At 33.4% G+C, this 72,089-nt stretch overlaps 1 protein-coding gene across 7 annotated transcripts; it reads left to right on the top strand.

Moving 5' to 3' along the window:
* Nucleotides 1-41,850: 41,850 nt before the first annotated feature.
* Nucleotides 41,851-47,860, top strand: LOC107929810 (uncharacterized). Of its 7 annotated transcripts, none has more exons than XR_005928510.1 (6): nt 41,941-42,037; nt 43,788-44,048; nt 44,813-44,964; nt 46,157-46,293; nt 46,659-46,813; nt 47,640-47,860. XR_005928510.1 is itself a non-coding variant. In XM_016861322.2 (5 exons), the coding sequence occupies exons 2-4, from the start codon at nt 43,795-43,797 to the stop codon at nt 46,159-46,161; spliced, it is 411 nt and encodes a 136-aa protein (XP_016716811.1). In that variant the 5' UTR covers nt 41,851-42,037; nt 43,788-43,794; the 3' UTR covers nt 46,162-46,293; nt 46,659-47,025. The 7 variants fall into 7 exon arrangements, 1 of the variants encoding a protein (XP_016716811.1); XR_005928511.1 differs by having other exon boundaries at nt 41,944-42,037; nt 43,887-44,048; XR_001692903.2 differs by lacking the exon at nt 47,640-47,860 and having other exon boundaries at nt 41,851-42,037; nt 43,887-44,048; nt 46,659-47,025.
* Nucleotides 47,861-72,089: the final 24,229 nt, after the last annotated feature.

The raw sequence follows: 72,089 nt of genomic DNA, 5'->3' as shown, positions 1-72,089 counted from the left end.
ATCAATCTTCGAAAATATTGTTACACCTTTTAACTAATCAAATAGATCATCAATACATGATAATAGTTATTTATTCTTAATCATAACTTTGTTGAGCTGGCGGTAATCAATGCATAATCTCATAATTTTATCCTTTTTCTTAATGAATAGAACAGGTGCACCTTAGGGTGAAAAACTAGGTCGAGCAAAACCCTTATATGCCAACTCTTGAAACTTTGGTTTCAATTCTTTCAAATCAGTAGGAGTCATTCTGTAAGGAGTTATCGATATCGGTGATGTTCTCGGTACTAACTCAATGGCAAAGTTGAAACAACCCGTTTTCAGTAAAATCAGAATAGTGGTTTTGGGACCACAAATCCGATTTCAGAAAGGAAATTTATTTTAATATTAATTTATGATCTACAGTATGATAATAATTTCATATGAAAATTTCATAAATAAATTTTACTGGTTATATGTTTAATTTGATAAAGGACCAAATTGCACAAAGTGTAAAAGTTGAGTTCTAATAGCTAAAGGGATTAAATAGTTATGGAATTCAAAATTTGAGGTCCTTAAATGGTAATAGACCATTAAAAATGCTTAGTTGTTAAGGATGATGATTCATTCGTGGAAAATAAAATAAAGTAAAGGATGAAATTAGAAAGTGAAATAATAAAATATGGTAAATGATAAAAAATGAAAATATCATCAATTTTATCATCTTATTCCACAAAAATACATGGAAACCCTTGGAAAGAGAAAGCAAGCTTTCTTGACTTAATTGGATCTAGATAGACCAAATTCGAAGTTAGAGCGAGGAAAAGGGAAAGTGTCGAATTAGTAGATTTTATGTACACGAACATTTATTGAAGTAAGTTTGTGTAACTATATTGTGTTTATTTTTATGCGTCAATTGAGTGTGGTATGTGTTTATATGAATTATATAAATGTTATAAATGTATGAAATAATCACATGCCCGTTAATGTTCAAAAAATGATAAGTTCCGTTTGAATAATGAAATTCAATGGATACATGATTTCCCGTATTGAATGTGGTCCTGCATATGTTGCGAACAGAATATAGCTCGGATGAGAAATCCTTTTATAAGCCCTCTCGAGCATCCCGTTATATGGTTCCTACGAGCATCTTGATCGGTAGTGATTCTACATTGTTGTGCACTACTACAGCTCTTTGTGAGCGTCCTGTTACATGATTCGATCGGTTGTGATCCAACATTTATTGCGGACACAAACGCGGCTCTTCATGAGCGTCTTGATATAGGCTCTTATGAGCTTCCTGAAATGGCTTGCTTGAACTTCCTGTTATGCTATCCGAAGCTCCTATTACATAGCTCTTTGTGAGCTTCCTGATAGGCTCTTCGTGAGTTTCCTAATTAAAAGTTCTTTGTGAACTTTTTGTTATAGACTCTTATGAGTTTCCTAGTATATCTCGGATAAGCTTCCTATTACATGGCTCATGAGCATCCTGATATATGACTTGAGAGTGTGCTTCCTGATTATGTCCCCTTATGGGTACCCCTGAATATGAATTGATGGTTTCTGATTTGTACACTTCGAGTGTACTACATATGTATCCATCGATATTTCAAATAAATTCAACAGGAAAAATCTTGACATAAGAAAATATGAACACGAAATAAATTATTACATGTATCTGCGTGAAATACATGAAAATGATAATATATGATATATAAAAGTATGAGATGGTGATATATGAACATGGAACTTGTTTGATGAATATGTTCATCTAAGATTATAGATTTGTACACTTGGAGTGTATTTTCTCGGGTTTCTATTGATATTTTATTTGATTTAATGAGCAAAATCCTGACATGAAATAATCTGAACTTGAGACAAAATATTATGAAAATGTAGTTGAAAATACATGGTATGAATTATATATATTATTTGAATTCATGATGTGGAAAGTATATGTATATTGGAATTTGGTTGTTATTAAGCCCATTTCTTGATGTTTATATGAGATAGTATGACTTAGAAATGAACTATTACCGTATGTACATGAAGTACATGGAAATGACATTACCTGATATAATGATGCATGAATTGGTTGTTACATGAATGTGGATCATGCTTGATGACTTTGTTCATCGATAATTAAAGACTATTATATGTGATTACTTGGCTAACATGATGAGGCTATGTGTTTTGGGCTTGTGATAAAATTGGTTGATAGTGCCTTGCATGTTTATTTTGAAGATAAATATATGGTAAGTTATTTACCATGTTATACGAACTTACTAAGCATTTCATGCTTACTCTATTTTATTTTCCCTTATTCTATAGTAATTTGGAAGCTCATTGGATTGAAAGCATCAGTGAAGATCTCTCACACTATCCATCGGCCCATCTTGGTATATATGGTAAATTAATTATAGTTACAATGGCATGTATAAGTTAATTAGCCAATGTTGGCATGTAAATGTTTGAGTTATAACTAGCCATTGGAATGGCTTGTGATGAACACGTTTTGATATGTATAAATGAGGCTATAACATGTTTGGTGTGTGCATAAATGATTGATTGATAGAAATCATGTTGGCATATTGAAATTTTATTTTAACGTATTTGATAAAATATGCATATAAGTGAATTCGATAAGTTAAGTAAGTTTGTATATTTAATTACATGATAGTAAAGTGTCATTTGAGATGTTTAAGAGCACATTAGTTGTATGTGATGATATGTCATACATGAGACTTGATTTTGACTTGAATGAATTGTTTTAAAATGGCTTGTAAATATTTTAAATATTGGTGTAAGAGGAATAGCAATTGGGTGAGAAATGTGGCTTGGAAAATAGCCTATTTTTGTCCACACGGGCAGAGACACGGGCGTGTGTCTCAGCCGTGTGTGACACATGGCCCAGAACATGGGTGTGTGATATGGCCGTGTGTCTCTTACATCTTTAAAATGTCAAAACAGAATTCTCAGAATTGATCAGACAGCCTAGCACACGGGCCTGTGGATTGGTTGTGTGAATCCTGCACTCACACATGACCTAGCATACGGGCGTATGGATTGGTCATGCGACCCAAGTCATTAGAGTTACGCAGTCTGAGACAAGGGTGTGTCCTTGGCTGTGTGAGCCACATGGCCTGACCACACAGGCGTTGACCCCTGCATCTAGGAAAAATTTTGAGATTTTGTGAAAATTTTTTTGAGTACCCGGTTTAGTCCTGACTCGTTTCTAATGCCTGTTTTGGACCTCAAGGGTTCATATAAAAGACTTTATGATTTATTTCAGACATGAATATTGTATGGTGTAGAATATCTATTTATTTTTAATCTGTAAGTTCTGGTAATGCTCTGTAACCCTGTTCTGGTGACGGTTTTGGGTTAGGGGCGTTACAAAACTCAACCTCTCTAATAGGCGGTAACTCGAGTAACTCTCTTGGAAACACATCTGGATACTCACAAACCACAAGAACTGATTCTAACTTCAACTCAGAAACTCTAGAATCAAATGCATATGGAAGGTACATATCATTGCCCATTCTCACATATTTCTATGCTGACACAGCCGTAATAACACTAGGCATACCATTCAATTATTCAGTTCAATCTAAATTTTTTCACTGTTCTTACATTTTAACATAATAAGCTTTCATCTATAGTTCACAATAGCATCATGCAGAGTTAGCCAATCCATGCCTAAAATCACATCAAACTCATCAAATGACAATAGTATCAAATCAGCCAAAAAGCTATAACCCCGAATCATCAAAGGACAATTTTTGCAAACCTTATCAACTAACACATATCGACCTAAGGGGTTCGATACTTTAACCACAAATTTAGTGGACTCAATAGATAAATTCTTACTTGACACTAAATTTTTGCATACATACGAATGCGTTGACCCCGGATTAATCAAAGCAGTAACATTAGCATCAAAGATAGAAAATGTACCAGTAATAACATCTGGCACTAAAGCTTCCTCTCGTGCTCGAATTGCATAAGCTCTAGCTAGTGCTCATGCCTCAGATCTCATAGTAAAGTCTTTTGTTCAGTACAACTGTTACTCGCATTTCCAGGATTAAAAGGTGGTCTACCTCTCAAGGCAGTATTGCTAGGTTGAACGTTCTGAACTTTTTCTTCCTCTAGTACCTCCCAACATTCTCGAATGAAATGATTATATGAACCACATTTGAAGCATACACCATCTTTTGCCCTGCACTCACCAAAATGTCGACGCCCACACCATTGAAAATCAGGCTTATTGTCTTTAAGACGTAGCTTGCGCTTTTGAACCCGCATGTTGTTTACCTCGGTCTCACCATAATATCCCACTAAAGCAGTTGAACGGTTATAATGTTATCTCGATTTCTTTGATGATGACTGATATGATTTTTTCGATGATCTCTTTCTTGAATCTCTAACTTCATAATCAACTTTTCTCTTCTCTTTGCTAAGCTCCTCGTCTTTATGAGCTCAATCAACTAACACAACAAATTCTTTCAGTTTAAGTATCCTGACTAGAAGCTTTATATGTTCATTTAGCCCTTCCTCGAATTGTTTACACATAGCAACCTCGGTTGGAACACATTCTCGGCCATATTTTTTCAATCTTGCAAACTCTTTTTCATATTCAGAAATTAACATACGGCCCTGTTTAAGCTTAAGAAATTCCTTATATTTCTAATCAAGAAATCTCTGACTTATATATTTCTTTCAAAATTCAGTTTGAAAGAATTCCTAGTTGATTCGCTCTCTCGGCACAACCGAAACCAAAGCATTCCACCACTGATATGCTAAGTCTTTTAGTAGAGATACAACACATTTTACACACTCTACCAAGGTACAAGATAACTCATCGAAAGCTCTGATAGTATTTTCTAACCAAAATTTAGCTTTCTCTAGATCATCATCAACTGTAGCTCTAAATTCTTCATCCCCATTTTTGTGAATTTTGTCGACTGTGGGTTTATAACTCGTATTGGTTCCAAACCTCGGGGAATGATAGGGATCGGTTGGGGAATAGGTGGGGGTAGAGGCCGTTGAGCCACTGGGTTCATCCGTACGAACTCGATAAACCACTCACTTATCATTTGGTAAAAAACTTCCTTAGTTTCTCCTCTTCGGCCCTTAGATACAAGCCTTGTACCACTCGACACTACTTCATGAATGGAGGCTTGCGTGTTACTTTTGACTTCATCAGAGTCGGCTCGGTTGGATGTCATTACTATATGAAAACATATTTCAAACGAGTCAGGAGTTACCACACTATCACAGGTTACAAAATGGTATATATTTCCTGACTCACACACGCTACATTCAGTCCAAGAATCAACTAAACCGCAGGTCTAATACCAATAAGTGTAACACCTATAACCCGTATCCGTCATTAGAATAGGGTTACAGAGCATTACTGTAAGTTTACATCACAAAAACATTCAAAATTCAAAAGATTAAAAATACTTCATAAATCATAACAATATTATTCAAACTCATACATATTGTCCCTTATACAAGCCCTCGAGACCCTAAAAACACATTCGAAATGAAATCAGGACTAAATCATAGACATATAGAATATTTGGGAAAAATTTGAAAATTTTCATACTATAGGGGTCACACCGCCGTGTGGCCAGGTCGTGTGACTCACAAAGCTGAGACACACACTCGTGTTTCAAGCCATGTGGGCATTCGATGTAAAGACACACGGTCGTGTCCCAGTTCATGTACATACCATGTAACTCTCTGACTTGGGTCACATGGCCAAGCCACACGCCCGTGCGCTAGCCTGTGTACCCTTCGAAATGGCCTCACACGCCTATGTGTGAGGCCGTGTGCTAGGCTGTGTAATAGCTTGACTTGCAACCCTTTGAAACCTATAGGGGACACACGACTATGTTGCATGGCTATGTGTTACACACGGCTGAGACACATGCCCGTGTCTTAGGCCGTGTGGACAAGAAATAGTCCATTTTCGAGTCATTTCCCTTAACCAAATTGTGCACACTCATACAATCCATTTGCACTTATTTCAAGCATCAAACAGTACATAAAATATGCATAATCAAGCTAGCACAATATGGTTCCTATTCATACAACCAATATGCCAAAAGGCACCTCAATTTCATGACATCACAAATAGTTAAACACAAACATAACTTAACCATTTAACAACTCAATAATTGCAACCAATTTCCATACCGAATTATACCAAAAAGACCATACCAAAATCACATTCCAAAATACCAAAATGGTGACTAAAATATACATAAACTTATCCATTCCAACATCGAGCACAAAAAGCACCAAAATGCCAAATTATCAACCATCATAAAACCACATATACACAAGCCAACATGACAACAAATTCACTATCCAAAATATCACATTTACAAGCCAAGCATAATGGTTATTTCAATAAGCATAAAACACCTATACATGCCATTATAACCATGACTCAAAATCATCAAAATCTACCGATAATGCCAATGGATAGTGTGATAGGTCTCCGGCAAACTTCCAACCCGAATGAGCTCTCAATTAACTACAAAACATAGAAAAATGAACACAAGGTAAGCATATAATACTTAGTAAGTTCATAATTCATAAACCATGCTTATCAATACAGTGCATAAGCTTAAAATAAATATGGATCAATCCAACACAAGCTTGGCACAGGCCTAAGCATCACCAACTTTGAGTACTTAATTTCATAAAATCAATCTCAACACATGATAAAATAACTTTCATAAGTTTAAATCATATGAATTCATACTTCCCACTATCATGAATGCACATACTTCCTACCTTTCATAGTAACAACGTAAATTGCATCGAAAACTCTTATCGAAGCTTACACGAAGTAAAATCATGATGGTTGTTACCATCCTTTTTTATAGTTGATGGTCGTCACCATCCCTTTTCATAATTTGATAACCGACGCTATCCTTTTTTATAATTTGACAGCCAAAGCCATCTCTTTTCATAGTTTTATGGTCGTCACTATCCCTTTTCATTGTTGATGGTCGCCACCATCCCTTTCCATAATTTGAGAGCTGAAGCTATCCATTTTCATAATTTGACAGCCAAAGCTATCCCTTTTCATAATTTGACAGCCGAAGCTATCCATTTTCTTTGGTCAATGACATCCGATACGCTGTGGGATTTTTCCATTGAGACACAATTTGATATTATACAATAATAGCATTTAAAACACTATTTAAATGTATGAACTTACCTCGACGATAAAATGTAGAAATGAAATCGATTAATACGAAGCTTTCTCTTTGCCTCGATCTAAAGCCGTACAAGGTCTGTCTTGATCTAAATGAATAAATTTAATCAATTTAATAACCATTCTATTCAATTCAATCCAAATTTACTTTTTGCAAAATTACCTTTTTGCCCTTAATATTTTGATTTCTTTACAATTTAGTCATTAAGCTCGTAAAATGAAATTCATGCAATTTCACCCCTACCCAAGCCTAGCCAAATTTCATACAAGCTCATAGCAGCCCACACATCTCATTATTTCACAAATTACACCATGATTATTCCACATTTACAATTAAATTCCTAATTAACAAATTCATCAAAAATCACTTAACAAAAGTTCTTTATCTAACAACAAGAGTTCATTTTCTACCATCAAACTTCATAAACAACATGGATTCATCCATGGAAAAACTTAAATCTTTTAACAGTTTTGCAAATTAGTCTCTAGGCTAACTAGATAGTTACTTCAAAAACATAGAAATCATTAAAAACGGAACTGAAGTTCACTTACATGCGATGGGATAGCTTGACCAAACCTAAACTCTCCTCCAATGTTGATTTTTTGTTGAACTTAGATGAAATGAAGAAGTTGATACCTTTGTTTTAGTTAATTTTTATCATTATTTACTAATTTATCTTTATAACAGTTTAAAACATTAAAAATTTCATTAATACCAAGTCATATACATCCACTAACTTCATTAATGGTCTAATTTCCACATAAAGACTCTCACATTAAATTTATATAGTCATTTAATACCTTTAGCTACTAGAACTCCACTTTTGTACCTTTTACGATTTAATCCTTTTTATCGAATTAAGCATGCAAACATTAAAGTTTCTTAAAGAAATTTTTATACGATACTTCTAACATGCTGTAAACATTAGAATTATAATAAAATAAATATTTTCATGTCAAAATTTTTTGTCTCAAAATTACTGTTCTGATTTTACTGAAAACGGCCTGTTACACTTTTCATCTAGTTCATTTCCTTTCTCACTTGACACCAGAATCGTAGAACAAAGCTTAACCATTTTCATTACTAAGCTAAACAGATATGCTCTTATAGCAGTAATGCTACCAAACTTACCTTAACATGAGCATTTCAGAGCTTACCCTCTTGTTCCAAGCTCATCCTAAAGTATGAGAGGATTTTCCCCCTCAATCCATCCTTATATAGATGAAGAATACTTTATAGGGAAGGAAAGGAATAGTCCTCTTCACTCACCCGATCAACTAGATATTTTCCATTGTTCTAGTGGATGTTCAACACATGTTCTCATAACCCAAAATCAGACTCGGTAGTTTTGGGTTAGTGGATTAAATTCTCAGTTTAAGAGTCGAATTTAATTTTAGGAAAAGATGAGGTTGGTACGGAATTAGGAACTTGAAATTATTAATTCAAAAAAATTAATTTAGTAAAATGATTTTTGTAAGAAAAAAAAAGGAAAGTAGATTTTGAAGATTTAATTTCGATTAAATTGATTTTTTTAAAATAAAATAATAGGGTTAAATTGGAATAATTAAGAAATGGGTGATTAATCGAGATATAGGACTAAATAGTAAAACAAGGTTAAAACCCACGCTGTTCATCTCCTTTGTTTGCATTTTTTTTTCTTTAAAGAGCTCAAATTCTCTCAAATTTTCAACCCATATCTGAAATTTTTGTCATCCTAACTCCAAATACTCACCAAATTTTCAAAAAGGTCTTATAAATTCTATAAATTTCAACATTGTTTTTCAAAGTTACAACACTTGATTTTCAAAATCAGCCATTGTTGATCCAAGCTAAGGTAAATTTCTTATTCCTAGTTATGTTTCCTAGATATGTTTTTAGTTTATTTGAGTCTTTAATTTGAGTTTAACTTAAGTTTAGATAATTCTATCATATATCTACTAATTTTGGTTTAAAATGGAAAATCTTTTATCTCTTTATTAAATCTCTTATTTAAAGTATTTTTCAACTAAATTTTACTAGATTAAGAGGGTTTTATTCTTAGATCAATAGAACATGAAGGGTTATTAAGAAATCTAATAACAAAGTTGAGTGTAAAGCTTGTCAATAAAGGATTTTTTTTTGAAAAGTGCAAATTTGAGTTTCTCTAAATTGATTTAGATCGGTTCTTTACAATATAATTAAGTGTTTAAAATAATTCCTGAGTGGTTAGAATACATCCGGATTGAGAAATCTGAGTTTCGACTAAGTTTTCGGTCTGGAAAATAAAGACTATAGTATGTGGTTTTTTTTGAAATCCTGGTGCTTTGAGATGTGTTTTAACATATATGTATGTTTTATGTGGTGTGGTTGAAGTGACGGATCCATCGGTTCCATCATCAAGCAAGTCGAGAGGTAAGGTTTTGGTGAGTGTTTTGGTGTTTGACTATTGGTAAGTGTGATTTCTGTTGTTAATTAAAGGCTTAGGAGGTCCTAAATGAGATTTAAGGCTTTGGTGTAAGTGTTTTTTTTCCTTTGCTTGTGTTGAGTAAAGTATGCCTATGTGATGCTTTATTGATGATGTGTAAGTGTGTAAACCAATAAGTAAATGTGATTTAATATATGTATATGTGATGTGAGTTGCTGATTTTATGTACATGTATGCAAGTCTAAGTGTGTGTGGCTTTATGAGCATTGTGAAAGTGTTGTAAACACCTATATGTGAGCATGTAAAGTAAATGTGTAAAGTATTTATGAAAATGTGAAATGGTTGTATAATGTGCATAAAACAGTAATAAACTATGTGTTATTGTGATGTATTGGCCTTTTGATAACTTGGAACCATTGGACATAGTTGGCATGCCATAGGATTGTGAGTACTCACCATTATGTGTTATATGTGATGAGCATTGAGGCTCATGAGATAGCGTGGAAAGATAAGGGATGTTGAGCTCAGCTCCATTCACTAGGATAGCGTGGTGTGTTTGGAGAGTGTTAGCCATAAGCTACACTTATGGGACATCATATGGCTCATTGACTCTTTGGTGTGTTTGGAGATACAGGTATCCAATGTATATGCAAGCATATATGTGTTGCATAGTTCTTAAGTGCCAATATATCTTTTGATGATGCTACTTGAGGTCCGTAGGTTGTTATGTGTCTTGGTTAAGTATGTATGTGTGGTTTTTGAAATCTAAAAGCATGTTTCTACTTGGAAAGCATGATTGTGTAGTTAAGTTTTAGCATGCCTTGCTTAACTTTGGATAATTATATTTGCTTAGTAGTAACCTTAACATTCATTGAGCTATGTTTAGGTCACGCTCTTCATTTTAAATGTACAGTAAGTTGAATATTAAGTGGTGAAGGCAAGTGAACTAAGTGAACCAAGGGAATCTACCATCTTGAGTAGGTGTTTGAAACTTCTGTTAGTTCTTAAAGGCAATATGATATCAAATTTTGGGGTAGACGTTTTATGCTGTTTATGGACTGTTTGATTACTAGATGAACATTTATATTGATGGTATATGGTTGATATATTTTGGGGCATGTTGGAGGTATGTTTTGTGTTCAGAATGTTAGTAGAGTAGGTAAAATGTGGTAAGATGAGCATGTTGGTATTTTGGCACTTGAGGTATGTTTCAATAGATGAATTGGTATGTTTTAACTATTTAGGTATCTTTGAAAAGCATGAATGTCAAATTTATCATGTTGAGTTTGGATTTTTGGAGACCAGGATGTTTTCGAAAAGGTTTGAAAGTTTGCATGCTTATGTTTTAAATGTTTTATTTCATATAAATGTAATAAATTTTATATTTTAGGTGATTCTCAATATTTTGACATTTTTATAAAATTAGTCTCTAATTAATTGATTCTAAAATTAACTGAGATTTTATAATCGGTCTAAGATGATTCTTTTGCCAATAGTCTAATTAAGTGTTCTAAGTCTAATTAAGTGTTCTAAGTGTAACACCCCTTACCCGTATCCGAGGCCGGGCTAAGGTACGAGGCGTTACCAGACAAACATACAAACATTAAATTAAAATACGAGCCATAAAATTTTATTCATATTTCAAAGCGTTCATTCTCTTACACATAGTCCCTTATTTGAGTCTACGGAGCCCAAAACATACTTTAGAAAGGGTTTGGGACTAAACCGAGAACTTATGAAAATCTTGGAAATTTCATGCTTTAAGGCTCCACACGCCCATGTCCCAAAGTTGTGTTCCATACATGGCTGAGACACATGGTCGTGTCTCTGCCTGTGTGGAATATACCTAGGCTATTTTCCAAGCTTTGGTCAACCTTGATCTCTTACACACTTATACAAAATCAAAAGCATATAACATGGTATTCATTTAATGATTAAACATCCTCAATTAAACCACAAACATAGCATTTGTATGTCATCATACATGTGTCTCTCATACTCATTTTACCTTGTTTATTATAGTACCACTTATACATTTATACCAAGATTATCATCTTACCAAATATCTTCAGCTTAATCATCAAGCATTCATATTTAAAGCTATATCATATCTTTATAATATACCACAATTCAGATGCGCAGAATATCATGTTTGCCTGAAACATTTCAATTCAATTCCATACCTAACAAGCATTACATTGAGACTAGTCATATATATATATACATGTCATGATACATAACATTCTCTTTTTGTTTTCTTATAAACACATATCATTTATTTCATTATATCATTATTTCATATACCATAGTTTCCATGTATTCCACATATATTTATTTTCCTCCTCCTCCTCTCCATTCCACATCCTTAATGTATATAGCATTCTTGTAAGTACGATTTCACAATTTACTAATAAATGTTCACATCAAACTGTCCACACTAGTCATAGTCACTTAATTATTTATAATTCGAGCTACAGAGCTCCAAATTAAGATCTGTAAATTTCCCCTGAAACTAGATACACATATCGTTCCACCATAAAATTTTCATAATTTTTGGTTTAGCCAATTAGTACAGTTTATTCATTAAAATTTCCCCTGTTTCACTTTCTGACAGTTCTGACCTCTCTTCACTAAAAAATAATTATCTCACAGTACAAAACTCAGATAATTTTCTTGTTGATTTATGTTGAAAATATACTCATTATGGATTTTAAAAATATAATTTTTAGCCTCTAATTATTTTTCTCCAAATTTTTGTGATTTTCCAAAGTCAGAATAGGGGATCACGTAATCATTCTGAATCAGTCTCACGAAAAAATAAATATCTCAAAATATAGAACTCCTTTGCTTTCTATGTTTCTTTTATATGAAAATAGACTTATTAATATTTAATTTGATATCTCATTCAGTCTCTGATTCAATTTATACTATTTTTGGTGAGTTTTCAAAATCACGTCACTGCTACTATCCAAAACAGTTTTATTGCTAATTCATTCTTTCACACTTTCTTTGTATTAACCTCATTTTAACATAATATCACAAATCATTTTCACCACATTTCATACATCACAAGTATAGGCCCATGATCACAAGGTCACCATAAAATCATCCTCATGTATAACTTACTTGTTTATAACCTTACCACATCCTGGTCACTTAATGAACACATCATTCACATAACCAAGTTCCTGCACATATTCATCACAAAACTCACAAAGCAATACATAGAGAGTCTCCCGTTGAACACTTCGGATCAATCCTCGATACTTGGTGGTTTCAGCACATAGCTCCACCCATCATATAGTTCGGCTCTCTTGTACACATGGTGAACACTTAGTACCACCCATGTGACCTAGCCAGTTTATCTCGTAGCTCTCTTGTCTACATGGTGTCCTTCACTTGGAACCACACATGCGACCTAGCTACATATATCCCGTAGCTCTCTTGTCTACATGGTGTACACATAGTATCACCCATGCGACCTAGCTACATCATAATGTCTTGTAGCTCTCTTGTACACATGATGTGCACTCAGCACTATACATGTGACCTAGCTACATACCATCTGTATCATCCAGTCTTTCCGAAGGTTCAACCGGGATTTCTCTCTCTTTTCCAACAATTTCACCAATCAAGTAATTATCCACAAACATATTTCCAATATTTTTATAAAATATCATAATACAAGTAATAGTGATGTATTACTTACATATAAACTTACATCTCATTTAATATCAACGCAATAACATTAAATTACACATTGTCTTATTAAAAATCATATGAACTTACAATTTCCCATAATATCCATAATCATAGAAATCACATTTATGTATGATAATTCAATGCACTTCATGTACCATAGACATATTTTTAAATCAATTCATAAACTTGGCACCATAATCATTTAATTTAACATAATTCAATTAATTCACTAAATTTAACTTTCAAATATAAATTACAGCATTATTGTTGTATTATTATCATACCAACTTACATACTTTCAACACCTCAGAGATCATAGTAAATATATCAATTTTACATTGAAACATGCATAAATTAATGCTTGTTATACATATGGACTTACCTTGATATTAAAACGGCCATTTTACCAACTTTCCCAATTTTCGATTTTTCTCTCATTCTAGGTTCAAATCTCGTTTTCCGGGATCTAAAACATCATATTTTACTTATTTAATTAATGTACTATTCAAAACAGTCCTTAACTCAAACTTTGGAAAAATTACAATTTTGCCCCTAAACTTTTGCATATTTACACTTTTGCCCCTAGGCTCAAGAATTAAACTTCATCCCTTATTCTTATGTTTTATGACATGATGATCACTTTTTCCTTCTATGGCAACATCAAATTCTCACTCTAACATATACTTATGACTATTAGGTATTTTTACCGATTAAGCCCTTTCGCTCGTTTTCACTTAAAACCGAGTAGCACAAGTTGTCTAACGTAATTTAAAACCTCATATTGTATAATAAAACACCATAATACACAAATTTCACCTATGGGTATTTTTCCAAATATGAACCCTAGGTTGAATTATTGCTAGCATAAGCTAAATCAAGTTACCGGGACTCTAAAAACGTAAAGAACTTGAAAAACGGGGTTAGAACGGACTTACAATTGAGCTTGGGAAGCTTGAAAACCCTAGCCATGGAGTCTCCCTTGGCATACACGTCCATGGTGAAGAAGATGAGAAAAATTGGCTTTTAATTTTGTATTTTAATTCATTTTACCCATAAATGACCAAAATACCCTTACTACTAAACTTTCTAAAAATTCCATCCATGTCCAATTTTTTTCCATAACTTAGAAATTGGTCAAATTGCTATTTAAGACCTCCTAATTAATATTTCAAATCAATTTCATACTAGAAACTTCTAGAATTCAAGTTTTGCAACTTCTTCAATTTAGTCCCTAACTTCGAATTAAGCACTTTATGCATAGAATTTCTTCACGAAATTTTCACACAATCATGAAATCATATCATAGACCTCAAAATAATCATAAAATAATTATTTATATCTCAGATTTTGTGGTCCTGAAACCTCTGTTCCAACTAGACCCAATTTTGGGCTATTACACTAAGACTGACACATGTCGTTAGTTTAATTATATATATGATACTCATATGATAAGCATGAAATCAAAATTTTACCCCTGTTTGTGCTAAAGGCATGAATGCTTGTTAAATAAGCACGCAAATAGGTTTAATTTTGCTTATGATTGATCATTTATGATGTATCAAGTATATAATTGTCTTCCGTGATATCTTAATTAATATTAATGTTAGTAAATCACATGCAAATAAGTCGGTTCTAGTCCAGGTCACTTCGGTGACTAATGTGATGTCTTAAATTTGGGTTGGACTGACTTGGCTAGGTTTAGGGCGCCACACATGTATCAATGCATGTGATCACCAGTTAGATGCATGACAGCTGTAAAGCAACATGTATGGGCATATAGGCACATACATAGCTTATGCCTAGGTCCTAACCCATCCTTCGTTAGGGCATAGCTAATAGCTCGACTGATCACGCATAGGCACATCACGCCTTATTGGCAGCGATTCTATTATTTGAGTCCACTATGTGCTTTACTGGGCATCCTTTCCTAACGACGTCTCACATCAGATTTCATTTATAGACTATGCCCACATATACGTCAAAAGTCTTAGTGGGGCGGATAACGTTTTAGTTTCCTATAAATTAAAATGTTTTCCATTCATCAAGCCTTATACTTAATCGAGAAGAACTTTCCTATCTTCCTTTGATTCTGTTCTCTTGAGAAGAGAGATAAGATTTCTTTCTTATCTTATACGCTTGACTGGTCCCCAGACTTTATTGGGACTCAACAAACGTCACATCAGTCAATTGGTGGTCTTATCCAAATCTTCCAAATTCTAAGAATACTAGTCAAGTGCTTTCCTTTGGTTCTTAACTATTTAGTTCATATTCAACTAAGCTTTAACTATTGTTTCCTTACAACTTAACTAGCTCAAGGCCATTGTTACTGAATACTCTCTATTGTTTATATAAGCTTTCCATCATAAGGTTCTATTTCTTATAACGGATTTCGCCTAAACTATGTATGCCAACCAAAGGCTCCTAGGGCGAATCCTTCCTTATTAGGCTTATTACGTGCTTACCTAGTGTTCGTCAATCCCTCAAGACATCACGTGCTTACTCAGACAATTCTAATTCTCACACTTATACACTTTTATACTCATCGAATCTTACTCGTTCTTGGAATGGTACTCACATATTAAAACTTTGTCGGGTAGGATGTTACATGGAATTTATATTGGTTAATGATTTTTATATTGCTATTAACTTAGGGCCCCTTTGGATGGACAATGTGTTTACCTGTGGTAAGTGTAAAAATAGCGGTGGCGATAAGATTTGATACTATAGCAATACTATAGCGTGAGACAAAAAGAAAGCTAAACGCACTACACTAGAGGTAAACTGTAACCCCCCGGCTTAGACATTATGGTCAAATCTCGAAGATCACATTGGCCATGACAATGGCGCAATAAAAACATTAGAAGTTTTTATCTTTTAAAAAATCACCTTCGCAAAATGTTTTTAAGTCTTGTTTTAAGTAAAACCAAAATTTAGCTGATATCCTTTAACTTTAAAAAAACTCAAGTATTGAGAGTGTTTTAGGAAAACATCGTAGTTCAATTAAAACATCGTAGCAAACAAATTTCTATATCTAAAACTCATTTGTAGATTTGAAAACATTGATTAACATATATCTCGTAAAATATCAATTTCGTAAGCATATTGCGTTATGTAATGGAAACTTAGTATTGAATTTTTTAAAAGATCATTATTGAGGTTTTTATTATTTTATATAAAATCCATCTTAAGTTGTTAATTTTGCAAATCCTTTATATGATAGTTTTCAAAACATAAACCTTGCAGAAAAATCCTAATCCAAAATCCAAAGTACAAATAAAACCAAAGTCTAAGTCCAAAGTAATAAAACAAATCCCAGAATATCAAATACCAATAAATATAAAGGGTTTTTTTTTTTAAAAATGGCCGAGGGCGCCTCTAGAGCCGAACCCATCCAAACCTCGATTATCTGAAAAATTAGAATTCAAAGGGGTGAGCTTAAAGAGCCCAATATGGGTTACCAATAATAACAATAACATAATTTAATTCATAACAACATCAATTTAAGCAAATCATAAAATGTCAAATATTCATTCACAAAATCCGATATAACAAAATGCACAATGACGATGTCAATGCAACGCTTTTCAGAAAACAATGTTGATTTTTAGAAAATAGATCCTACCCAACTCCACTATACACCATAAAGATTTTCCCAGAACTCATCCATCCAATAACACACCAATAATGTGGACTAGCCACCAGATAGTGCAGTTGAGCTGCCAAAAAAACAGAATATTTGAACCACCAGATATTGCAAATTTACTAACAAATATAAAATATTATGGACAAGCCACCAGATAATGCAGATTTACTGCGAAATACTTCCTCCGTACATATTTTTCCAACCCCATGCATGTGATATGGCATACAGAATATATTTTCAGTAGGCATGCTTTACATGTGAATCAGAATATTGAAATATGGCATGCTTAACATGTAGATCGACTCGTATATATTTTATCACAATGGCATGCTTAAAATGCAAATCAGAATTAGAAATATAGTATGCTTAACATGTGAATCAGGATATCAGAATAGTAACATATTTTTCATGCGAATCTAAACATCGATAATCATATTTTCACATCATTTGCACATATATAATCCAATAGCCATAAATCACATGTCATGAGTACCAGAAATTACATAATTACATATTTTACAGAAATTGCCAAATCACAATCATTATCATAGATCTAAAGTTTTGGAAACTTACTTGGTATTCTTCTTTATCGAATCTTAAATCAATCCTTAAGAACACTTTTGTCTTCACCCAATATTTAATTATTCAAAGAATAATATTAAAAATAATATTTTATTACTTATTAAATTATTTTTATCGATATTATCATCAACCATCATTAGTAAAAGTAAATCCCCACACCTTGTAAATCCAATCGCACAAATCCTGATTCCACTTCGAAATAGGAGAGTTGGATTCTTGAGTCACTACGGTTTCAACTAAATACTCGTGTTAGTATAGATTTAACAAATAAATAAATAACCCTTGATTAAAAACGATTGTGATTTGGTGAAACTTACACAATTGATCGTCAAATCACACACTTATACAAATGGAATATGATTCCGGGATTTTTGAATAGCACTTCATGAAGGTACGGTAAACAAAGTCTTAGTAACATCTTAATCGAAATAAAAACACGAAATAAAGTCATGAATTAGAGGATCTTCCATACTTACATAATAATGTAGGAAAAAAGCTCAACAATATTTCCCGAAAAGCTGACTAAAAAGGAAGATTCAGCACTAAAATGCACAAAATAACAAGTTAGAAAGATAGGATAAGAAGTGATCTTTTAATGAATAAAAATAAAAATTGAGGGATTATAGAAATGATTTTTGAAAAGTGGAGAAAAAAAGAAAAAATAGAGAATTTTGGTGGCAGCCGACAATGGCGGTGAGGCGACGGAGGAGAGGTGGTGGTGTGGTAGAGGTACAACGGTCTTGTGTGGTGGTGGAATGGAAGAGAAATGAGGAAAATAGAACTTATAAGGTAGTAAAAAGGAATAAAATGAAAGAAGAAAGGATGAGCAAAGTTGTGGTGTGGCTAAAGGAGAGGAGGAGAGGAAAAGGGAGAAAATAAAAATGAAATAGGGTGTCTAGGTTCAATGGCCGACCAAGGTAAGGTAAGGGAGATGTTTTGGCAAGTTGAGGGAACAATGACACCAAAAGTGGATCATGGAAGTGAAAAAGGGAGAACTTTAAGAAGGTTGAGAGGAAAGAATCTTTCCTTGTATTGCAGTATGCGTTGGACAGTAAAAGTGTTTGCGTTAGCTCAAAATTGTCAAAAAAAATTAATTAAAAGATGTACTTGTGAGGGCTTGAACTTGGGACATTAAGAAAACAAGTAACACACTTAACCACTTAACCACTAAACCATTAATTCCCTTGTGACATAAACTAACGCACATAAATAAATAAAATCTAGGGTGTGACATAAACTCTCATCCATAATGGCCCTAAGTTGTAAAATATTCAAAAGTGATTTTGTTTACTAAAATGTTGAAATCAAATATTTAAGTAAGGTGATATATAGAAGTAAAATAAATTTGAAGTAATAAGATAGTGATTGTTGAAATATATGTAAGCAATGACTAAATTGAAAAGATTATAAAGCTAAGTGTAACAAAATTAATGTAATAAGGACTAATTAGCAAAATATGTAAAAATTAGAAGTGTAAAATAAAATACTTGAATAGAGAGTTTGGATGAAATGTTAATGATAATGAATTTAATTCTGAGTGATATTAAAGTGATAATTTAGTGAATATTTTTTTCACGAAAATAATGATTAAATTGTAAAAAGCGTAAAGTTTTATATGCCATTAATTGATAAGTGATAGCAATGAAAATGAAAATATAAATGCCCAAGTAGACAATATATGAACATGTTGGATATAGATGGCATGCTAATAGGAAACTTGTACCGTGCATAGTGATAGTTGCACTTCAGTGCAAATTAGTGATAGTGGCATCTCGATACAACTTAGTGATAGTGGCACTTTGGTGCAATTCAGTGATAGTGGCTTTTCAAAGCATTTCAATGATTTTGTGCTTTGGTGCATTTTAGTGTTCTTTTTTCATATCTTGTTTGTTCAGTTAAGTCTACTATGGGCAAAATGAAAAGTGTTAAGTGAAATCGATAGTGAATCGGTAAGTGGAATATGGTAAGATTGTAAGTGAAAATAAACATTTAATGATTATTTAGATAAACTCTTTATGTTATATTTAAAGTATTTGCACATTAAATTTAATTAAGGTAATGGTAAGTTTAAATTCTTGATATACTTACTGAGCATCCATAAGCTTAACACGTTATTTTCTAATCTATAGATGAAAAAATTAATTTGAAGCATATCAACGAGGATTTAGTTTCAACTTATCTTATCACATCTCAAGGTCTAAAAATGAGTATAAAATATTTATTTTGGAATTAGTTATGGCATGTTAGGTATATTTATGGGTACTAGTGAAAATTGCTTGAAGAATATGATATTGTAGAGAATGAATTGAATTGATTATAGCATGAAAATGAGTGTTTTGGGCATAATTTAAGGTTCCCTACAAATAGGTATCGATACTTGTAAAACTTGAATCAGTACAAGCAATCCAAAGCAAAAATGAACAGTGTTAGAGGAGTTGTATCGATAGTTGGAATAGTGAATATCGATAGAAGTGTCATGTTTTACCTTGTTTTTTCTTAATTTGGCCCGAACAAGCCTCAAACGACCTTCAATTGCTTCCAAATTTTAGAGAAAGCTTAGAAATGGTCCAATAAGCCTTAAATAACATTTTAAAGACTTAAAAAATGAATAGAACTTGAATGTATAATTTAGAATTGAAGTGAAGTGATCGGCTTGTAAATATAGCATCCCTTACTTGAGTTTAGGTGTTAGCTCGGGTACGGAGCGTTACAAAAAGACTTGAAACAACATACATTAGAAAAAAAATAAAACAAACATGAGAGAAGACTCGAACTTGGGCCAAAAAGTGAAAAGTACAAAATTTAATCATTAAACCAAAGAAGCTAAATTTTTTTAAAAAAATGACATTTATTACTAATTTTGTCCTTAACTTTTTTAAATTTTTATTTAAAATGACATTTATCACTAATTTTTTCCCTTAACTTTGGATGTAATTATAATTTATTATCAAATATTTTAGTTTTTTTCTAAATTGATTCTAATATCAATTATCAAATTCTTTAAATATAACTTATAAATTATTATATTTTTAAAATATATAAAAATAATTAAATTAAGATATACAATTAATTTGTGCATCACACTACTAAAGACACTAGTTATATATAAATCTGACTTATGAACAATAAAAGTACCATGAAGGCTCCTACATTAGGAATCAAATTACATTTGTCTCATCTGCCAAAAATGAACAAATTAGTCATTGTATATTATATTAAAGAGCATATTAATAATTTTTGTTAAAAGTTTCATCCATTTATGCTATTAAAAACTAGTGTACCAGACAAAATAACTAGGCAGTTATACGTGGTGTACCACGTATACCTCATGTTAGTGTACAAGAATCAAATTTTAGTAGAAAATGATGAAAACTTTAACAGGACAGATTTATTCTTTGATATAACGTGTAATGACTAATTTATTAATTTTTTAATAAATAAGACAATATATAATCTGACTTTTAATATAAATACATTCCTCATACTTTTACCGTTACTTAATCTATCCTATTAAGAGTTAATTTATTTATTTTTTTAAATAAAAATAAAAGACAATTTGATTAGTAATATTTGAAACTCCATATTACTTTTACATGAAGGAACACATTTAATTGTCACGTATTCAATTATGAATTGTAGCTGGCACGTAATAATTAGGTGCATCATCTACTATGTCATCATCCACATCATTTGTTAACATAGATGCTAGAGACAATAATGAAAAAATAATTTTGAAGGATTAATTTGGATTTTTTTAATAATTTTAAAAAATTAATTAATTATGAAAATAATTTAAGAGAAAAATTATATACAAAAATGACATGAAATTTACTGTAGTTGTAACACCCCTTACCCGTGTTTGACGCCGGAACAGGGTACGAGGCATTACCAGACTTAATCACTAATCATCGTATAAAAACCGATTCATAATTTCACTCTAATTTAAAACTTTTTCAAACACATTCAAGCTGTCTCTTAAAAAGAGCTTACAAGGCCCATATCATGCTTTAATTCAACCACACACATAGGCAAGCATGCACATTCATAAATTGCATCATTTAATTAATAACATAATCAAGACTATCTACATTAAATGACTTTATACAATAGAGACCTTCAAATAACATAGGTCAGTATTTTAAGCCAATTCCTAGCAACTTAATAACAATTAAACGAGTCTCCATACATGCCAAAGACTTAAAATACTTTAAAACCTTTATATATCGATCAATAGTTTGATAGTGTGATTTAACCTCCGGCGACCTCCAACTCGAGCTAACATTTGCGACACTGTAGGAAAAAGGAAAGGAAGGGAGTAAGCATTATAGCTTAGCAAGTAAGTATGTATATATTAATAAACAATACATTATCATACTTTAAACAAAGTCACAATATGTTCCCGGAATATTACCATCACAAACACACATACTTTCACTATTTCAATCATAAACAGGTTCAAAATAAGCTGTCTAGCAAAGTACCAGCAACTAAATTATTTACTTTTGGAGCTACAGAACTCAAAATTACAAACCATTAATTTTACTTGAAGCTATATTCACATATATTCTTACCATAAATTTTTCAGAATTTTTGGTCTAGTAAATAAGTACAGTTTATTCATTAAAGTTACCCATGTTTCACTGCTCAACTGTTCTGACCACTCTTCACTACGAATCAATTTTCTCATTGTACAGAATTAAAAAGATGTTCCCGTTTATTTCATTTGAAGCTAGACTAATTAAGGATTTCAAGAATATAAATTATATCCCATAATTATTTTTGTATAATTTTTAATGATTTTTCCAAGTCAAAACAAGGGATCACGTAGTCATTCTGAACCAGTCTCTCAAAAACTAAAATATCTCATAATATAGAATTCATTTGCTTGCTTTGTTTCTGTTATATGAAAATAGACTCATTAAGCTCTAATTTGGTATCTCATTCAGTCTCTGATTCCATTTCTACTATTTTTGGTAAATTTTTATATTCACGTCACTGCAACTATCCAGAACAGTTTTATTGTCAATTTTGATCTTTCACACTTCAATTGTATTCATCACTTTCCCATAACAATCTTTTCAATTTACAATCACATATCGAGCATATTGCTCATAAGTTACACATGTATATACTTAAACTTATCATCACAAAGTCATACACAATTTCATTTAATCAATTTCCCAGTTGAACGCTTCAGAATAATAACAAATACGCGATGGTATCGCACACAGCCCACCTTTAAAATTGAAGCTATCTTGTACACATAGTGGCCTTCACTTAGCACCACTCATGTGACCTAGCTCGATTGTACACATAATTTTAGCTCTCTTGTACACATGGTGAACACTTAGTACCACTAGCTAGTTTATCTCGTAGCTCTCTTGTCTACATGGTGTCCTTCACCTGGAACCACGCATGCGACCTAGCTACATATATCCCGTAGCTCTCTTGTCTACATGGTGTACACATAGTATCACCCATGTGACCTAGCTACATCATAATGTCTCGTAGCTCTCTTGTACACATGATGTGCACTCAGCACCATACATGTGACCTAGCTACATACCATCTGTATCATCCGATCTTTCCAAAGGTTCAACCGGGATTTCTCTCTCTTTCTAATGCTTGATTCCATACTTCCAATAGTCAATTATGATTCAAAAATCAGCTACAATACATAAAATATGCTGAAATACAAAAACGTAATAAAGATAATGTATTATTTACGTACAAACTTACATACTTTCTCATTTCCATGTCGAATTAATATTGAACATTTAAATCATCATAATTATACTTACTTTCAACACCTTGGAAATCATAGTAAATATATCAATTTTACATTGAAACATGCATAAATTAATGCTTATTATACATATGAACTTACCTCAATACTAAAATGGTCATTTTACCAACTTTCTCGATTTTTGATTTTTCTCCCATTCTAGATTCAAATCTCGTTTTTTGGGATCTAAAACATCATATTTTACGTATTTAATTAATGTACTATTCAAAACAGTCATTAACTCAAACTTTGGCAAAATTACAATTTTGCCCCTAAACTTTTGCATATTTACACTTTTGCCCTTAGGCTGGGGAATTAAACTTCATCCCTTATTCTTATGTTTTATGACATGCTGATCATTTTTCCCTTCTATGGCAACATCAAATTCTCACTCTAACACGTAGTTATGAACAATAACAACTTTTACCGATTAAGCCGTTTTACTCATTTTTGCTTAAAACCGCTTAGCAAAAGTTGTTTAACATAATTTCAGCCTTCATATTCTACCATAAAACATCAAAATAAACACATTTCACCTATGGATATTTTTCCAAATATGAACCCTAGCTTAAATTATTGCTAGAATAAGCTTAATTAAGTTACCGGAATTCTAAAATCGTAAAGAACTTGAAAAACGGGGCTAGAACGGACTTACTATTGAGCTTGGAAAGCTTGAAAACCCTAGCCATGGCTTTCCCCATGCTAATTTCGGCCTCCATGAAAAAGATGAGTCAATTTTGGCTTTATTTTCCCTTTTTATTTCTTTTAATTACCAAATGACTAAAATGCCCTTAAGACATTTCTTTAAAATTTTGTCCTATTCATGCCCATTTTTGTCCAAATGAAATATAATGGTCTAATTTCATTTAAGGACCTCCTCTTTAAACCCCCATTTCAATCAAGTACTTATGAATTAGAACACATATTTTGCAACTTTTGCAATTTAGTCCTAAAAGTCCAATTAAGTACTTTATCAGTAAAATCACTTAACGATATTTTTACACAATATTTTAATCAATAAATAAACCTTAAAACTTAATCGGAATAAATTTTTCGACTTTGAATTCATGGTTATAAAACCATCATTCTGTTTAGGCCCTAAATTGGGCTGTTACAGCAACTTCTGCAAATAAGCCCTAATAGGCAAATTAAACATGCAATCTATAAAATTTCTTATCAATACTCTAACACATGCATCTAATCACTCGATATAAATATAAAAATTAATCGAAATAAACTTTTCTATCTCAGATTTGTGGTTTCGCAACCACTATTCCATTTAGGCCCTATTTCGAGATGTTACAGTAGTCGTCGGTGCCATCAGATACATCGATGACATCACTCCCTCATTATAATCCAACCATTAGTTTTAAAAAAAATTGGGTGTCACCAATCTATTAGGTGATATTAGTATTTATTTTTCGAAATACCCGGGAAAAATACGAGTATTCAGGGTGGAGAAAAAAATAAAATATATATATTTTTTATGGGTGTTGCCAATGTGTTAGCCGTCGCCAAGTGGAAGTTAGAAAAAAATATTTTTTTAATAGATGTCGTTGATATGTCAGGCGGCACCAGTGATATTTAAAAATATCGTTCACTACACAAAATAGGGTTTGAGCGGCCTTTTTTGGGCCTATAGCGGCGCTTAACAATTTGTGGCGCTTTGATAAGCGCCATAAAAAAGCCGTTATAGATAACGCCACTAAAATTTACGGCGTTTATATGGAAAAACGCCGCTATAGAACATGACCTTTAGCGGCGCTTTCCCCAACGCCACTAAAGAACATGACCTTTAGCGGTACTTTTCCCAAAAAAGTCCCTAAAGGTCATGTTTTTAGCGACATTTTTTGTAAAAGCGCCGCTAAAAGTCATGTAAAGGCACACTGGCATATCCACCCACTGCTTCTTTGCTTTTTATCGTTCTTTCATGTTTCACATTTGATGTTCCTCATAATTTGTAGTTCCAGTGATTTTTCTTCATCGTTTACCTTTATTTTTGTTCGTATAGTAATATTAACTGTAGCACTCCTTATGAAATTAGTTTTATTTATAAGAATTATAAATAATGTGTTGAAATTCAATTTATTACAATAGTTTAAATAAAATTCAGTGAAAAATTCTCTACCAATCAAAATTAGCAAACAGTAAATACCAACTTTCTTCCTTTCACTGAAAAATGATGTTCAAAATTGTTACATGAACTGCAAAATGAAAATCTTATATATCACCGGGATCTTAAGGATTTTTCAATAATTAATCAACAACGAAAATAAGCATTCTACTCTAAATAGGTTCATCGCTGCTACAATGGAGATTGATACCTTATTCAGTTTCCCTTCAACATCTGCTTTAGTATCTGTATCTTGACATAATCAACGAACCCGACATATTAGCATGCAAAATATAAAGAACAAGAAAGTTTTCCATTACTAATCATGTTAGATTCAGAAGTGCAAACTTGAATTACCCATGGGGTTCCCAGTAGGCATGGGCTTGGGTTCCTTTATTTCCACAACCACACAATCGACATTAAGAATGTCTTGGCCACTGATGTTGCATGCACCAGGCAACATCTAACCACCTATATCAAGAAAAATATAATCATCAATTTTAGAGGGTAAGTCAAAGCTCTTTTAACAATATCTGCTCCAACCTATAGTAAATCAAGGGGTTTACGAACTTTATCTACAGCCAAATATTTCAACAAAAAACATTCTGAAGTTTAAGATTTTTTTAAGTTATCAAAATGATTTACCTTTTCTTCATCATTATCAAGTGAATCCTTGATAGCATCCACCTTAGAAGCAAGTCTTAGCAGAGTACATCCACCGCCGACAACAATACCTTCCTCAATTGCTGCCTATTTCATGAATCATGCAGTTTGGGTATAGTTTACCTATTATAATAATTAATTTGATTTTGTATTTAGTTGAAATAAGTTCACGTCATTGCTATTGCAACAAAAAGAAAATTGATTCAAACGCCCTTAAGCATTTTTTTTCATTTAATTTAAAGATTTGAAGGATTATGGATAAAAAGTAAATATTCTGTGAATATAATCAATTGGTAAGTAGTTCTGAAATGCATAATTGATCTTGTTAACTTAACTTTTAATTTAATTTTTTTATATTTATAAAATATGATAAAAGTTAATCAAACCCAAACCAACCTCCTATACTTGTTTTATTTCTCATGCTAGGAAGGAAGCAAAAGAAAAAAAATTCTGTTTAATGAACTGAATCCACTAATGTTAAGTCAATTAATCGATTAAAGTATGAAATTAATTGCTTAGGTGGATTTTCAATCTTTTAACCGAACGAACCCGCCTTACTAGTTTAAACTTTAAAGAACATAATTTGGAAAATACCTGATAAAGGGCACAGGAAAGAATACCAGTTAAAGTCTAACCTGCATGGGAAACGATTTTAGCTCATCAAATCTAATAAATAATACTTCACTACTACGTCAATAAGTCAGAACCATATTTTGAAATTTCACATGAACCACGGCTCAAACCAAAATCAGTTTATCTCATGGCAGAACAATTAATAAAAAGTTTTAAAAAAAAAACGGTCAATTGACTTAAATTATCTAGAAAAAAGTCAACTCAAGAAAAGAAAGAAGAGTAAAAATGGCCCCATACTAAGTATATAACTCCAACAATGATGTTTCAGAAAAAAAAAACTCCAATAATAATGGAACGAAAACGGCAGTTCCTATACAATGTGCTTTACAGGTAAAATTGACATTGTAGCAATAAATGATTTCATTGGGATAAATATCAAAATTAAATATAAATTTTAATTTAATGTGTATTTTCATACTTTAAATTTAATTTGTATAATTTTATACATAAAATTTAAATTTAATTCAATTTTCACAAATTACTAACAACATTATCAAACTAGCACTATTTTAAATTGATATATTGCATACATAGACAATTATATTAATCCAATATGAAAATAAATGTATGTATTCATTTCTTTAGATATGTATAATTGAATCAAAATTAAAATTTTATGTATAGATATGAACCACGATACTTTATATATAAAATTGATATACATGAACTACACATTGAACCAAAGTTAATATATAAATTCGATGTTTATCTGATAATATTATTTATATTAATAGGTGTCGCTTGGCACCGATATATATATATTTTACAAAAAGTGGCTTGAAATGAAAAAGTAAAATAAAATTATAGGGTGTTAGGGGTGGAAGCCTATAACACCCTTAACCCGTATCCGTTGCCGAAACAAGGTTATGAAGCATTACCGGAATATATAGATCAAGTAAACAGATATTTCATTTTATATAGTATTCATGTCAGAAATCAAATATAAAGTCCCTTATATGAACCCTTAAAGTTCAAAACATGCATTAGAAACGAGTCGGAACTAAACTGGGTACTCAGAGAATTTTTCACAAAATCTCAAATCTTTTCCTAGGTGCAGGGGTCACACGCCCGTGTCTCAGGCCATGTAACTCTCTGACTTGGGTCACACGGCCAAGCCATACACCCGTGTACTAGGCCGTGTGTAAATATGTGGGCATTCTGTTTTGAAATTAAAGATTCAAGGGACACATGGCCAGGTCACATGCCCATGTGCTAGGCCGTGTGTCACACTAGGCTAGACACACGCCCGTGTCTCTGCCCGTGTGGATGGAAATATGCTATTTTCCAAGCCATATTTCTCAATCCATTTTGTCATCCTCCTACACCAACACTTTAACACATTCACAAGCTATTATAGGTCATTTAACCTAACTCAAAATCAAGTCCTATACATGATATAATACCTCATATAATCAAGTATACACACCTACACCTACTTAAATTACCAAGTTCACATATATGCATATCTTATCAAATATGCTAACTTAATTCAATCATCAATATGCCAATATAATTTCTATCAATTAACCAATTTCAAACACATACCAAATTTATTCATCACAAACCATTCCAATGGCTAGTTACAATTAAAGCATTTATATGTCGATATTGGCCAATTAACCTATACATACCATTATAACCATAATTGATTTACTATATATATACCGAAATGGGCTGATGGATAGTGTGAGTGATCTCTGCCAAACTTCCAATCCAACGAGCCTCCGAATTACTATAGAACAGAGGAAAATAAAAAAGAGTAAGCATGAAATGCTTAGTAAGTTCGTATAATATGGTAATTAACTTACCACTCATTTAAATTCAATATAAACATATAAGGCAAATTCAATCAACTTGATCACGAGCCCTAACACATATCCTCATCACCCTTGTTAGTCATATATTTCTTATAAATGTCAAGAAACATGAATGGGCTGAACAATAATTAGATTTCCATGTACATATACTTTCCACATCATGTACTCATATAACATATACAAATCATACCCTTGTATTTCAAGTACATATTCATAATAATTCGTCTTGAGTTTAGATTATTTCATGTCGGAACTTTGCCCATTAAATCATTTGAAATGCCAGTGTCATAAGGGTAATACACTCAAGGTGTACAAATTTATAATCATAGATGAACATATTCATCAAACAAATTCTATGTTCATATATTATCATCTCGTATTTCCATATATCATGTATCATCACTTTCATGTATTTTAGATAGATACGTGTATTAATTCATTTCATGTTCATATTTTCTCATGTCAAGATTTTACCCGTTGAATTTATCTGAAATCTGAAATCCGTCACAAATTAGAAATCCATCAATTCATATTCAAAAGTACTCCTAAAAACACATAATTGGGAAATCCTCTCTCAAGCCATATAACAGGAAGCTCACAAAGAGCCATTAATGAGGAAGCTCACAAAGAGCCTATCAGAAAGCTTATCTGGGCTATATAATAGGAAGCTCATAAGAGTTATAATTAGGAAATTCACAAAGAACTTCTAATCAGGAGCTCCAAATAGCCATATATTGGGAAGTTCAAGCGAGCCATATCAGGAAACTCAAAAAGAGCTACATTTGTGTTTGCAATATATGTAGGATCACAACCGATCAAATAATAGGATGCTCACAAAGAGCTGCGGTAGTCCGCAACACATCCAAGATCACTACCGATCATGATGTTTGTAAGAACCATATAACGGGAAGCTTGAGAAGGCTTATAACGGGATGCTCATAGGATTTGTGGTGTGTCTGCAACACATGCAAGACCACAACCAATCGGGAAATCTTGTATCCATCGAATTCCTTTATTCAAACGAGTTTAATATTTATCGGGCTTTGTCGGATATGTAACCAATTTCATATATTTGGCATTTATACAATTCACATACACAACATTTAATTCAAGCATATAAATATACACAATTTAGTTACACGAACTTACCTCGACAAATGTTCGTGTACCTAAAATCTACTAATTCAATATTTTATCTTTTCCTTGTTCTAACTCCGAATTTGGTCTATCTGAATCTAATCAAGCAAAACAAGTTGGCTTGAGCTTAGGTTTCCATGGTTAGGGTTTCCATGCTTTTAATTTGGGAAAGATGATATATATGATGATATTTTTTTTATCATATTTTATTATTTCACTTTCCAATTTCAGCCTTTTTCTTTATTTTATTTTCCATGGATGAATCATCATCCTTAACCACTAAGCATTTTTAATGGTTTATTTTCCATATAAGGACCTCAAATTTTGAATTCCATATCTATTTAATCCTTCTAGCTATTAGAACTCAACTTTTGCACTTTATGCAATTTGGTCCTTTATCAAATTAAACATGTAATCAGTAAAATTTCTTTATGAAATTTTTGTACGACATTATTATCATACTATAGACCATAAAATAGTATAAAAATAAATTTTCTTCCGAAATCGAATTTGTGGTCCCGAAACTACTGTTTCGATTTTACCGAAAACAGACTGTTACAAAGCCCGTAACTCCATTGGTAATCACAATGGTGAGGTGACGTGTTTAACCATGAGGAACAATATATCTTTGACTAATAACAATCTGATAGTGTGAAACAGAGATCGAAAACAGAATAGTTCGAAGCTTTGGTCATTATTTTAGAAGATTTGGAGTTGGCAATTGGAAAATCTGAACCGTAAAAGTCAACGAGAAGGAGGAAATCTTTTCTTCGATGTCGAAATGGGCACAAAAGGCCACCGTAAACGACAGTATTGGTGGCTATTGAATATGGCGGCTAGGATTTTTAATTGAGAAGAAGAAGGGAAAGAAAAGAAATAAAAAAAAGGACAATATGAAAAGAAGAAAGAAAGAAAAGAATAATAAAAAGGAAAATTATGGGAATTTTAATGATATTTGAAAAAAAAATAGAAACATTAACCGTACACAATCCAAGATGTAATTTAAAAAAAATATTTAATGAGAATTAAATGAGAATTTTAAAGTTGATGAAATTTTTTTAAGAAAATATATATTTAAAGAAAAATATTTAATAGAAATTTTAATGGAAATTAAATGTTGACAACTAGCTTTTACTATATTTATTATAAAGTTGGTGGCAACTTTTTTTTAAAAATATTTAAAGAAAAATATTTAATGTGAATTTTGATGGAAATTAAATGTTTGACAATTAGATTTTTTTTTTGGTGAATAACAAAAGTACATTCAATTAATATAAATTGCTACGACATCATTCAAACAACTTTAAGCCTTTTTCTTTGTTAAAAGTCAACTTAGCTATTCGACCAGTTTCTCTATTTTCTTCTCTTGAGATATACTATAGTAGCCAATGATCTACATTCTTTAGGTAATGTTGAATCTGTCTGATTAACGCCGAGTTGTAGGGTTTTGAATTAGACTCCTTTATAGCTTCAATGACTTCCAAGCAATCTGTTTGCAACAATACTTCTTCACAATGCCTTCCTTGTAGAAATAGCAATCCATCTAAAATACCCCATAGTTCTACCTCAAAAATCGTACATATTTCTAACTTTTGATTGAAACCCATTATCCACTCCCCCCGATTATTTCTCAAGATTCCCCTGCAGCAGCATATCCTAAATCCACCTTAACCAAACCATCAATTCTTAAACGCACCCTACTACCTATTTGGTCGTAATTGCCCCCCAACACTTGCCTTATATATTAGAGCTTACCTCAGGAAGGCACACATATTGCTTGGCCCAACTAAGTGAACCCTTGATAATTTCCTTTACACTCCATGGCAAACCTTAAAAGATATGGAGATTCCTATTTTTTCCAAATACGCCAAGCAACAAAACCAAAGAAGACCGACAATTCAAACCTTCCAAAGACCAAGTTTTGACGATTCTTCAAATTATTCATAAACCAGTGCTGCAAATTGTAGAAAAGAAGATCTCTTGTTCTTCAATTGGGATAACCTGAGTCCAAACATCCCTTGTTGACCTATAATCTCTAAGAGCATAGATAATATCCTCCGAGGCTAACCCACAAGCTGTACAAAAATCATTGGTTCTAATACCACGTCTGCATCTCTCTACTTGTGTAAGCAAATGTTTCTCAAGAGCTATCTAAAATAAAAAGATGAACCCTCTAAAGACCTTGGAAATTCCATAATAGCTTTCACAGTTCGTCCCTTAAATTCTACATATCCTCCTTAATCACCCTATAAACACTTTTGATAGAGAAGGAACTTGACGAAGTACCCATCCAAGCCACTCTATCTAGACCTACCGAAGGGACTGAAGGTGGTATGCTTGTAATTCGATCTATAATCTCCTCTGGTAGCCAATGCTGAAATAGTTCCAAATTCCATGATCCATTATCTGTAACCATTTCTCTAAGAAAATAATCTTCATTTATAATGTCTTGAGCTGGGATAAAGTTTATTAGAGGTCTAATTCTGGGCACTTAATTGTCCTTCCAATGTCTAATGCTATTTCCATCTCCTATTGACCATAAAATGTTCTCATGGAGAATGGGCCAAATCTTAAAGAGAAGTCGCCATAAGAAAGAGCAATTCCCCTAGATATACTCGTAGGAATGCCTTCGCCAACCATATACTTCGAATGGAGAACTCGTACCCACAAGGAATCATTGTTAGATATGATATTATACCCTAATTTTAACATAAATGAGGTATTTTGATCTGTCAACTATTGCAACCCAAGTCTTCCACAAGCCTTAGGTTGACAAACTGATTGGCAATTAACCGGCACCAACTTATTATCCCCTCTAGAATTCCCCCATATGAACTGTCTAGTAATGCGTCCAAACTCTTCACAAATGCCTTTTGGAATCATCAATGATTGCATAAAGTATCTAGGAATTACGAGCAGTACCGATTGAGCTAACGTGATTCTGCTAGCTAGAGATAATTGCCTTGTGTCCCATTGCTGAAGCTTAGCCTTAACCTTCTCAACCACAAATCTTAAGGAGCTATTAGTGACCCTTTCATGGAAAAGTGGAACTCCTAAATAAGAACCAAGGTTCTGAACCTGGCAAAAACAAAGGACACCACAAAGTCTTCCCACATCAACACCCTTAGCTCCTTTAGAAAAGAAAACATTTGTTTTACGAGCATTGATTTGATGCCCAAATAAGCAACAAAAATTATCCAGGATTTCATTAAAAAGTTTAGTTTGCTCCAACTTAGCTCTACTGAATATAACCAGATTATCCACGAAAAAAAGTGTGAAAGTTTCAGTCCTGATCTCGACAAGCTAATTGGATTCCATTAGCCAAATTTAGTGGAGGAATGAATTACCTGTCCCAACCAATCCATACACAAAACAAATAGATAAGGTGATAAAGGACATCCCTGTCTAATTTCTCTAACTAGTCTAAACGTCTGAGTTAGAACCCTGTTCCACAAGATCTATATGGTTGAGTTCATAATGGCTGACATTATAACCTTAATGAGAAATTCTGGAATAGTTACCACCTAAAAAGATGCCTCAGTAAATTCCCAACGCACCCTATTGTATGTCTTCTCTAAATCGATCTTAATAGCCATCAATCTCTTACTCTTGTTTCTGCTTTTCATGGAATGAATCACTTTTTCTACTAGAATGATATTGTCTGTAATATTCCTCCCATCAATGAATCCTGACTGTTTCAAGCCGATAATCTTTGGAAAAACGACCTTAAAATGATTCGTAATGACCTCCATGACCAATTTATAGAGAACCTAACACAAGCTGATTGGAAGAAAATCTGTGAAGCTCTCAGGGTTCGCAACATTAGGTATAAGCACTAACAAGGTGTTATTAAGCCTCAGATTTATATCTTGTCTTGTGAAAACTTTCTGAATCCAATCACAAACTGCTCTACCAATCTGATCCCATTGGCTTTGAAAAAAGTGGGCGTGAAACCCATCACCATTTGGCACTTTCAATGGAGCCATGTCAAAAAGAGTGACTTTAATCTCTTCATGTGAAACCTCTTTACTAAGAAAAAGAACATCATTATGATCAAGAATAGGAAATGAACTCAAAGGTAAGGCCGACATATGTTCCGACTGCTCTCCATACAATTTCTGGTAAAAATTATTCCCCTCTGATTGGAGCTCCATATCATCATAAATCCATTCACCATTTCCATTTTCAAAGTAGAAATTTGATTAAACTTCTTTCTTTGAATCGTACGAGAATGAAAGAATCTAGTATTCCAATTCCTGAGGTACAACTAATCAGAACGAGCTTTTTGTTTCCAAAGTAGCTCCTCATGATATAAAACACTTTCCAACTCTTCCTTGACTATCACCTCTAACTGCTTTAGATCATTAGAATTCTACCATTCTTGAGCCTTTTGAACTCGATACAACTCCAGCAAAAGACTTCATTTACGAGTACCAATATAGCCATAGACATTTTTGTTCCAATCTTTAACATTCGAGGTAAATTAATTCAAAGACTTCGCCACGTTACCATTGAAGAACCATTTATCTTTGACAAATTTCAAAAAATTAGGATGCTCCACCCATTCGGATAAAAAATATAAAAAGACGCTTCTTAGGTAATAAAATCCTTGGTTTGAGGGAGAAAAATAGAGGCCTGTGATCTGATTTAAGCTTATGGAGGTGAGTGACAAAACAACTAGGAAAAGTTCTAATCCAAGCATTGTTCCTAATTACTCTATCAAGCCTCTCAAAAGTAGCTCCCCAATGCCAAGTAAAAGAAGGGCCCTTAACCCTCAAATCATGCAGATTGGCCTTCTCAAGAAATTCATCAAATAAGGAACATCCTATACCAACCCTACTCCTTCCTTTCTTTATCATTAGAGGTAAGTAAGGCATTAAAATCTCCGATAGCTGCCAAAGGATATCAGCAGTAGGAACAATCGAGGTATGTCCCTCCCAAAGCTTCCTCATTTTCTATCTAATGGGCTCTGATAAACAAACACAATTAAAATAAGAGTAGAATAAGTGTCATTACTAACCCGAATTATTTTTCCATTTCAAGATGCCTCATAAATGTAATTGTACGAGCGCCACACATTTTTCAATTTTCTAAGTTTTAATTGTTATTTTTTTAATAAAAATTCATTTAAACTTTTCTTTTTCATTTTTTTATTAAGTTCTTCAAAATCCTTCATATTCAATTTCTATTTGTATTTAGTTTTTCTTTTCTAAATTTTTCAATCCATTGATGGTGGCACTAGCAAGCTAAGAAAACACCACCTATGAAGCAAGCGTCGGTCACAGGCTTCCCCATTTATTTTTTTCGATTTTTTTAGTTTCAATTGTTTCTTTTCAGCTTTTTCCAGTTTTACTTTTTTTTTAAATTCTCACATTTGTCACTTGACACACCAGCGATACCCATTAAAAAATCTTTTTTTCTCCACCATGAATACCTGTATTTTTCCTACGAGTATTTCAAAAAATACATATCGGTGCCACCTAACAAAGTGACGGCACTCAAATTTTTTTTAAATCGATGATTGAGTCATAATGAAGAGGTGGTGCCACTGATATGTCAAGCAGCACTAGATTGCTACAGTAAACTTCAAGTTATTTTCGTATATAATTTTTTCCTTAAATTATTTTTACAATTAATTAATTCTTTTGGGCTATTTAAAAAAAAGCCCTTTAATTCATTTAATTGATTATTTATTTTAGTAAGTATTTTTTACCCTTTTTTAGACTCATTTACCCAAAAAGGCCCATTTCCAAACAAAATTACGAAAATGGGCCAATTAACAAATTATTTGCGGAAAAGGGCCAGTTCTGGCAAAAAGTGCCTACGTGGTTGCGTTTTAGGGGGAAAATCTAGCAAAGGGGCGCGCTTTGCTGGAAGCAACGGAAACTTTTTTTGAATTTTTTTGACCGCTGGGGGGGTCCAACGGTAAAAAAAACTATAAAAACCCCCTTCTTATATTTCACACTTAATTTCTTCAAAATTTTGCCAAAAATCTCTAAAAATTCTCCCTAAAGCTCTCAAATTTCTCATTAAATTTCTCAAAGCTCTTTATAATTAATTATTTACTTTATTTTTTAAAAATTAATAATATTTTTTATAATTTCAAAAATATTTGATCATGTTAACAATGGCCGAAGAATTAATTCGTCTCGATCATAAACATATCTCCGTCGAACAAATGAAAATGGTAATGGTTTATTTTAAATGTTGAATATTATTTAATATTTTTTCATTTATGTAATTTTAATTAACTTGTATTTTATAATTTTTTATAATAGTCTGTAGATCGGGTGTTACAATATTATATTCATAATATGTCTGGTCCGTCATCACCGTTGTTAGAAAATTACTTTAAGGAAGCGGGTTTTTGGCACGCAGCCACTATAGGCCGGGGGTACAAGTTGGACCCGAAACTCATCAGCGTGTTAATAAAGAGGTGGAAACCTGAGATGTATACATTTCATCTTCTATGCGGAGAGTGTACTATCACTTTGGAGGATGTCCAGTTACAATTAAGATTGCTAGTGGATGGGTCTGCAGTCACCGGGTCCGTTCAATCTGCTAATTGAGGAGTCATATGTTACGATCTTTTGGCTGCGATTTCGGGTAATATTTACGGAGGTCGGATTGAGATGGGTTGGTTACGAGACACATTCCCCGGAGCCAGGGAATGATTCGACTGAGGTTGAAAGAATACGATATGCTCGAGCATACATCCTCGAGATAATGGAGGTTATCTGATGCTGGACTTGTCACGAAACCTCGTACATTTGAGGTGGCTGCTGAAACTCGTTGATTTTACAGCAGCTGACGAACTTAGTTGGGGGTCTGCCATGTTGGCAACATTGTAAAGGGAGATGTGCGGGGCGATGCGACCAAATAAAGCAAAAATCGAAGGTTGTCTATCACTACTACAATCATTGGCTCGGTTTCGCTTTCCATTTTTATGTCCTCAAGTGAACCACCCATATACATTCCCACTCATAACGAGGTAAAATTTTTATTTGATTTTACAATTATTCCATAGATTTAAGATAAAATTGTATGCTGAAAATTTATTTAATTAGGTGGAACCATCCAACGAGTTATATTGAAATACTTACTGCTCTTGAAGATATACGGCTTCTATTAGACCAACGGTCGAAAGCTCAAGTAAGTACTAAATAAAATATATATATACATAAAATAGTTTTTTCATATTTAGTACTTACTATTAGTATTTAGTATTATGTATATAACTAATATTTTTACTCCGTTCATATAGTTTCAATAGACACCATACGAGGATCCGATAATATGGCCAGTAATTCTGGAAGAATTGTTTCAAAATCCAAACATTTGGCATGTTAAGGTCCCATTGGTAAACTATTCTATTGTCGAGATGCACCAGACGGATAAAGTGTTGCGACAATTTGGATTTCGATAACCGGTTTCTGAGGAACCTGAGGTGCTCGATGAGCAGCACAAAATCGACTTACGGCTATAGAATATGAATTGGCCCATCAATAGCACCCACACAATCACTGGGCCCATCAACAGTACTCACAAAATCATCGGGCCCAATGGCTCAATCAACAACACCACATCAAAGCCCTTTTAGATTATGCCAAGTGCGTATCAGCCCTTATATGTATCCTAACCCTTATATGTTTTCTTTTCCTAGTCTCATGGCAGGTTGGAATGCATGACCCGGTGTATCTCCTTTCTTGATGACTCCGACGACTCAACGATGATATATAAGCCATCGTAGCTAGAGGGATCCCAAGAGTCACCGTCGACGAGCTCATCTCATTACCATTCCCCATCGCCTTATGGGATTCAAACACCTCCGCTATGGGTGATGCAAACACCTCTACATTCTTTAGTCTACTAAGGTGGGATATCCTCCCAACACCCACAACCGGAGCAACCACAACCCACGCCAGAGCAACCAAGGAGGAATCCAACGCGTAATCGTCCTCCATCCCTATGTGGCACTAATTCCGACCGGCATATGCATTAATTTTTTTAATATATTTGTAGACGTTGTTTCTATATTATTTCATTTAATAAAAAAGAAGTTGTTTTTAATATTTTGATTGTAAATTAATTTTATATTTTTAATAAAATATAAGTTCTTTTGAATAAGGCGGAATAGAAATAATGCAACATCATTTCATTACAACAATTATCAACTATTTTGGTTTAGACATGATTGAATTGTATGACCTGGGTTTCTACACCATCCACACAAATTCTTTTGGTTCGTTCTTTCTCGGATATCCACATTATTACGTATTCTACTCGAGCAAGGTCGACCTTTCGGTTTGCGATGCAATTCTCTATCCAGTAACAGCTTAAACAGAGCAATCGATACAGACAGTTACTTACGTTCATTTGGGACCGGTGGGAATACATCTCTGCACACATTGTACATGTTTTCTATTTTATACACTTCATCGACATATCTCATGGGATCCAAATGGAGATTCTGACAAGTTGCAAATGCATGAGCGCATAGATAATGAAGTGCGTCAAACGTCCCACAGTCGCAAGTTCTATTTATCAAGTGTACACGATATTGTCCGTCGGTAATACATTGGCTCAGTCTGTTAAACTCCGTCACACGAAACCATAGGTTATCGCTATTGTGATACATTGTGGGCATGGTGTTGGTCCACGCCTTCGCCTTATTAATTTTTTGCAATACCTTCCAGGACCATACATGGCCTCCCTGCATATGGCCTTTATAACTCTCTGCTCGCTTTAGAAATAGTTCCGCCAAATGAAAATATGTCTCTCGTACAACCGAGGTTATCGAAAAATGACACATTCCTTTAAGAACAGAATTTATGCATTTAGCCAGGTTTGTAGTCATATGACCATATTGTAGGCCGTCTTCATATGCTTGTGTCTACTGTTCGAAAGGTATGTTATAGAGGTAGCCTATGCCTTGACCGTTAACTGAATGCAAATTCACCAACATCTCATGAAAATGGTCCTTATTGATCTCATACCCTACCAATATAAGTTGATAGCGAAAATTACATACCAATATTCCATTCAAAATAAATTGAATATTACAACCGAGAGTATATTAATAGAGATTAAATACCCATGTTGGTCACTTTCTTTCGTTCAGTCGTAGATCGATATTGCCCGTAGTAGTTGGATGCAACGTACCTTAGACAATACTGATGGTGTGTGCGATCCCATAGGCTTTCATGTCGCTCAATTGTGACTAGTATTTCAATGCCCCAATCTGATATAATGAAGATATTAGGTTAGGGGCATACATGCCTCCTTAACCTAGAAAGAAAGAAATCTCAGTCATCAGCTGACTCCCCTGGTGTTATTGCAAACGCAATTGGAAGGATTCTTCCACCACCATCCTGTGCCACAGTTAGTAATAGCCGATGGGTATATCTACCATACATAAATGCACCGTCAATTTTTACCAATGGCTTACAGTACACAAATGCATCCCGACATTACTTAAAGCTCCAGAATAGATGTTTGAATACTTGGCATCCACAGAGCAATCGGTCGTTGTAGTATATAGGGACCGTTTCAAGGTCTGTTATGCAACCTGGGACATACCTCCCAGCATCTGACACAACTGCCAAACCTTACTATATGAAGCGTCCCACCCACTATACATCTTTTCCAGCGCCTTTTGCTTAGCCTTCGGTAAGAGGGCGTATACCTCAATTGGCTACGAGTACTGGCAATTATGTATGACACAGAAGTCCTAGGATCCGCCTTCAACATCGGTAATATTAAGGTAGCTATCATGCCTGAATCTATATTAGGATGATCTTGTGAAACACCTGTCAACGAAGCACGTTAAATAATGCAACATTAAGTAATAACATTATTATTCAAAACCTAAACACCCAGTGATACTGTACCGGTAACACAAGTATGTGGACCTTTGTATTTTTTTATCTCCCACGAGCCTGTCTTTTTCCTAAGAGAAGCCATGATTTTCCATGAACATGTACCGTCTCATACTGCACACTTGGCCTCGAACTTTTTGTATTTGGATTTAACCATGTTGTAGTTAACCCTGTGATTGATGCTATATTGTTTCAAAGCACTAAGAAAACAATCCTTACTGGAAAACTCCTTACTAACTTCCAAATTACTCGAATCGAATGACGAACTTGTACGATCACGAGTTCTATGTGGTAGCTCTAGAAACTCTAACGTATTATCTACCGATATGTCGACATTATACATATGGGCTGGAGGCGAGTACACCCTGAACCGTAGATCTTCTTCTTCTTCTTCTTCATCTGAACCCTCTTTAACGTCTTCAGGTTAGGATGAAACATGCTCCGGTTCAGAAAATAAAGTAACTTTTACACTATCGAGGCTGGGCTCTCGAGGTGGATCCATATCGGACTCATCATCCAACCCACCATGATCTACAACGTACGAGGTCTCCTTGCCAGTAGACGTCGTAGGGAGTATATCGTCCCGTCTTGTGAACGTTTTGTAACGTCCCCAATCAGATGTAGATTGCCAATAACTAGAAATTAATGTCATTCCCCAATATGTATTTCCAGCATCGAACATCGACCCACCAATGTGCATGTCTCATCCACTAACCGAGTATCCTACAGGAGTTGTGTTTTCCATACTGTCACCAAACACAGGTGCTTCTGTGTTCTACCTCCAACTAACGGAGTGTCAGCTAGGGATCGTGTATTCCTCTTGAACAATAGTTGATGTTGAAGTCGCAAATATTTAATTTGGCAATGAAAATTGAACATATATCTCAAGATAGGGTGATCCACTAGCGAGATGAGTCTGCACTATCACCTCAAAGCTACAAACACCTTTGATATCAAATGCATCATATGTCACGGATCAATCGAAGTACAAAATCAATACTTAATAGAAGAAACCCTACTTGGTGTCGTTCCGAAGATTTTGCGCCTAATTCTTTTATGAAATTTTGTAAAATCTATACTCTGGTTAAAAACCATTCGCGTTGTGCTCTCCGATAAAAAAACAACATCGTTCTTGGTGTCACGGACTTCACCATTATAGTAAATAACAGCACTAATACGTTCACTCATCTTTAATTTCTATTCTACTTAGCCTCTCTAATTTTTCTTGCTGTAACTTATGCAACCTGAGAATGATATTTGCCTCGTTTATAGCCTAAGGCCAAGCATGAACTACTGTAGAAAAAGAGTGTCCACGTGGGAGCTTTTTTCAGAAATTTTGCTGACACTGCATCCTGCTTGAAGCGTTTTTGACACTATTTGTTCAGAAACGTTTTCTCAAAATTATTTTTTAGGAACTATTGTAGAAAAAAGGCGTCCACGTGGGAGCTTTTTTCAGAAATTTTGCTGACAGTGCATCATTCTTGAAGCGTTTTTGACACTATTTGTTCAGAAACGTCTTCTCAAAATTATTCTTTCAAGAACTACTGTAGAAAAAGAGCGTCCACGCGGGAGCTTTTTTCTATAAATTTGCTAACAGTGCATCCTTCTTGAAGCGTTTTTGACACTATTTGTTCAAAAACGTCTTCTCAAAATCATTTTTTAGGGTCAAAATAGTCAATTTTGTTAAAAAATAAACACAATGTTATTTAAAAAAGACCAAACCCTAATTTAATTAATTTTAATCTTATACCCTAAACCCTAATTTAATTTATTTAAAACCCTAGAATCCTAGAATCCTAATTCAATTAATTTATTTAAACACCATAAACCCTAGTTTAATTTATTTAAAACCTTAATTTTATTTATTTAAACCTCTAAACCCTAATTTATTTAATTCATTTAAAAATCATAAACCCTAATTTAAATAATTTTTATACAATAATATTAAATCCTGATTTATTTTAAAAATCAACTAAAACTTTAAACTCTAACCTGTTTTAAAAAAAATAACCATTAAACCCTAACATATTTTAGTAAAACCCTAACCTTAAAAACTCTAAAAAATTTTAAGGACTAAACATGTAAATATCCTTAAATATAAAAATACGGAGCAAAGCGCGCCCTTGGGGAGTGCTTTGTGCCACGTCAACAAAACGCGTCCACGTAGGCACAATTTGTTGACATGGCACAAAGCGCTCCGAAGAATGCGCTTTACTAAATTTTTCCCCTTGAAATGCAGCTATATAGGCGCGTTTTATCAAAACTTATCCTTTTTCGTAAATAATTCTTTAATTAGTCCATTTCGGTAATTTTGTTTGCAAATGTTTTTTTTTTTACTTTTTAATTTTTTATTTTATTATTATTATTTTTTTCTATTTGAGGTTTGAAGTCAGCATCTCTTTCTCTTCAAAGTTTCAACCCATTGTGTTCTTCAGCTGAAGACTTGAAGCACAGCCAACCCATGTGATTTTTCTTTTTTAATTCCTTTTCATCTCTCATGCAATAAAGTTCTTCTGTGTAATAATTGTTATACACTATTTTTATGTACTAAATGGTAGTATTAGTTATTTAGTGCAATGAACTCAACTCCCCATTCTTCTTTCTACTTGCATTTCTTAGTTATTATAGTTCTTAATTTCCTTTATTTTCTGGTTTTTATTGGTGAACTTATGGTTGCGGGGCTAAATTTTGGTTTTTGATGGGTACTGATCGAAACAAAAAGTTGGGTTTTGTTTCTTTTTAATCATAATTCGACTCAGTTGTGATTTCCTAAAGTTTGATTTTCAGATAATGGGTTTGTGTTAATTTCTTTTTAATTTTATTAATTTTTACTACCATCGTTAACATGTGACTGATTTTGTATTAGAGTTTTTTTTTTAATTTTTAATATTGATGAGATTTTACTTGTCATCAAGATTCTTTCTTCGTTATCTCAATTTCCACGTTTCCTTTTGAACTTTTATTTTTTTTGAGTAAGATTGAATTTGATTGTTTTGTTTACTGTATAAAATTCAATCGGTGCTAACTCTCAGCCAAAAAGCAAATTACCGTTTCTTTGCTTACAGTCATCACGCTTTTTGGTTTACTCATTGTTCAAATTAGAATGCTTTCAGATTAAATCAAAGGAGTTGGTCATGTTTTAATCGCTTTGTTAGGTCCCTATCTTCATAAAACGGTTCATTCTAGTTCAATCTACTCATCATTAATCACATGTTGTTTTCTTCTTAGGTACTCTGAATTTCAAGGAATAGAGAATTGTGGGAACATTTAATTGTGAAATATGTTAGTTTTCCCCATGTTAGTTGTTTTCTTGTAGAATGTTTACGGATTCGAACCCAATAAGGTTTCTGTTTCGTTGCTTCATTAACAAACCTATTGGTCCATCATGGACTGAACTCTGAGATTCAAGTTCCTTCATATACTTGGAAAATAGATTGGACGCATCAAATTTGCATGCAATTACTTGATGGGTTTGGCAACATGATTGTCAGCTAGTTCAGTCTAATAAGCTCTGATGAGTGAAACTTATTTCAGTATAAATGATTTGGTTAAGATATCTTAATCAGAGATGCTGGTTGAAAATCCGTGGCAATAGTAGCTTAGTGCTTCCCTCGTTGATTGAGGGTGTCTTAGTTTCGTGGGGCCCTGGTGTAGATACAACTATTGTGCTTCTATGTCTGCAGTTAATTATTTTTTTCCCCTTTTACTGGCTCTTGTAAGTCTCTCATAATCTAAACTTGTTCTTACTAGTTTTGAAGGGATTTTTTTATTATACTTGCACTCTAATGGTTAATATCATTTCCCTTTTTCTGCTTATTTAAGTTCGGTGGGGCTAATCGTAACATCTATGAGTGAGTGTCAGATGTGGGTATCTGTCCCACATATACAATCATATATGTTCAATTTTTCTTTAAGTTCTTTTCGTGTATCTCTGTACCATTGTGTGAAAATGCATATAAAATGGGCTTTGGGGACGACTACTTCAAGAAAACTGAAAAGTCGAATCAACATAACTTAACATGGTATTATTAAACCGGGACTCTACTTTCTCTCTTATGTTGCCATCAAGAATAATGTTTTTCAGACTTCTGACTTCCAGTGGAAATGTTAGCTAATGACATTTTATTATGAACACTATTCCACTTCATTCGCTGTCCGTGGTCCTACTTTTTTTTGGAAAATTAATTGCTAGAAGTTGACTTTTGCTTTGCAGAACTGTAATGACCGATAATAGGGATAGTGACACTCTAATATTGGTTGATAATTCATTTGGAAGGCTTCCTGATCATCTCCTAATTGAAATTTTCATCAGACTGCCAGTTTCAGAGTGGGCTCAAATATCTTGTGTCAAAAAACAGTGGGCCAGCTTGTTTCTCGGAGAATGCTTGTGGCAAGCTGCTCTAATGAGGACATTTCCGTCAGCTAGCCAAGCTAAAAGGTGGCCTGGACCTATTCCTCAAGGTCTAAGCAAAAGGTTGAATAAATTTGCAGTGTGGTTTTTTGTGCTTATGCTTTTTCTGCTTTTCCCCTTCTTTCTATTCCTCCTGAACTAAGGTTAATCCTTCCTTGCATTACTCTGTATTTTCTGGTTTATAATGTGTTCAATGAAACTTAACTTCTCAGTATTTCTGGTTTTTACTTAACAAAGATTAGTATGTTGTCAAAACTTTTTAACTGAAACATCGCAGGCTTACTTCTTCTCAAGTTTATGTTTTGCAAATGATTTGAGGAGGTATAGAAAAGATAAAAGCAGTCTATCACTTGTCTAGTGAGATCCTGAAGAAAATATGTACTGAGCTGACTACAGTGTTGTTGTATTTGACTTCTTTTTAAGTATCTCAAGTATAAATTTTTTGGAGATGCTTTTAAATAATTTGGGTATCAAAAGGCGATGATTCCTTAGTAAAACATTCAAGGTTAATTTACTTGTTCTCCTATGATCTTCTGAACATCCCATGATTAGGTTTTGCAGTGCAATCCTATGTTGCTCCGACTCTTCATTTTACTTGAAGTGTCTGTATCTAACACCCATCTCCAGCACATATTAAGGAACCCTTCAAATACATGAAAAACTTAGAAAAACTCAATCATAGACATACATCCTTATCCAACATTCACACCCGATTTCTAAGTAACATAGTTCTTATCACATTATAGCTTATTGCTTACGTTATTTCAAAATTGTTTCGTTCTCATCATTGTTGTTAAGTTTAACTTTGATTATTGCCTAATCTTCAGGAGATTTGCAGCTTTATATGTTGGTAAACATATCTTTGCACTAGACGATGAGATAGATGAGATTTTAGGCCTCACATATTTATTTTTGAAAGAGCAGCTTGAACTTTCAAATATGCCACCTCCTTCCGGGATACTTCATGGAACCATAATCGGTACGACTTCCATCCTCTTCCAGTTTTGTGCTTACAACTTTTTTAAGTTTCATTAAATCAATGTTGAATTCTTTATGTCAAGGAGAAAGGCAATATAGATTTCCTTTTTATCATTCATATGCAACTTTGTTAAATTTCTACTTTCTGATATAAGAATGTTGCATCGTTCTATAAATGCCTCAATATTTTTGATTCTTTGTTCCATTTTAACTGTTAAGAAACAATTACTTATTACAAATGGCTGTATAATAATAATTTACCTGCTGTATTACTCGTTTCTTCTTTATTTCCATGATTAATCCCTTTAATTTTTGTGGTAAGAAATAGGTTGAACCATGTATTCATGATTAGGGGTGTAATTAAGCTGAGTCAAGCTAAAGCTGTAAGAAGCTCAAGCTCAATTTGAAATATCGGACTCAAAGCTCGATTGAGTTTCATTTTTAAAGTTTGAGCTCAATTCGAGATGAAAACTGAATTGCTTGAGCTACCTCCATTAAGCTCGTTTACCTAGTGAAAAATGGGCTCAATTTCCATGCTCAACTTCAAAATTGATTATTTATGCATAAACTCGAGCCAAGCACTAAGATACTTGAATCCGGCTTGTTCGATAGCTTGAGCTCGACTTGAGAATGACTGAGCTTGCGAGAATAGGTGTCTCATTTACATCCTCGTTCATGAAAGTTGCATATTGAGTATCTCTCCCTATTTTTGTTGGACTTGGGCACCAGTGTGGGTGTGGGTATGTGTTTGGCATGAATATACTCAAAATTTTAAAAGTTTTTCATGTATTTAGAGGATCCTTGGAGGATCATATCTCCATATCCATGTTTCAAAATGTATTGGACATCACTGTTAGACATGGTATTTCAAAAAAAAAAAAAAAAAAAAGAGAAGAGAGAGAGAGAGAGAGAGAGAGAGAGAGAGAGAGAGAGAGAGAGAGAGAGAGAGAGAGAGAGAGAGAGAGGATCTCTCCTGTGATGCAATTGTTTTTACCTTAAAATCAGATAAAGCATTTATGTTTCTGGTATCCAATAATCCTACTTTGAAACTGCAATTTGTGTATTTAGACTGCTATGATCTTTTTCATCTTTTCTTGTCATGTTTATGATTATAGTAATACAAATCTATTATTTCTGAAATGACAAAAAACTCTAGTCCATTACTAGTTCTCATTTTCCGTCTGTTTTAGCAGATTAATTTATCACTTGTGGTAAATCAAGAGATGTCGCCCATGAGCTTGCTTCGCAGATTTGGCTGGCTGTTCTTGACAATTTGGACGAAAACCAGCACACATTTCTTTTACTTAAGCGCCTTGCTCTTGAGGGGGACGTAAGCTGCCATTCCGCACCTTTTTGTGTTTATTGTATATAAGATAAGCATGTGCACACGCACGCACGCGTGCACACACACACGTCTGCATGTCACAACAAGAAGTCGCATTTTGAACAAGAAAGAGCAACCTATTCATAGCATCAAAATTGCATTTTTATAACTTCTGTATCATCCGTATAAGAACAAACCAAGATGGGGAATGAAAAGAGAAATCTGATGATGATATAGGGTCTGCTCTGCAGTTTGGGTTAAAACGATCTTTTGACAGTAACACACGTGTTTGAAATTTCATCCGCTTTACTTTGAAACTGACATGCCAGTGTGCTATTTTTTTTCTGATGCACACTATTCGTCTTACACAGGTTTTTCTTCCGTTCCCGTACTCTAGATCAATCAAAGTACAATGGAGGGTGTTCGAGAAGCTCTTCACAGATTTCCGCGACTGCTTCGATCCGGCAGATTACTATGATGTTCTGGCAATAGCGAAGAACAAGTTTCAACCGATTCCATCTGCATGGTTAGGATTCTAATTTTTCAAATGTATACCAAAAGTGCATAATCCATCCTCCTTAATTAGGGAACCAATGCTTTCATGTGAACATAGGTGTTTAGTTTTAGTCTTTGGCAATTTGTATATCCGTGTTGTATTCATGTATTTTGTCATGCCATAATTGTGTTTTAAGTTATTTTATATTTATAATAAATTTTTGATACATTAAAACGTTCTAATATTTGTGTTATTTTCTTGGCTATTTTTCGGGTAACTTGTATAAATATAATGACAAAAAAAAAATCAAAGGTAATGTTCTGTCAAATTTAATTACAAAGGTACACTGGTTTCTATAATAAGAAGGTAAATCGCCTATTCAACAAATTTATTATAAAAAAATTAGGTTACTCAATAGGCGACTTATTGCCATGTCAGCCAAGCGGTTGAGTAGTTGTTTTTATGCTTTTAACGGTGAAATTAGGATCCTAAAATCAGCCAGCCAAGGTTAAATTTAATAGTGTTGGCTCAATTAATGTCAGTGTTTCAGTGGTGGTTGAAGGATGGTCTATAAAATTAAATTTTAAAACCCTTATTCCTGTACACCCTTTAAAGTCTACCCTCTACCTTGCTTCAAAATATATAAATAGTTTTCAACCAAGTAGAAAAAGAAAAAAGGAAGATAGTTAATTTTTCGGGCCCACTACCCCACTCCACCTTATTTTGACAACCCTAATTTTATATTAATCATTTATTTAATTTTAAGAATATTAAATATGGTTAACTTTTAATAGAAGTTTTTATATTATATTAAGTATTGTCAATTTATATTAATTTATTACTATTTTTTTTGCAGGTTTTAGGTTTGAAAATGTACATCAAATCCTTTGTAGCAATCTATTATAATGAAGAAATTTGTAACATTAAAGTTGGCGTTGTTTTTCAATCAAGGCGTCTACATGTTTCAATACAATTGTTAAATTTGATGAGCTAACAGATCAATTAAAAAATCACAACTCGACACTTCTTAGACTAGTGTGTAGATTTAAAATGTTCTCCAATCCACCATTTGTAGCATACTTGAACTTTTGATGATGATGTCCAGACTAGAATATCAACCCATTTTTCAACTGAAAATGGTGCAATAGAGTAGTTGAGTGTATGATGCAAGCAAGGTTGCGGAGTAGGTGATATTCTGAGTTCATCCATGCATGTTGTTAATATTTCTCCAGTTATACGTGAACTATATGCGGTAGGGAACCCGTATGCAAAGTCATCATCTATGCCAATGGGAAGATGATTTTTCGTATGCGGGTTGGATCTTAACTCGAACGAAGCTTTAAAGGATCTATAACAATATGTTGCACCATCAACATTGTTGATTCCTATTAATTTTAATGTGGATGACGAGTACTACAAATTTTCAAATGAATAAGAAGACATTAATGAATTTGGTGATCTTTAGACTGAAGGTATTCACAACGTTAACAAGGAAGAAGAAGATGATGATGATTTTGATTTCGACAATTACGTTGATGGCAATAATGTTGCAAACTTGCCAGAAGCTGAAGGAGGTCTTATCATTCTTCGTCTCCACGAATCTCCATCACACATTTACAAATTTAACATAAATGAAATTAAGGCCTTGGAATTTTTAGAATACCTTGACATATTGTTGAGCTATATGATGAGTTTAGTTGCAAATTCCAAAGATCTATGTAGGGGCACAATTTCCATTGAAGGATGCAGCTATGGTAGCCATCAAGCACTATATTGCCAAAGCTTGAGTTGATTACAAAGTTGTGATATCTTTACCAATTTTATATGTTAGCGAGTGTTGGAAGTACAAGAATGGGTGTAATTGGAGAGTTAGTGTAACACCCTATACCTGACCCGGTCGCTTAGTCCAAGTTATGGAATGACATATTCGTTGCTAGAAAAACAATGTAACACTTCTAATTTGTCTCTGTCATCAAATTAGAGCTACAGGATATTACGACAACAAACAAGTTTGATTATACATATTCGCAATACAAAAAATTATTTAATCATCATAGATTAATAATTATTTATCATTCATAGCATACATACAAAAACGAGCCTTAAATTGAGCTTTCAGAACCCTAAAATAAAGTTAGAAACAAGTAGTGACTAATTTGAAACTAAACAGAAAAATATGGAAAAAAATAGCAAATAGGGGTCATACGGCCGTGTGGTACTACACTACATGCCCGTGTCCTCAAACTGTGTACAATTCAATGTTGTGAAAAAAATAGGGTTACATGACCGTCTCGCCAGGCTGTATAACAATCTATGACCATGTGGAACATCCTACACCTAAAATCAAACATAGCACATGACCGTGTCATACAATCGTGCAGAGCACATAGCCATGTGGTAGACCGTATGTGCCTAAATTCACCTTCAAACACAAGCCAATTCAGATACAAAAACTTAGGTTCGAGGCCATGCATTAATCAACACTAAACCTATTCAAAATGTGCCAAAACATGCCAAGATATACCATTTCACAATCAACCTATGTGCCTAATCAATATGCCTTCATTGGCACCACAATTCAAACATAAACATCAACCATTTAAACCTAAACAAATTAGCTTTCCATGCTTATACATTCACCAAATCAACATAAATCACCAAATACCAAAATCATTACTTGAATTTCATCAATTAACCTATCATGTATGCACCAATTCAACAATCCATCAATGCATTATATTTCAAACACACTTTTATGCTATCAAATACCAAACCAACCAAAATACCATTAAACATACATCAAACACATAATACATATTTTGAATGGCACAAAACATAACCAAATGATCATAACATATATATACCAAAGCCCTATTTACATGCCACTTATAATTGGATCAAAATGAATAATTAGTTACTGATTAAATTGTTGGATAGTGTGATCTCCAAAAGCAATCCAATCGACAGCTCAATCTGACGAAATATTAGGAAGAAAAACCAAAACGAGGTAAGCTTGCTTAAAGCTTAGTAAGTTCACATTGAGTGTAAACTTTAACTTATCATAAAGGACTTAACTTAAACCTTTCACAATAAAAAATCATAACCAAGGTCACGAATTCATTTAATTGCCAATACACATCACAAGTTTCACAAGGTTAGTAAATTAACATATACAAAAACGTGTAACTTCTTCTTGTCAATAAACATATACAATTAAACACATTTGATATACTCTTTATTCCTCATCTACTCATTTAACATTTCACATCTTCATTTCAAATATTCATTTCAAATGTCCCTTTTTACATATCTATATCCAAATAAACATTTCATAAAAACACTTCATATAACTATTTCCATATAATCGATTCATAAAATCATTCTGTATATCTATTTTCATATAATCGATTCATATAACCATTTCATATATCCATTTCATATAACAATTTCTTATATCTATTTCATTTTATACATTTAACACTTGGTTAACCAAATGAAATAATGTCGGATACTTGCTCACGCGAGCTGCAACTATAATTGCTTACACGAGCTATGAAATGGGTTTGCTCACATGAGTTGTGGGTTGAGATGTTAGGCTACATGATGTTTCTCACACGAGCTGTGGAGAATTCGCAACAAATGTAAGACCTTAGCAATCGGTAGGGCATCCAAGACCAACACCTGAAACAGTACATAACCCTAATGACATGTCATTTGTATCCTAAACATTCATAAGGTTCATATGGGCCATGATTCACATTCATATCATATATGTAATATCCCTAAACCGGGTCTAGTAGTTTCGGGTATATTTTTTAGGTTCTGATCATGAATTTAGGAATTTATCGGGTTAACAGTAATTTTAATTTAATTTTGGAGGTCAATTTCATCTAAAATTGATTAAACAATAATCCGGAAAAATAAAAATATTTTTGAAAATTTAATTTTGATGTAATTCAATAATTATTAGTGAAAATAATTAATTTGGGTTGAAAAATAATTTTAAAATAATTTTTATTGGGAGTTAATTTGAGTTAAATTTAAATATTAATTAAATTGAATCTAATTGTAAAATAAGGGAAGTTTTGGAGTATTTATTTGGCAAATAAACCTTTAAATTCAGAATTTTGGAGGGAAAGGATCAATTGGTAAAGTAACGAAAATGTGAGAGTGACCATTGGGCAAATTTCCTAATTTTTAAATTTCTGGTAGGTTATTTCAGTTTTAAACATAATGCATCTAGCCCACTTTTCACACCATTTACATCAGATCAGAGAGCTATAAAAATTGTTTTCTTTGCATGGTTTTAAAGATCTATCATTAAAGAATAGATTCAATAAATTTTCTTCTCAAAATACTCTCTCTTTTCACTCGAAATTATTCACAAAAGTAGCCAAAAATATTCTAAAATTTCTCAAGATTTTTAAATCAAAATTTTCAATCAAAGGATTTAGAACGAATCAAAGGTAATTATTATTTCTAAACTTATTTTTATGATGATTAGAAGTATATTTACATTATTTGAGTGATAATTACATGATTTTTTTTATCAATGTCATCTTCTTCAAAAGCTTCAGGTGCTTTAATGGTGGATCATGAATTTTGAGAGGAAATCCACAAATCAATAGATGTTCCAACTCAAAATGGATCTATTAGAAGATCTTATTTATCAAGATTAAACATGTTTTGTAAGGTAATTTAAAGAAATTCGCATTTCATTATCTTCATGAACCGATTTATCGGATTTTTGTGAAATTGATGCTTAGTATATGTTTATTTGGTCTAGTATTGATGTTTGGAAGTCATTAGGAGGGCTAGAGTGATCCATTTTGTGAGGAATCGAGTTTTCGGCTTGATGATACAAATCCAGTAAGGTAACTTTGAGTGAGAATTTCGTGTAGCCTAATTTATGAAAATTTGTGTTTATTATATCTTTTGAAAGGTGGTAATATCCATTTTATCTCTGTTGAAGCTCCAAATCTTGAAGAGGGTCGAGCTAATCGAAATTGAAGTTTGGATTTGCTTGGTTGATCACTTGGTTGTGATTGAGTTAGTTGTGCGGTGAGTGTTATTAAAGGGCGATTTGGTAAATTGACTCACTTATGCTTAATTGGATGATTAATTATTGATTGCAAATATTTAATTGAGTTTTGGTTGGTTAATTTTGCAAGATTACTGATATATGTTTAAGTGATGAAATTTTTGTCTAGTGTTGGTAAGTGAGCATCTAGTGATTTTATGTGCTTGATTTAATTGATTATAATGATGAACTAAGCAAGTATGCTAGAGTTTTTGGTTCATGGTATGTTGATATTTCAATTGATAAATGAACATTAAAAATAGGTAATTGGTATGCTAGATTTAATTTGATGTTAAAATGGCTATGTTACATGATTCAATATACATTTTGACACTTTAAATTGAGCACATTATTGACTAAAATTATGTTATGATTGATTGATTATATTGGCATTATAGCATGGTGGATCCATTGGATATAGTTGGCATGCCATAGGATTTGTGAGTACTCACCACATTGATATGTTATTTGTGAGCAATGAGGCTCTAGGTGGACTGATTTGGAGTAGATAAGGGAGTGTTGAGCTTGGGTCTCCACTCAAAAGGACTGATTTGAGGCGATATAAGGGAGCATGTGGCCTCGGCCTGCTCAATCCGAGATTGATTTTGATTCTAATTGGGAGTAAGGAGATCCGTTTATCTGATGTATGATCACTCGATTAAGCCATGATTGTATATGCAAATATAAATGTATGGAATGTTATGTGCTAAATTAATGATTATATGCCATGATTAATTATGATTTTTGATATATAGTTGAGCATATGGCATTGAACTATTATGGGTTGATATTGTGACTGAAAATTAGTTTTTGATTGGTTTCGATTTAAGTAAGATTTGGATGTTAATTTACTCATCGTTTTATTAACATTCACTGAGCTTTTTAAGCTCACACCCTCACATTCGTGCAGTTAACTGACGGGATTGAGGAGCTGAGGAGTCGAGCAAGAGCGTTCCAAGAGATTAAAGCTCGGTAAAGATTTAGTTACACGTTTTAGAGATGTTAATCAGGCACTATAGGACTTCTGGGACTTAGTTTAATTTGGTTGAAATTGGACTTGGACATTGGACATTTTTAATTTTGGATGGTTTTATAATATCATATATGCATGTTTGAGTTTGATTATTGAATAATTTACAGTGTATTTGTAACGACCCAAAATTCGTGGGCACCGAAAAAGTGTGTTATCGGGCCTCCGTCTTAGTGAAATAAGTTCGAAAATAATTATTAAAAATATTTATGAGCCTAGTGGTGTTCTAATTAGGTTTTAATTAAGTAAATTTAGCTTAATTTAGAGTAATTAGCAAAAAGGATTAAATGGAATAAACAGTGAAAGTCTAATTATAGATTAAAATAAAGTAAAAAGGGCTAAAATGGGAATTAAGCCATTTAGCATAAGTTGAGACGACAAACATGTTAAAATCTAAGATATTTTTAGATTTTAATTATGTAAATATATATAATTTAATTATTAATTATTTTTATTTAAGTATATAGATATTTATTATTTATTATTATTCTATTAAATTATAATTTATATTATTAAATTATGATTATTATTATTATTATTAAAAATAAATTAAAATAAAGACAAATGTATGGTGATTAAATTATACAAGTGTAATTCATATATTTATACATTTGTAATATATTTATTTAATTACTTTTTATTTAATAAAAAGTTTTTTATCATATTGAAATATTAAATTATATAAACTAAATAAAATAAGGACAATTGGATGGTGATGATAATAGGCAAGTGTAAAATATATGTGTGTCCAATTGTAATATATATATTTGTTATTAAATAAGATATTTATAATTAATATTATTATAAATTTAATAAAATAAAAGATTAAAAGAAATGAAATAAAATAAAGTAAAGTAGAAACAGAGAACATTTCGAAACAGAACAGGAAAGAAAAAGGAAAGAAAGAAGAAAGGGAAAATTAAGGTTTTAAAGCTTGAAGTTTAATTGGTAAGTTTAATCAAGTCCTTTTCTTATAAATTTGATGTTTTTGGAATCTTAGAGTGAAATACTCTTGAATTTAAGTTGAAAATTTGAAAGTTAATAGATTTTTGAGTAGGGTTTATGTTGAACAAATGATGGAATTGGGGGATTATTTGATAGAAATTTTGATTAGAATTGAATAAAGGATTGAATTGTAAACTAAGCTATAAGTTTTGAGTTTTAGGAATTAAATTGAAATAAATTCGAAATTATGAAAATATGATAAAAATTAAGTAGTTAGATGTGAGTTTGGTAAGAAATTGAGTAGTAAAAAGGTATGAATTGAGAAAGAAAAATATATAGGTTTAGTTGGGATTAAAGTGGAATTAAAGTAAAAGTTAGATAAAAATTTCAGCATTTAAATTGTGTTATGCTAATAATTGTGAAATTATTTTAATTGTTCGTAGCTAATATCGAGCTTGAAGTATCGGCCCAAAAAGAAAAAGGAAAGATCGTCGAGGATTAAATCCAAAGAGAATTCTAGTTTGTATCACTATAACTCAAGCTTTATAATTAATATGTGTTTAATTTAATATGAATATGTGGTAAGTATTTTAAGGTAAGTATTTAATGAAATAATAACATTTTTGATTGGGTATTAAAATTGAGATTGATACTGAACTGAATTATTGAATTCTGAATATTGTTTTGAGTACCGAATTGAATTGTGAAATTACTGAATAATGTTACGTATATTGCATTGAACTGTAAAATTTCTAATGAAGTGAATTACTCTATTACTGTGAAAATTGATCAAAATAATAAATTATAATTAATATTGAATCGAAATGGAAATTATACTGAAAATTGATTTAAATACCCTATTAACTAGTCGGGCTAGTCGGATATAGTTGGCATACCATAGGATATGGAAGAGTACGGGTTTTTGCCAGCTTACTGATCAGGCACTTATGTGCCGACTATTGTTACTGTTACTGTTACCGATTCGACACTTTGTGTGTCGAATACTGTTACCGTTATTGTTACAGATTCAGCACTTTGTGTGTTGAATACTATTACTGTTACTGTTACTGCTACTGCTACCATTACTGATTACTTATTAGATATTGTGTACCGTTAAGGCACATTGTGCCGTACTGGTGTGTTCGTTGGAATCCGTGTATCCGCCGAGTCCGAGTCAAGTTAATAGGGATAAATGAAATAAATCTACTGATAAAACTAAATTTGAATGATATGTCCTATGTGAAAGTTGAGAATTGAAATAAAGAAATAAGAATGGTATATATATATAATCACCCTTAAATGCTCATTCACTCATACATTTTTGATTGCATGCAACATAGTATATTTAGTCACTCAAATACTCATAAACTTGATTAATTCATGACTTTGTAATGTCAACATATTGCCTATCCAAACCATCATGCTTCCATAATTTCATAATTATTCATCATGGTAAACCTCTTTCAATTTACCTAATTATATCATAACTTTGGTCATACTTATTATCCAAGATTCATTCATTTAGCATATATGGCATTCATCACACATTTCATCCACAAGCAACCACATCAAGCATAACACATTGCATGCATGTATAATTAATTAGGGTTACAACCCAAATAATCAATATGAACCATATCACATGGCCATATACAAAATGAATCAAATATTACCATAAGCCAATACATTTGGCTAGACCAATATGACATATAACAAAAAGGCCAAGTCCCTATACATGTCATACTCAAAATGTTGAAACTAACTATACCCAATTATCCAATTGATAGTGTGATCGAGTCTTTGGCGTCTTTCGATCCCTGAGCTAGCTTGGCAATACTATAAGAAAATGGAAAAGAGAAGAAAGTAAGCATAAAGCTTAGTAAGTTCACATGCAAATAAATACTATAATCATATATATATACCATTAACATAACATAGTTTACATATATGTCATCATAAATTCGTAGGCATAACTTGAATTTGTAGACATAACTTACACATTTTCAATCTTACCAAAAGTTCATCACATACCGAGCTCATTTATATGAGTCTCTCGTACATACCTGTACCAACTCGTAACACCTTGTCATATTTCCTTATCATTGACTTATTTATCGAATCACAGGTTTACTCGTTGAACACTCGGAATACTATCGGATACACGGAAGACTTGCACATAGTGCTTCAAACGTAGCCACATGCTACCTTATATCACAATCACACGTTGCTCTCCCTCGAGCTAATCACGAGCCTACTCACACAAGCTGACAGTCAAGACGTAACTACTCGGGCTACTCACACAAGCTAATAGGTACCCGCAACACATGCCGGGCTACCCAGCCACTGGTAGAACATACAAGACTAGCACCCTGATTCACATAATCAAATACACACATAATTTCATGAGCTCATAATCACATAGTTCCTAGTGACATGTCACATTGTATCCTAAATTATTCCTAAGGTTCAAACGGGATTTTCTCGATAACGCATATTTGTCGAACTTGTTCACATTCACAATGTCATGCTCATAAATAATAGCCGTTCATACACTCGTCATAATAATTAAACATAGAGATTCATACATAAATAAAAAATTCAAACATGATATATCATTGCATTATTTACACATGAACTTACCTCGGTACAAAATATGGACAATTAATTTGATTTAGTCCAAAATCTTGTTCTTTCCCCGGTCTAGGTTTGGACTCCATTTTTCTTAATCTATAATATCAAATTTGACTCATTTAATCATCACATTATTCAAATTAGTCCAAAAACTATATTTAGGTGGAATTATAGTTTTGCCCCTAAACTTTCACATATTTCCAAATTAGTCTCTAGGCTCGTAAAATGAAATGTGTTCATTTTCTTTGTTATCCAAGCCTAGCCGAACTTATAACATACTCATAGAAGCCCACATTTCTCATTAAATTATACATCTTACTACCCATTTTACAAACTTTACAAATAAGTCATTTTTAGCCATTTTCACTAGAAATCACTTAGTAAAAGATGTTTAACCACACATCAAACATTCATATTCCTCCATTAAACATCAAAACACATGCATGTCATACATGGGTAAAATTTCAAACATGAACCCTACTTTAAAATAATGGTAGAAATAGGTAAATCGGGTTATGAGGATTTCAAAAATGTAAAGAGCATTAAAAACGGGGTTAGGATGTACTTACAATCAAGCTTGAAAGATGACAAAACCCTAGCTATGGAGAGCTTGAGAATTTCGGTCAAGGGTTGGAGAAGATGGACAAATTTTGGCTTTATTTTCCCTTTTTATTCTTTTATTAACCAAATGACAAAAATGCCCTTAAGGCCTTTCTTTCAAAATTTTCCTATTCATGCCCATTTTTTTCCATAACTATAGAAATTGGGAAACTTGCTATTTAAGGACCTCTAATTAATAATCCATGACAATTTCATGCTTAAGGCTTCTAGAACTCACATTTTGCAACTTTTGCAATTTAGTCCTAAATGTCAAATTGGACACTTTATCAATGAAATTTTCACACAAGCATGCAATCATATCATAGACCTCCTAATAATCATAAAATAATTATTTCTACTTCAAATTTATGGTCTCGAAACCACTGTTCTGACTAGGACCTAATTCGGGATGTTACAAAACCACTTAGCCATTGTTAACAGTTTAATTAACAAAATTTACCAAATACAAATTTATTAAAACACAATAATCAACTTGTAATTATTAATAAATGCTATTTAAGAACACACTCGTCGAAATTGTGGTCCCGAATTCTCCCCCTTAGGAAATTTGATCCTCGAAATTTCTTACCTAGAATAAGTTTGGGTACTGCAATCTCACAGAATCTTTAATTTTCCAAGCAAATCTGTCTCAACTAGCTTGTTCTCGCCCAATTCTGATCAGTATAACGGGGTTTTACATTTCGATCCTAAAAGCTTCAAAAGATGTCATTTTAATACTAGATTGATATTTGTTATTATAATCAAACTCAGTCAACAGCAAATATTTTTCCCAGCTACCCTCTAAATCAATGATACAATATTATAACATATCTTCTAGAATCCAAATTACCCGTTCTGACTACCTATTTGACTATGGTTGAACTGTTGTACTGAAGTTAAGTTTAATACCCACAACCTTGTGAAGTTTACTCCAAAATTTTAGAAGTGATCTTAGATCTTGATCATAATTGATATACAATGGCACTCTGTGCAATCTGTCATTCTCTGATACAACAAGTCAACTAGATTTTTAAACAAGTAATCTGTTCTGACTGGAATAGAATGAGCCGATTTCATTAGTCTGATAATAAAGATTCAAATAAAGTTTTTCTTTCTTGACATCAAAAGTAGTCTAGATAAAAAAATCCATCGTAACTCTCTCCTATTCCTACTCATAAATCATAACATATGGTAATAATTTAGTCAAGACTTGATATTCAACTTTGACCTATTAACATACTACACATCTCGGTACGAACACTGAAATTTCACATTTTATTCCGGCCATCAATAACTCTAACTCAAGTTATTATACATTTTTTCGTTGCCTGGTTTAAATAAAATAGACGCTGCTATGAACCTCATGTAAGATATCTTTTATAATCTTAGAATTGTTCAGCATACAAATTCAATTTCGAAAATATAGATTATTATCACAATCAATACTGAAATTAGATATCTGATCATTCTAAATATGTTCCTGTTTAGCTAACAAATTTAGGAAAACCTCGATAAATGAATATTTGATAATTTTATAATCTCGGTTAAATAATAAAACGTTGATCCCCATCCGTTGCTATTGAGAAAAAGACTCCGCAAGAGGTATGGTCTGGTAATCCTGTATATTATTCTAATTTAAAGATTTTTGGGTGTCTTACGTATGCTCATGTTGATAATGGAAAATTGGAACCGAGATCCATTAAATGTGTTTTTCTTGGTTATAAAGCTGGTGTAAAATGGTATAAGTTATGGTGTCCTAAAAATAGAAAAGTTGTGATTAGCAGAGATGTTGTTTTTGATGAATCTGCTATGTTTTCTAACTTATCTCTTAAAGACTCTTCCAATAAACAAAATCAAAAGCAGGCGGAGCATCAGATCAATACTGAGTTGACTCCTTAAGCCAGTACAAAAATTGAGAATAGAGTTGCTTCTTCACCGCAATACTCTATCGCCAAAATTATAAGAGAAATTAAATCACCAAAGAAGTATGTTGAGGCTGATCTAGTTGCTTAGCTTTAAATGTGGCTGAAGATATAGATGCGAATCAAGAGCCATTTAATTATTCTGAGGCAGTTAGCTGTGAAGACTCAGAAAAGTGGATGTTTGCTATGCAAGAGGAGATGGAATCACTCCACAAAAATAGAACATGGGATCTTGTGAAACTTTCTAAAGGTAAAAAGGCTATTCGTTGTAAATGGGTGTTTAAAAAGAAAGAAGGGACTCAAGGAGTTGAAGAACCTAGATATAAAGCAAGGCTTGTTGCAAAGGGTTACAGTCAAATTCTAGGAGTGGACTTCACAAATGTGTTCTTGTAACAGCCTGATTTAGACCCTAATCAGAACGGTGGTTTTGGGACCACGAATCCAAGTCAGAAAAATATTTAAATATTATTTTTCAAGTTTATTATATGTGAATTTGCATGTGTGAAAGTTTCGTATGAAAATTTGATTATTTGTGTGCTTAATTTAATAAAAGTGTTTAATCACGTAAATTGAAAAATTGATAGTTTATTTTATAAAGACCAATTTGTTAATGGCTTTATAAATTGATGTATTTATGTTGCAAATAAACCTTTAGACTATGTGATTGCCGAATGTATCGTTATTATGTATGTTTTTGTTATTAGTTTTAAAAGGTTAAATATGTAATTATGTAAATAATATAAATGTTATAATATAACATAAATAATAAAATGATGTTCATATATGCATGCTTTGACTGAAAATAAAAAGAAATGGTGATATTCGACCATTTCTCAAGCTTGATTCAAGGTTAGTTTGGTTTCGATTTTTGATAATTTTTACGTTTTTGATATCGTTGCTTTGAATACTATCCGGCCCATGCTAGAATTTCTAATTTTGATGAATGTTTTGAGTTGTGCCATTGATGAATATTTGTGTTTTGTGATGTTTGATGATGAAATATTAAATATATGTTTTAGATTAACATGTTTTGTATTGGAATTTTTAATGAATTTGAGTAATTAGGGCTAAATTGAAAAAATAATAAATTAAAGGACTAAAATGTGAAATAAATGAAATATATGGACTAGTATGAGTATAAGGAATATTCAGCCTAACTATGTTGTTGTGGGATTGTGCATATTTTGTGTTTTATGCAATATGGACAAAATTGTGAAAAATGTGAAATATCAAGGGTAAAAGTGTAATTTTCCCATTTGTGTGTTTTTGGATGAATTTGGTTGAATATTTGATTTAATAAGTTTAATTTATAATAATTTAGATCAATAAAAGAGAAAATCAGATTTAGATCTGGGGAAAAATAAAGTTGTCGACTAGCCGATCTGTACAGATTTTTCATCGTCTGAGGTAAGTATTTAAGCAATTAAACATCATTAATTTTATATGTAACTTAGTTTAATATGCTGTTTTGGAATATCTGAAAGTTTCGATATATGAATTGTTTATGAGACAATGTTATAATAGTGATATTCGGGCTTTGAGCCTAGCAAGCCTTGTGCTGGTGAATTTAATCGGGCTTATTGCCTAGCAGGCTTATTGCCGGTGTATAAAAATCAGACTTTGAGTCTAGCAGGTCTTGTACCTGTGTGAAATACATGCTTAGGCCTAGCAGGCTTTATGCTGGTGAATTATTATAAGTTTATGCTTAAAAGACTTTCTGCTGATGTGGAAATTAAATACGTTAAATGAGCTAAAATGACCAAGCATGAGTTTAGCTTATTACGTAATTGGAACAAGTTAAGTAAGCTTCTTGATATCTATTATAAGATATGTAAGATATAAGTGAAGAATGTGAGTAGATATGAGACGTATGTTTCGGCTATATATATATATATATATATGAAGTTGAGTTTTGATTCATGAGTATATATTTATTTGAATGTAAGCATACTTGGTATAATGTCATTTTGGGAATGAAAAGTTGAATGATATTATGCCAAGTGTGATACATAAGCATTCGGCCAAGGTAACTTATTTGTGTAAAAGTATAAGTTATAAATAAATGAGATGATATGTTTGAGATTAAGTATAACAATAATGTTATAATTTGGCTTGTTTTAAATGATTTGATTATTCTTTTGAATGATTAAATTTGCTTATGACTTACTAAGCTAAATTAGCTTACTTTGTGTATTTATGTTTACCTCTGTTTTATAGATTTTAGTTTCAAGTTACAAGCTCGAGGATCTTCAGCAAAGTCTAACACACTATCGATCGCCTTCGGTATTTTATAAACTGAATTTTTAAACTTATGACATATATAGGCTGGAACATGTTTTGAAACGACGAATTTTGGTTTTGTACAAAGCCATGTGAAAATGGCTTAGTATTTATGCTTAGTCTTGGTTTTATGTGTACTTAGTTATCATGTTTAATGAGATATGCATGAATGTGGTAAAAATTCATTTCAATTAAAGTGTTAAGTACTATGGATGGATGATGTTTTTTGGTAAGTGTTTTATACATTGAAAATGGCTTTATTATTAGGTTTAAATTCGGTATTGGTTGGATTATAGTTAAAGTTTATTTGGTTATCATGTTGTATATCATGGTTGAACATAATTTTTGTTATATGAAAGTCTTGATGTAAAAGTATAAGTTATAAATAAATGAGATGATATGTTTGAGATTAAGTATAACAATAATGTTATAATTTGGCTTGTTTTAAATGATTTGATTATTCTTTTGAATGATTAAATTTGCTTATGACTTACTAAGCTAAATTAGCTTACTTTGTGTATTTATGTTTACCTCTGTTTTATAGATTTTAGTTTCAAGTTACAAGCTCGAGGATCTTCAGCAAAGTCTAACACACTATCGATCGCCTTCGGTATTTTATAAACTGAATTTTTAAACTTATGACATATATAGGCTGGAACATGTTTTGAAACGACGAATTTTGGTTTTGTACAAAGCCATGTGAAAATGGCTTAGTATTTATGCTTAGTCTTGGTTTTATGTGTACTTAGTTATCATGTTTAATGAGATATGCATGAATGTGGTAAAAATTCATTTCAATTAAAGTGTTAAGTACTATGGATGGATGATGTTTTTTGGTAAGTGTTTTATACATTGAAAATGGCTTTATTATTAGGTTTAAATTCGGTATTGGTTGGATTATAGTTAAAGTTTATTTGGTTATCATGTTGTATATCATGGTTGAACATAATTTTTGTTATATGAAAGTCTTGAGGATTGGTTGTTGATTTTGAATGTGGCATGAACAAATTGGTTATGTTATATAATTATAAATATGTAACACCCCGAACCCGAGACCGTCGCCGGAGTCGAACACGAGGTGTTAACAGACTTCAAACCACTTATTAAAAATTTCCCAGACAAGCTGCCAATCTGCGTACTAGTCACTTTAAAAATCATATCTTGAGTTCTGAAACTCGAAATCCAGTTCCATAAATTTTTCCCGGAACTAGACTCATATATATATATGGTAGAATTTTTGTAGAATTTTTGGTCGGGCCAATTGGTACAGTTTATTAGTTAAAGTCGTCCCTGTTCCTGGGTTCGACTACTCTGACCCTTGTGCATTACGACTTAGATATCTCCCTTTACAGAGCTCCAATACTTATGCCGTTGGTTTCTAATGAAACTAGACTCAAAATGGAATCTATACATATAAAGCATGACTTCTAATTATCTCTGATTAATTTAGGGTGAATTTCTAAAGTCGGGACAGGGGATCCAGAAATCACTCTGGCCCTGTTTCACAAGAGTTTAATTATCTCCTAACATACAGCTCATATGGTCGTTTTGTTTCTTCTATATCAAAATAGACTCATCGATCTTCAATTACATAATTTATTCATTAATTAATTCCATTTCTACTATTTTTAGTGATTTTTCAATCTCACGTCACTGCTGCTGCCAGCATCTGTTACTAAAGCAACTATGCCTATTTCGTGATTTCTCCTTGATCTAACTAGTAATTCATCATACATATCACAAATTATGATCATGACTAGCCATGCCAAAGGCTAATCATTGTCAAACATCTCCCTACTACACTATTGCCATATCATGAATTTTAACACCAAAAATAATCAACCATGACATATGGCATAAAAATCGAATTACCAAGACTTACGACCTAACGTTATAGAGCCAAATCCAACCGAACATTTATGTCATTTTCGCATGGCTAAAAGTTTACATACCAAATTTCAACAAAACATATTAGCCTATACATGCCGAAATGTTCTCCTAGACCGACTAAAAAGAAGATACCAAAAGTTGCTAGCCGGTGTGATGACTTCGATGACAGTCCCGAGCACGCAAAAAGACGAGTCCAAGAAACCTAAAATAGGTGACAAGGAAACACCGAGTGAGTATATAACTCAGTAAGTCATAAGCAATGCACTACCATCCATTAATAACATTTCACAAGAGGAAACAAAATGGAACGAGGCTAGTTACTCCATCCATACCGAACTATGCCATAGTTCCTTAGACCTATCGGTTCAATCTCATACCAAGTCATGCATTCACATTCCATATACTAATCAATAGGATATTTGAGGCATTTTCATACATCATTTTATTTTCGTTACAATCATACAACTAAACGACCTTTCACCTATTCCACGATAAATCTTATGTACGTGACTTCAATTATAATTGTCACATAGGTTCAAACTTACCAAGCTCAACTCCAAATATAAATATAGCGCCTATTAGCCATGAACTCAAGGTACTTACCCGATCCGTTGTCCGTGATCAACTCAATAATGTCGCACACTTAGTGTCCATAGTGATTCAAAAATATATATTAAGTCCGCACACTCAGTGCTATATAATCAACTCGCACACTTAGTGCTATATAATCAAACTCGCACACTTAGTGCTGTACAATTTAAACCCGCACACTTAGTGCCAATCTCATGATCATAAATGTTTATACCCGCACACTTAGTGCCGAAATCAACAACTCAATACATCTCACCTCTTTTCTTTTCATTCAACACTTTCATCACCACATGCATACATGTATATAAATTTATCATTCCATTCGGCATAATTACATAGACATTATGTCTATTTAGATCAATACAAAATATATGCTTGGTGACTTACCTTATGTTGGGGAAAACGATTCCAACTCGGCTACTCGATGTTCTTTCCTTTGCCCTTGCTTGCCTCTCCACCTTTAACTTCTTGAGCTAAATCGATAAATTAACTAGTTTAACCGTCTTGCTAAATATTTATATCAAAATATTAATGATTTCATAGCATAGGAGACACATGGCCAATTCTTATCTTTCTACCCCATGCTTTTGAACTATTTGGTTAACAACCATATACTATCACCCTATTGTCGATAATCCAATCAAGGATAGTATCACAATTGTGTACACCCATGTGACAGCCCTAAAGTGACCCTAGTCGGAAAGCGGTCTCGGGACCGCTAGACCGAGTCACCAAATTATTTGAATGTGATAATTATTGCCTAAAATATGTGATTATAAATGTGTGAAAGTTTTAAGCTTCGATTTAGTTAATTGCATGTGAATTTAGTTGATAGGACTTATGTGAGAAAATTTAGAAATGTGCTAGGCAAATGCAAGTGGCCTAATAGTGCATGTAACCAAAGGGGTGGACTTGCATGTCAATTTCCCCCCCATTTAAGTACTAGTGGCCGGCCATGACAAGGGATGATGGGCAAAACATGTCATGAAACATGTTGTGTTAATGGAAAAATAAAATAAGAAGCATGGGCAAAACATGTCATGAAACATGTTGTGTTAATGGAAGAATAAAATAAGAAGCATAGGCAATAAACTAATAAGAAATTGAAGGAAGAAAACAAAGAGAAAAAAATGTGTTCATCATTCTCATGCATGACCAAAAAAAAAAGAAGAGAAAAGCTCTCATGTTGTTCTTGGCCGAATAGGAGAAAGAAAAAGAAGGAAAAAGAGCTTTAAGGAAATCGGCTATGGTGGTTTGATAGACTAAGGTATGTTCGATGATGTTCCATGAGATGCATGCATGTTTTAGTAGTTAGCTTGAGTTCTAAATAGCCCATGGTTCAAATCTTTACTATGTCATGGAGATGATATTCGGCCAAGGTGGATTGGTGTTGATATCATTTGCATGCTAAAAGTGAAGCTTTGTAATGGTGCATGTGATGGTGGATTGATGATTCTTGAATCTTCTTTTTAGTATTTTTGAGTGAGACATTAAGTTCTTTGTTTAACCATGACCAAAAATTGAAATGGTATGGTGTTGTGATGCAATCGGCCCCAACATAGACATGTATGTTCGGCCACATGAATAAGTACATAAGTTATGTGTATGTTCGGCCATAGGTAGCCTATTGATGGCTTTAGCTTGACTTAGAAAATTCGGCTAAGGGGAAATATTAGCTAGTATGTTGAATTCGATTCGTGATTTCGTACATATGTGACTCTAGTGTCTAATGTATATATGGGCTAAGTACCTTGAGCTTCTCTTTTGATGTTCGAATGAATTGTATTAAATTGCTTGATGTGATTAAAAATGCGTATGACCATTGTGTATTTGAGCTAAAAGGTGGCCATATGACCTATCAAACTCCTTGTCATATTCGGCCATAAGCTAGCAAAATGAGACTTTAATGAGTTAAATTTGTTTGAATTAAGCTCAAGAGCAAAGGGGAACTAAATCCGATAAAGGGAAGGAAAAAGTGGTCGAATAGCCGTCGAAACCGTTCGACAACATCCGAGGTAAGTTCTTGAGTAATAGAGCTTAAATTATTATTTGATTAGATCATGTTTTAAGCAAATCAAAATCGTGCTCTTTGTGTGTGGCTATTGAGCCGAAATGGCAAGAGTGATAAGTGTCTTGTGTTTGAGTTTTGCTAATGAAAATGAAATACGAATGTGTCATGATTTATTGTTAAATGTGCATGGTTATTCGAATGATGTCCGGGCTAAGTCCCGAAGGCTTTGTGCTAAGTGACCATATCCGGACTAAGATCCGAAGGCATTTGTGCGAGATACTAATTCCGGGCTAAGCCCGAAGGCATTGGTGCGAGTTACTAAATCCGGGTTAAGTCCCGAAGGCATTTGTGCGAGTTACTATAACCGGGCTATGTCCCGAAGGCATTTGAATGAGTAGCTATATCTGGTTAAATTCCGAAGGTACGTGATTCGAGAATGAACGATCTTGCTGTAAAAATTTCAGTTAATACGCTTGTAACATCCCAGCATTGAGGTATGTTTCGTATGTGCTTTGAATTAGTTGAGCCCTTACAAATAAGTATTCGCTCAGTTGATAAATGAGCTACCGGCCTTTGGCTAAGTTGATCTTTGTGTATGAATAAAAGGGTTGGTAATGTGAAGTAAGTATGATATTGAAAATTTGTGCATATGAAATTATCCGTTTAGCTACATGAATGCTATACTTTGGTTGTGTCTAAATTCTTTGCTCAAAACTTACTAAGCATTTAATGCTTACTCCGTTTCTTTGATTCTCTGTTTTATAGATTTTGGTTCTTCAGCTATCGGACTCGGGATTTTGAAGTCGAAGTCGCCCACACTATCAAAGCCCCCTTTTGGTACAATTTTGGTTGAACTTCGAAATGGCATGTATAGGACTACCTTTTTTGTTGTGGGTCATGGACCCTTTGGATTTGTATAATTTTGGATAGCCATGCGAAAATGGCTTATATATGTTTGAGCATAATGTTATAATCATTTGGTATGGATATGCTTAACAAGGATTGGCCATGGGAATGGTTAATCACTATCATAATTTGTGCTATTTATGCTAAAAGGGCTAGTTGAATCATGGAAACTATGAAATAGGTAAAGTCTACCTTAAAGGCAGATGCTGACAGCAGCAGTGATGTAGATTTGGAAAATCACTAAAAATAGTAGGAATGGAATTAAATAGTGAATAAATTATTCAAACGAACCTTGATGAATCTATTTTCATAGGAAAGTAACGAAACGTTCATATGAACAGTATATTATGAGATGCTAAAGTTTTCGTGAGACAGGGCCAGAACGGTTTCTGGATTCCCTGTTCCGACTTTGGAAATTCATTATAAATTAACCAGAGATAATTAGAAGTCATACCATATATGAATAGATTCCTTTTTGAGTCTAGTTTCTATAGAAACAAACGACATCAGTATTGAAGCCGTGTACAGGGATATATCTAAGTTGTAATGCGTAAAGGTCAGTGTAGTCGATCCCTGTAACATGGGAGACTTTGACTAATAAACTGTACTAATTGGCCTGACCAAAATTCTAGAAAAAAATATGTAGATGGGCATATGAGTCTAGTTCCAGGGGAAATTTACGGAACTGGATTTCAAGTTTCAAAACTCATGATATGATTTTTAAAGCGACTAGTACGCAGATTGGCAGCTTGTCTGGGAAATTTAAAATGGATTGTGCAAAGAAGTGATTTAAGTCTGCAAACCCCTCGTGTCCGACTCCGGCGACGGACTCGGGTACGGGGTGTTACAACCCATATAGCCGAATGTGCAAGATTAAATTCAACATCACCTATATACTTAATTAGATGGCCGAATATACCAAATTAAACTCAACATTAAATGTCACAAGAACCCTAATCTAATTTGCAAATTGCTTGGCCAAAGACTCACAAGTGCCTTATCTATAACCTATTCGGCCTTACTACTTAAACTTAGCCTTTCATACACTTATATCTAATGTCACAGAGATGCCAAATCCTTAAGTGTTCCAACATCTAACTTACTCAATTCAACACATCGAACAACATTTATACCGATTTTGCTAGCACACAAGCCTTTGGCCGAATGTCATTAACCTCTAGTCACCTAAATTTTTATTCTTTAAAACTCATCCAGCACTACATTCGGCACCTCCAACCTATAATTTAGATATTCTCAAGTTCATTCACAAGTACATTTATATGACACATATAGCATTAACATTTTTCAACATGAATCTATAACATGACCGAATACTCATGCACATACATACATAAAGAGAACTCAAATAACACCCAAAAATCTCCTTTCCAAAGTGCATATATACCCATACATACGGCAACTTCCATTCTATCTCCCAACAATGAATTCATGAATTTAGCTATGGGTTAACTAGACTATACACTTATCAACTTAATCTCAACATCAATTAGAATAAAATCACAATGCATACCTTTCCTTTGAACTAGCCATGGCCGAATGCCTTGGTTTCTTTTTTTCAATCTTTCCTTTCTCAATTTCGGTAATGAAGGAGATGAAAGATGAGCCTTCCTTCCTCTTTGTTTTCTTTACTTTATTTCACTAATATTATTTTTTTCTCACATAATGCCATTTCTTATTTAATAACTAATTAAACATATATATTTGCCCATCAACACCCATCTTGGCCGGCCACTATAAAGAAAATTGGGCAATTTGACATGCAAGTCCACCCTTGTGTTGACATGCACTAATAAACCATTTAAAATTAGTCTATCATATTTCACCATGTCTCATATTGATCCCTATTTAATAATTTCTCATGGAATTGGCAAAATTAGGGAATGAAACGTCCACATATGCATGTACACACATAATAAGCATAGAATATAACAATTAATTATTTTACGACTCGGTTTTGTGGTCCCGAAACCACTTTCCGACTAGGGTCACATTAGGGCTGTCACAACTCTCCCCCACATAAGAAATTTTCGTCCCCGAAAATCTTACCGGTGAATAATTTTGGATATCGATCCTTCATAGAGTCCTCAAGTTCCCAAGTGGCTTCTTCAATTCCGTGTTTATGCCACAACACCTTCACTAATGGGATTTTCTTATTTCGCAACTCTTTTACTTCACGCATCAAAATGCGAACCGGTTCTTCTTCATAACTCAAGTTAGGCTGAATCTCGATCTCAGATGGAGTGATTACGTGCGACGGGTCGGACCTATATCGTCGAAGCATCGAGACATGGAAAACGTTGTGAATTTTTTCAAGCTCAGGGGGCAAAATTAATCGGTATGCAACTGGTCCAACTCGTTCGGATACCTCATACGGACCGATGAACCTCGGACTTAGTTTGCCCTTACGACCAAATCTAAGCACCTTCTTCCAGGGTGAAACTTTGAGAAATACTTTGTCTCCAACCTGATATTCAATGTCTTTTCTTTTCAAATCCGCATACGACTTTTGACGATCCGAAGCGGCTTTCAAACTTTCGCGAATTACTCGGACTTTCTGCTCGGCATCCTTAATCAAATCAACCCCAAGGATCTTACTTTCACTAAGTTCAGTCCAAAATAATGGGGTACGACATTTACGACCGTATAAAGCCTCGTAAGGTGCCATCTTAATGCTTGACTGAAAACTATTGTTGTAAGCGAATTCGATCAAAGGCAGATATCTTTCCCATGAACCACAAAACTCTAAAACACAACATCTCAACATATCCTCGAGTATTTGAATTATCCGCTCAGATTGGCCATCGGTCTGAGGATGGAATGCGGTGCTAAAGTGCATCTTGGTACCCAATGCTTCTTGTAATTTCTTCCAAAATCACGAGGTAAATCTTGGGTCTCTATCCGACACAATGGAAATAGGTACCCCATGCAACCGAACTATTTGGGAGACATATAATTCTGCCAATTTATCGAGCGAAAAATCCGTACGGATAGGGATAAAATGAGCAGACTTGGTCAATCTATCAACAATGACCCAGACCGAGTCTTTCTTACCCTGAGTCAAAGGCAACCCAGATACAAAGTCCATTGTCACTCGATCCCATTTCCATTCGGGTATCATGATTGGCTGAAGTAATCCAGATGGCACTTGATGTTCCGCTTTTACTTGTTGACATATCAAACACCTTGAAACAAATTCAGAAATGTCTCGTTTCATACCGGGCCACCAAAATTGGCATTTCAGGTCATTGTACATTTTAGTACTACCCGGGTGGACTGACATTCGACTACTATGAGCCTCGTTCAAATCATCGAAATAAGTTCCGAATTTCTTGGAACACATAATCGACCTCTGAACGTCAAGCAATCATTGTCGTCAATCCGGAACTCCGATTTCTTATTCGAAGCACATTCAGCTCGTTTAGTGACCAATTCAGCATCGACTTTCCAGGATTCAAGTATTTGACGAATCAATAATGGTTTGGCCTTTAATTCAGCTACTAGCACCCCATCGGGTGAGACGGATAAGTGAGCATTCACCGCTCTCAAAGCAAACAGTGCTTTCCGACTTAAAGCATCGGCAACCACGTTAGCCTTTCCCGGGTGATAATCAATAACAAGTTCGTAGTTCTTCAACAACTCAAGACAACGTCTTTGTCGTAGATTTAGATCTCTTTGAGTCATCAGATATTTTAGACTCTTGTGGTCCGAATAAATATGACACCTTTCTCCAAACAAGTAATGTCGCCATATTTTCAAGGCGAACACTATGGCTGCTAATTCAAGATCGTGGGTCGGATAGTTTCTCTCATGCGGCTTTAATTGTCTCGACGCGTATGCCACAACTCGACCTTCTTGCATCAACACACAACCTAGCCCAAGTAGGGATGCATCACTATAAATGACAAACTCTTTGCCGGACTCCGGTTGTACTAGCACTGGAGCTTCGGTTAAACAGGTCTTTAGTCGATCGAAACTCTTCCGACAGTTTTCTGTCCATTCAAACTCAACATCTTTTTGGAGTAGTCTCGTCAACGGTGCAGCTATCATCGAGAAACCCCTTACAAACCGTCGGTAGTATCCGGCAAGTCCCAAAAAGCTCCTAACTTCAGTAATATTCCTCGGAGGTTTCCAATCGAGTATGGCCGAAATTTTGTTCGGATCCACTCTAACACCTGATGCGGACACCACGTGCCCCAAAAAGCTAACCTCTCTCAACCAAAATTCACATTTACTGAATTTTGCGTATAACTGCTTGTCTCGCAAAATCTGTAATACTAACCTCAAATGCTCGGCGTGTTCGGCTTCACCTTGTGAATAAACTAAAATATCATCAATAAACACAACCACAAATCGATCCAAGTATGGCCTGAATACTCGATTCATTAAATCCATAAATACCGCAGGGGCATTAGTGAGCCCAAACGGCATCACTAAGAATTCGTAGTGACCGTACCTCGTTCTAAAAGCGATTTTGGGTATGTCCGAGTCTCGAACCCTCAACTGATAATAACCAGATCTCAAATCTATCTTGGAAATACTGAGGCTCCCTTTAATTGATCAAACAAATCATCAATACGTGGCAACGGGTATTTATTATTTATGGTCACTTTATTCAACTGACGATAGTCGATGGACAATCTCATGGTTCCATCCTTCTTTTTCACAAACAATACGGGTGCGCCCCATGGAGAAAAACTCGGTCGAGCGAAACCTCTATCCATCAATTCTTGCAATTGAACTTTCAATTCCTTTAATTCTGTTAATGCCATACAATACGGGGCTATTGAGATTGGCGTGGTACCAGGTACAATCTCGATGCCGAATTCCACCTCTCGAACCGGTGGCAACCCCGGTAACTCCTCAGGAAAAACATCTGAATACTCACAAACCACTGGTACTGATTCAAGTTTCCTTTCCGTCTCTTTGCTATCAAATACATACGCAAGGTATGTTTCACAACCCTTTTTCACATATCTCTGAGCGGTCATTGAAGATATTATCACTGGCACCCCCTTCAAATTGGTAGACTCAACTCGGACTACCTCATCATTTGTACTCCTCAAATCAATGGTTTTCCTTTTGCAGTTTACCACTGCATCATGTACAGTCAACCAATCCATACCAAGAATAACATCGAATTCGTCAAACGGTAAAAGCATCAAATCAGCCGAAAAACAGGATTCTCGGGTTATTAGAGGGCATCTCTTACACACTTTATCAACAAGTACGTATTGGCCCAAAGGGTTTGACACTCGAATTACGAACTCAGTAGACTCAACAGGTAGAGTCTTACTGGATGCTAAGGTTTCACATACATATGAATGAGTAGAGCCAGGGTCAATCAATTCAATCACATTAGTATCAAAGAGAGTGAAGGTACCAGTGATGACGTCAGGGGA

Source organism: Gossypium hirsutum, chromosome A06 (genome assembly GCF_007990345.1).
Source record: "Gossypium hirsutum isolate 1008001.06 chromosome A06, Gossypium_hirsutum_v2.1, whole genome shotgun sequence".
Lineage (NCBI taxonomy): Eukaryota > Viridiplantae > Streptophyta > Magnoliopsida > Malvales > Malvaceae > Gossypium > Gossypium hirsutum.
The sequence above is the reverse complement of the archived record's forward strand: the minus strand, read 5'-3'. Positions and strand labels throughout refer to the sequence as shown.

What these genes read in the sequence shown, in the direction of transcription:
- LOC107929810 (XM_016861322.2), top strand. Translation starts at nt 43,795, where the DNA reads ATGACCGATAATAGGGATAGTGACACTCTAATATTGGTTGATAATTCA. An exon ending in CCTCAAGGTCTAAGCAAAAG is followed by an intron (nt 44,049 to 44,812) that starts GTTGAATAAATT and finishes CCTAATCTTCAG; the next exon opens with GAGATTTGCAGCTTTATATG.